At 55.9% G+C, this 60,948-nt stretch overlaps 2 protein-coding genes and 1 long non-coding RNA gene across 6 annotated transcripts; 1 reads left to right on the top strand and 2 right to left on the bottom strand.

Moving 5' to 3' along the window:
• Positions 1-649: 649 nt before the first annotated feature.
• Positions 650-47,575, top strand: RARA (retinoic acid receptor alpha). 4 transcript variants are annotated; one of them, XM_012452019.2, is made up of 9 exons: positions 650-756; positions 22,035-22,561; positions 38,896-39,044; positions 40,363-40,504; positions 42,401-42,561; positions 42,844-43,020; positions 45,094-45,298; positions 46,039-46,197; positions 46,788-47,575. In XM_012452019.2, the coding sequence occupies exons 2-9, from the start codon at positions 22,384-22,386 to the stop codon at positions 47,003-47,005; spliced, it is 1,389 nt and encodes a 462-aa protein (XP_012307442.1). In that variant the 5' UTR covers positions 650-756; positions 22,035-22,383; the 3' UTR covers positions 47,006-47,575. The 4 variants fall into 4 exon arrangements, with proteins under 4 accessions (XP_012307442.1, XP_012307444.1, XP_012307445.1 ...); XM_012452021.2 differs by lacking the exon at positions 650-756 and adding an exon at positions 9,972-10,176; XM_012452022.2 differs by lacking the exons at positions 650-756; positions 22,035-22,561 and adding an exon at positions 32,782-33,485.
• LOC135271702 (uncharacterized) lies at positions 31,539-33,738 on the bottom strand. Its single transcript, XR_010339845.1, has 3 exons — positions 33,494-33,738; positions 32,611-33,308; positions 31,539-32,316 (listed from the first exon to the last, which is right to left on the bottom strand). It is a non-coding gene; the product is annotated as an uncharacterized LOC135271702 (long non-coding RNA).
• Positions 47,576-54,033: 6,458 nt separating the features above from the next.
• Positions 54,034-54,900, bottom strand: GJD3 (gap junction protein delta 3). Its single transcript, XM_012452024.2, has one exon. The coding sequence runs from the start codon at positions 54,898-54,900 to the stop codon at positions 54,034-54,036; it is 867 nt and encodes a 288-aa protein (XP_012307447.2).
• Between the last annotated feature and the right edge of the window lie 6,048 nt (positions 54,901-60,948).

The following is a 60,948-nucleotide window of genomic DNA, read 5'->3' as shown; positions in this document are numbered from 1 at the left end:
GTAGCCCAAGGTCCTTTTTTGTTTTTTCTTCTTCCCTAACTCCACCTGCTTTTACTTTTGCCTATGTAAGTATATTTGCAGACCCCACACACACCCAGATACACATATATTGGTCCTACCTGTTTCCAGCTGCCATCTAAGTTAGCCTGCACTTTTTACAGGCTGAAAATCTGTTTTTTTCCCCCTGGATGGCCTGCCTCCTAGGCACTTGAGAATAATTGGGAGGGATGAAGGGACTCCTGCAGTCCACAAGGAAGAGGACAGAAGTGAGCATCCAACCAAAAGGAATGCTCCCTTCCCCAAATTTCTAGCTAAATGCTTCAGCGGGAGTGGCAGGGAAAGATCTTAACCCCACCTCTAGCACCAAAACCTAAGTCCATCTGCTCAGGGCAGGCAGGAAGAAATATCTATTTTCTCCTGTTTTATGTCATCCTATCCTCAAGTTATCCACATGCTGTGTATTTGAGACTGGGAACTGTTCCTGTCCCCAGCCGGTGATCAGACCCCCATCTTTGTTCCAGTGCGTTATTTCTCCTCCATCAGTCCTCCACTCTGCGCCGGCTGACCCAGTCAGGGTTGGTGTAAGAGGGCGGGGAGAGCCTTCTGTTTGGCGAGTGTGCTTTAGGACCCTACGGGAACCCGTGCCTCTTGCAGCAGCCTAACCCAGAAGCAGGGGGGAATCCTGAATCGAGCTGAGAGGGCTTTCCCGGTTCTCCTGGGAACCCCATCGCCCCCTGCCAGCACACACCTGACCAGGTAGGACCATGCACACCCCTTCCCAATTCTTCCTTGGCCGCCTTTGACTCTGGCCTCTCCTTCTGATCTAGCCGTTTCCCTCTCGCCAGTTCTGGCTTTCCCCATCCCTCCTCTCCTGTCACTCACTGTAGTCCTGGGAGGTGGGAGCCTCGGAACAGTAGGGTGTCTGAAAGCTCAGAGCCCCCTGCACCCTCCAGCGCCTTTCCCGCGTTTCTCCTGAGGCAGTCCTCCTTCTCTAGCTAAGAGTAGGGAGTAGGGGGAAGGTCTGCCCAGGCCCACGCCTTTGCACCCTCCTTTGCAGTATTGCCTAATACCCCTTCCCCCACCTCACCTAGACTGGAGAATAGGCAAGTGCCGGGGTAACAGAGAGAGGAGAGAGCAAGAGAGGGACCTGAGCTTTCCCAAGGAATTTCTTTCTTGCTTCCTAGCCCAAAGAGCTCAGGACTTTGCCCCCACTCCCTACTCACCTTGTAGGGGAACTAATGTCCCCTTCCAGGTTCATCTCACACTTGGGTGGCCAAGGGCTTTGCAGGAAGGTAGTGGAGGTTGTGAGCATTTTGGTGACCTTTTCCTCTGGGAAAGTTCTTTCAGCTTAGAGCCCCTATCCCTGTCAACATCTCAACACCTACTGCAGAAGCCCCCCACCACCACCCCTGTGTGTGTGTGTTGACAATATGGTTTTAAGATCTAGAAGCTTTGGATAGAGGTGGCTGCAGGCATTGGAAGGGAGGGATACCAGAGTGTGACCCAGGCTAGAACAGGCTCAGTCCAGATGGCTAGGGAAGGGGGTGTGGACCAGATTGAGGAGGTCACCCAGCCTTGCCAGCTCCCTGAGCTCCTTTGCTTTCAGAGTCTCAGGCTCCTGGTGTTTCTCTAGAGCTACAAGGTCCCCAAGCTTCTGCCCCCTGCCCCCACATGCTCTCAGAGAGGGCTAGATGGCACCTACTGTTTACAGTGGCGTATTTTTCTCCTGTGGTGGGCAGACAGGCCCTGCTCTCTGATGATCTAGGACATGCCATTCTGGTTTGGTGGGTTTATAGGAAGGGTGCACACTGAGTTACCATGTGTGAGTGTATATCTTGCTTCTGGGGGTAGTAGACTGGGGAGGGGGTGATAGAACAGACTGGTCACACTGAGGGAACTCCTCTAGTTCTCAGTGTGTGGTAGGGGTGGGTTGCATGTCCCCATCTGGTAGCTGTGTCTAGGTGTGGGGTATGCTCTGCATTCTTCCATGGCTCCCCAGGTCCCCTAAGGGTTGGTTTTGGAGGACAGGGTAGATAATGGAGTGGCTTCAGACTTCGTTCTGGTCTTGATCCAAGAAGGAAAGTAGAGATTATGAGTGTGAGCAGTGGACTGGGAATCAGAGGCCTGAACTGGAGACTTAGCCTGGTTATTTAACTATGTGTGTTTATGTAGGTCTTCCCCTTTGCTAAGCCTGTTTCTTCATTTGTAAAAATGGCCATCAGTAGCAAGCAGGGACACTGCCACCAAGACCCCACAGATAATGTATTGTAAAGCTCAGTCCAAATGGTAGTAATGATTGGGGGGATCTAGGATGGAATCCTCTTCCTAAATCTAGGTCAATCTCTCTGCCTTCAGTTTTCTTCCCTCATACTTTACCCATCTGGGAGATGGAGGAACCAGGCAGGGCTATTGCCCCGGGTACTGCAGAATTCCCTTGCAGGTTGTAGCTGTTGCCAGAGCACCTGTGGTCAGAGAGTACAGATCTCTCCACCAGTCATTTCTTCCTCTGGGGCCCCATACTTTCTCCCCTGAGCCATGTCTCCACCTTCCTTCTGCCATCCCTGCTTGGCGTCCTTGTCTCTCTCTGCTCTGCCCAGTGGCCTCCTTGTCCGGCTCACTGGGCAGGAGCCCTAATCGGATTCGACAGCTGAGATATGTGTGGCGGCTAAGAGCAGGCGGGAGGGAAGCCAGTGGGAGGATGGTATGAGGACTGCCCCTGGCACTGCCCCGGCCTCCCAAGCACCACCTTGGGCCTGCTGATTTCTTACTTGGCTTGGCCCCAAGGAAGGGGTGCCAGAGGAAGCTCAGGAATGAACAGGCTGGGGTCTGGAGACTAGGGGAGGAGGAAACACACCAAGGTCCTGAGGACCTGGTTGATATTTGATGGCCTTAATGTCAGTATCTCTGACTCTGATAAGGAGGAAAGGACAGCGATGAGCCAGGTGGCCCCCACCCTCACCACCTCACTTTCTTCTCTCTTCTTGTTCAGAAATGTGTTCATTTTGCCTCATCTAGCCCCTTTGACCAGTACCTCCTTATGGGTCACATCTGGGAGCTTCTGGGGGTGCCACATGTCTGCCTCAATCTGGGCTGTTTCCTCCCCTTCAAGGTATTTCACTCTCTCTGGGCTGGGTGCCAGGACTCCTGGGTTTCCTGCCTGCCTGTGGTGCAGGGCTCCCCTGCAGGGCTCCAGAGAGTCGCTTAGCTGGTTTCCTTCCTCCTGTGTGGGGAGGGCCTTCCCCTAGGGTTGGGAGGTGTCAGGAATCCCAGGTGGGATGGTGTGGGGGCATAGTAGTCTCTGGCACTGTAGCACCCCAGCTTCTCCCTCCTAGCCTCTGACTCAGCTTGGGGGCAGCACATGCCCAGCCTAGCAGGCATGGCCTATTCTTGCCTCCAGGCTTCTGTCTTTACAGAAGCCTAGATCTTCTGCTCTCATTGTTTAGCTTTTTTTCCCCATGGTATCTGGGGGTGGCTATCGAAATCCCTGTGTTTTGGGGAGCAAGGGACTAACATAATTGAGGCTGGGGCACTATTTTGTCTTCCCTCCAGCTGGGCCAGGATGAAGGAAACTGTCACAACTTCCCCACGCCAATTCCTTCTGCCCTCAAAAGACCAGTCAGTGGAGCCAGGCCCTGCCCTCTGGGTGCCCACAATGTGGTTGGCACTGATTTGTCAGAAATTGGGAAGGTTTCCCTCTAGACCACTTGCCTCCTTTCTCCTCCTCCCGCAGGGTAGGGGCAGCTCTGTGATTGCAGGCACTTATGAGCAGGCCTCCCCGCTAGGGAAGGGGTGTGGGATGCCCCCAGGATGGCCAAGTTGGCACTAGTCCCAGGCTGGAGTACTGGACATGATTCTGACCTGGGAGTTACTGGGGGGAGGCAGGGCATGGGCCTCCCTGCCCCCCTCATTTCCTGCTCTTTGGGCAGCTGTGGGCGAGAAAGGCTGCAGGGACTATTTTTAGTTGGTCAGTCCCCTGGCAGGAGGGACGTGCAGAAAAGCACGGGGCAGGCAGAGGGGCTGGCCAAGGTGAGGGTAAGCAGGCAGGCAGAGGAGTGAGGAAGAGCCAGAGGGGCAGAAGACGGAGCAAGGAGGGATGTGGAGCAGGGGGAGGATCTTACTGAGAGGGGCTTGAACCAGGTAGATGGGCCGGACTGGACTGGGTGGAAGAGTCCTGGCACCCTTCAGGGTGTTCTTTATCCAACTGGACTCAGAGCTTGAAGGGGTTTTAGAGGCTACATAGGCAATCCCTTGCCCTCGCAGAGAAGGAAACTGAGGCCTAGAGAGGACACTCAATCAGTCATTGGCTATGTTGAGACCTGAACCCAGGCCCTCCCTTTGCACCATTTTTCTGTTGTCATGGTTCCTCACCACACCTCAGTGTGCTTCCCTCCCATACTGCAGCAAGGAGGACCACAAGCCAGACACACCTGGTCCATTTCCCCCTCTGCTTGTTTGTGCAGGGTCTCTGTAAATCCCAGCTTGGTTTGTTTATAAGTCTCTCCATGTGGAGAGAGTCTGTGTCCAGGCTGGAAGGAGGTCAGAGTTGGGTTTGTTTGGGTGGCCTGTGGCCACTGGTGTGAATGGAGGTGCTGGACAGGTTCCAGTAGGCTCACAGGCTGATGAGCTCTGGGGCTAGGAGACACCTTACAGAAGGGACGTCCAGACTCCCCAGAGCCCTTTGTGAGCTCTCCTCCTGCCCTGCTCAGGACCTGTGGGTCATAGTGGTTGTTTGCCAATCTCCCTAACAAAAGAAGGGAGCAGGGCTGAGAAGTAGGTAGATTACTACCAGCTTCTGATCACTAGTCAGAAGGGGGCCCCCCTGAGGTCAGTCCCCTGGCAGGGGGAGGCAGGGAAAGTTGGGGCAAGTTGGGGTGTGTATAGGGAGAAAACTCACTAGAGAATTGTGGTCCCTCAGAATTCAGTCTGCTTTTTGTCTTCTGCCTCAGCCTCTCCCCAAGGGCCACCATGTTGTACAGCAGCAGGGGAGCTATTCCATATACTATGATGTGAATGGCGCCCCCTGGGGTTGTTCAAGGCAACATGCCTGTGTAGCCAAATGTGGTGCATCTGTCCCCGACCTTCTTCCTTCAAATTCAGACCCAGCTGGAAGGAAGTGTTCCATATATGCCTTAATCTGACACCCTCTTCCCTACCCTACCTCATGCCACTCAACATCTGTTCCTCTGCTGCCCACCCCCAACCTACCAAGCAGGTCTTGGTGCACCACCAGTTGTGGAGCAGGAACCTCTCCCCTTCTCTTCACTTAGTTTCTGTGTCTCTGGGGGGCTGATTTATCATGCCCCCCATCACTATTGTGAGAAATCAATAGTGCAAATGGATTAAGGCTGTTCAGCCTGTCAACTCCCCTTGGGCCCCACCAACTCTTCTGGGACTTGTGGAGTTGCTCAGTCCCCTTCCAGCTTAGCATACACGTATTTAGTGGTTGTAGCCAGAGCACTGAGCACAGGAATTACTTTTTCTGTTCATCTCTTTCTCATTCTCTCTCATATTCTGGGCTGGTCTTAGCATGACAAATACTCTTGAACATTTATTTTCTAGCTTGGGTGGAGGGGCTTAAAGGGCAGTAGGCTGCCACCCAGAGGTGGGGAGGGAGGCCAGTGGGTGAGGGAGAGATGGCGGGTGGGGGGGTGGGGCAGTGGTGGGGACTAGCTGGGGAAGGGATTGGGTGACAGCCCACCCTATCACCTCTGGTAACTCAATCCCTGTACCCCACCCTCCTGATTTCCCTCCTGCTCAACAACTTCAGCAGCTGCTGGCAGAAGCAAGGCTGGCAGAAGTGTGTATGAGTGCATGTGTGTATGAGGGGAGAGGGTGAGAGGGGCTGTGGGGGCAGGGAGTGCTGCCAGGACATGTTAAAGGAGACTCACAGCCTGGGTACAACTTGGGTGGCAGGAGGAGGTGGGGCTGGTGGGAGAGTGGGTGGTGAGTGATAGGCAGGCTGTAGTGGGGGCAGGGCAGCCCAGGGGTCTCACAAAACTTGCTGGCACTGAAACAGGGCCTGGTGTGGTGGGGGTGGGCAGTGGTGAGGGAGTAGGGGCTGGCACAGTCATTGTTGGCCCCAGAATGCCAGGAGGCCCGTTCTTCACCAGGGGGCGCATGTAACCATGGAGGGACAGTCTGCCCCTGTCTCCAATCCCTGGGCTGTGCCTGCTGGGCATCACAGTCTCGGTGGTGACTAAGTCACTTCTGTCCTGGGGCTGGCAAGGTGCCAGGCTCTGCTCTTCTCGGTAGGTGAGTCACTGCCCTGGCATCTCCCCCGGATGAAGCTGAGTCACCCAGCCATGCCTGCTAGGCAGGTGGGCACCAAACTTGCGGTGGAGGTGGAGGGCTATGTATGCAGCCCCCAGTGTCTTCTCTACTCTCTCTCTGGCATGTCCTGACCCCACCCATAAACCTGCAGAGCCAGGCAAGGATGTCGCTTCTCCCTTGTGATCCATTGAGGAGTGAAGGAAGGGGTAGCAGGGCACAGAGTGGCATGATACATGTTTGATTGGATTAAGTAGGGGTGGGGAGAGTTGAGGAGGGAACATTGATTGTGTTTTATATATATATATGGATTTATTTTATATATATACATATATATGGATTTTATTTTAACAAAAAAGAGACAGGGTCTTGCTATGTTGCCCAGGCTGGTCTTAAACTCCTGGACTCAAGCAATTGTTCTACCTTAGCCTCCCAAAGTGCTAGGATTAAAGGTGTGAGCCACCATACCTGGCCTGGGTTTGAGTCTCAGCCCTGCCACTGACAAGCTGTATGACCTTGAGGAAGGCAATTTTCTTTTTGAGCCTCAGTTTTCTCATCTGTGCAATGGCAACAGGAGGCTGCCCCTTTAGGACCTGTGAGAATGAAATGGAGTGGGAATATTAAGGTACTTGTGGGAGGAGCTCCTTTTGGGATGAGCAAGGAGGCTTGGGAAGAAAAGAGGAGTCAGCTGGAACTGGTTCCAACAAAAAACTCCCACACCATCCTGGTGGTCTTGGAGGGCCAATTGCTTTTCACCTTCTCTTTAGACTATCACTTAATGCTGTTCTTCAGGAGTTCTCACAGGCTGTGAGAGGACAGCCTTGTTGTACTAGAAGTGTGGGTCCCCCTAGGGTGCCTCAAAGCTGTATTTTATCTCTTTTTGACTACTGAGAACTGTCACCGGCCCTGCCACCTGTCCAGACTCTCTTCCTTCTCTTCTTCTAGTATGAAGAGGGATCCTTGTTTTGGGAAAACTGTGGCTCAGGCTCCTCCCCTAGCCTATCTCCCAGTGCACAGAACTGGTAGGCCCCAAGGAGCGTCCTTCCTAAAGAGTGAGGTGCCCGGGCCCGGCGCGGTGGCTTAAGCCTGTAATCCCAGCACTTTGGGAGGCCGAGGCAGGTGGATCACAAGGTCAAGAGTTCAAGACCATCCTGGTCAACACGGTGAAACCCCGTCTCTACTAAAAATACAAAAAATTAGCTGGGCACGGTGGCGCGTGCCTGTAATCCCAGCTACTCAGGAGGCTGAGGCAGGAGAATTGCCTGAACCCAGGAGGAGGCGGTTGTGGTGAGCCGAGATTGCGCCATTGCACTCCAGCCTGGGTAACAAGAGCAAAACTCTGTCTCAAAAAAAAAAAAAAAAAAAGAGTGAGGTGCCCTTGAGCCTGTGACTTTTCTCTCCCTGCTAGTTTCCTGCGGCTTCTTGGGTACTCTTCTCTCCTCCTGCATCAGGGTCCCTGGTGGAAGGGGGTGGTGGAAGCCCTATTATGAGCCCAGTACAGCTGGAGTTCAGCTGCTGCTGCAGATTGAAGGCTCCTGGTTCCCCACCTGGGGACCTCTCCTGCTTTCTGCAGTCAAGCTTGGGTAGAGCTGGACCTTGGACAGGTGGTACTGGTTGCCTTGGGCAGGAAGGAAATGCCCCAAAGATGTGCATTCTATGTGTTTGTACGCATGGGTGCTGGTCTTGTGTGAGTGACCCCTGTGGGGTATGGGTTTGTGTGTATAAATTTCTTTCCTCATCCACATATGGGCCTACTTCTGTGTCTGTGCAGAAGTGTGCCCCTTCTGCTTCATGCCCTTGTCTGGGCACAAATTGTGTTTGTATGTACTTGTTCATTCGTAGATGTGCATACATGCGTCTTGGGGTTGTACACAACCCTGTCCTGAATGTGCACGTGCATTTGTACCAGGATGCCTGACCCTATGATGGCAGGTGTACCTGAAGGTCGTGCCACGTGGGAGGCAGTGTAGCTATGTGCATGCATGCTTGCATTCTTGTGTCCATGAGCCTTCCCCCCTAGCCTCAAGGAAGGAAGACCGGTAGAATCTAGGTTGGGAGGTGCCTGTGGGCACTGGAGGTGGGCTGGCGCTGACTTCAGTCCAGGGCTGGTTCCTCACCTGGGCAGAGCTCCCAGCTGTTGGCAGGGCTCAGGCTTAAGGCCCTTGGGGGAGCGCGGCTGTGGGGTAAGGGGTTAAGCGGTGGCGTCCACATCTGGGAGCCATTGGCGCATTCCTGCCGGCTGAGCGCATGTTTGCGGATGAATCTGGACAGGACGGGGCGGGAGGGGCTGGGCGCGAGGTTCGCACCGGCGGACGGAAATCCAGACGGGAGCAGGAGACAGCTCCGGCCCAGCGGCGGGAAGGGGCCTGAGGAAGCGTGGTCCGGCACTGCCGGGGCAGTTCCCCGTGCGCCAGCCCTCAGGGCAGAGCGTCTCGCCATCCTGGCTTGTCCTACCATATTATGGCTCTTGGGCTAGAGCCAGGGACAGACAATCAGATACTTCAATTCTAGACCCGGCTCTGCAACCGGTGCGACTGTGGACAAAACGCTGTGCCTGCGCTTGGCCTCTCTTTCCTCATCTGTAAAACGGGGCCGTCGGGCCAGTGGGTGTGAGAGCTCTGCCACCGGGTCAGGCTGAGAGTCTTCTCACTGGGTTGGAGGCCTGGGAGTGCAGCACTTCCCCTTCCAGTGGGAAGTCCTGTCGGGGCACTTGTGGCCACTTCTCTGCCTGGGAACAGGGCGAGAGGGGAGTATTCCCTAAGCGACTTTGCTTTCCCCTAAGCCTGCCAGTGGACTGCTAGCGATGGGGACAGGATCCTCCCAAACAGAGCAGCAGGCTGGGAGGAGGGTCATGGCTATGTTGGAGACTGGGGTCTCTCAGATGGATGGCGATTCAGATCCTGTCCAGCTGGAATATGAACAAGAGCGTTCCTGGCTTCTCCAGACTTGCTCGGGAGAAAGAAGCTTGAGTCTGTCTTTGAGCACGGAGGGGTGCTCCTGGGCGCCCCTACTGGAAGATATAAAAGTCTTTGCCCTTTGAGGAGAAGTGTACCTTAAGGGGGGTGGAGGGGTTGGGTTTGGCCACAGTTCCTAGTACCCACTGGAGCTGGAGAGTTATTTGGGGAAACAAATGTACTTGCGGGAGATCTACTCCTGGACTTTTTTTTTTTTTTTTTTTTTTTTCAGCTGAGATAATTAAGATCCAGGGAAGGGAAATGACTTGGTCAAGGTCACACAGCTCTCAGTTCCAGCTGGTCCCTAGAAGAGGATTATAATTATAGGATTCAGGGGCTTGACAGCTAGGGCAGGAGTCACCACACTCACTTCCATGTTCTGCCGCCGCCTCTCTTCTCGGGCTTAGGTGTGGGAGTGTGTGTGGTCGCGGGGGAAAGGAGTGTAGGATACCACATGCTGCGGTCTTCACCGAGCGCTATTTTCATTCTTTCCGCAGAACATCACCCCCTCCTCGCTCTGAATTTTCGGTTCGGGTCTGAGGGAGGGATTCTCCCAGATTCCCACGGTCCAGCCTTCTGCTAGGAGCGGCTCCTTTAAGACTCGCCCTTCTCGGGGTCTGTTAAGGAGAGGTGGGGGCGGGGGTAATCCTGTAGATCCGCCCCTGACTGATAATTGGTCGATGGGCGGGCAGGGGCGGGCCTGAGGGAGAGGGCCTTCCCCCACCTCTGCTCCGTACCCTCCGCCCCTACAGTCTGGGGCTCCGGGTAAAGTTTCAGCCTCCGCACGTGACTCGCTATGGCCGCTGCAGTCGTCCCGCGCCCCTGAGCCGCGGCCCCCCGGACGGCTCCTCTCCCAGGACCCCGCACCCTAATGCCGAACAGCACCAGGGCGCCGGGTTAGGGCAGACGTTGTGCTCGCGGGCACCCCGAACGGGTTGCGTCCCCCTGCTGCGAGGTAACCCCTCCCCCGGGGATTCTGGGGAGCCCCTGGTTCCCGCAGGCGTCGGGGCCCCATGTCCTGCCCAGATAAGCGTTACGGGAGGGGACTGGGTGCCGGGAGGCTTCCGATGGGAACCCGGGGTTTCCTGGGCTTCCCAACTCGCTGCCGCCGTGTCCAGGGTGGGGGAGCCCCGTCTGTGCGTCTGCCTGCGCCGTGTCTTCGCGCGCAGCCTTGAGGCATCTGGGGCCGTCTGCTGCGTGTGTCCCCGGCGCTCGAGCCCTTGCAGAACTGCCGCTCGGAACTCCTGCTCTCTCTTTTTCTCTTCAAAAACAAGCACAACAAAAAGACTTTCAAACCTGTTTGGTTTGATCCGAGAGATCGGATGCTCAACGGACTAGCCCCCCTCCCTTTTTCCCTCCTGTTATCTGAGCTGCCCTGTGGTTTGGGGAGAATCAGCCAGGCGGCCCACCCCTACCATAGGGAGCCGGCCAGGGGCGGGGCCCGCTCAGCTGGTGTCCCCTGTGGAGTGAGGGGAGCTGTCAGAACTGGGTGCAGGAGCCAATGCAGTATGTATGTAGGGGTGTCCCTGGGGTCTTGTGCTACCATGGGGTGTGGGAGCTTTTTGGGTCGAGGGGAAGACAGAATAGACGGTCGACTTTGCTCTGCTGAGGGTGTCTGGAACCTGGTGCCACCCACGAGGCTTGGAAGCTGCTGGCCAGATGTGTGTGTGTGCTCGCCTGTTGTGGGGTTGTGGGGGGGCGCAGCTGGGAAATGAGCTTGGCTGTGTCCCCTCTTCTCCTCTCTGGGCATTGCCCTATTGTCAGGTTGCTCCTTGCGAAGGACAGGCCTCTAGTGTGCTAGGGTAGGGATGGGGACCAACTAATCCAGAAGCCAGACAGGAAAGCTCCCCAGCCTTGGAGATGTTTCTGCACCCTCCTTCCTGTCTTGGATAGGATGCCCAATGTGATGGCCTGGAAGGGTACCTCCTCCCCGGTCTGGCTCTGTCTTCTTAACCAAGTTGCCTTCTGTCTGCTGGCTGTGTGTACGTGTGTATATATTCTTGGAAAGGACTGTTTCTGAAAACACCCCCAACCCCCCACCCCCCCACCCCCTGCTCCTTAATTCCAAGGATCACTTCTGCCTCTGACACTCATCCTCCTCAGTTTCCTGGCCAGGACATTCTGGGTTGTCTCTTATACCCTTCCCTGGCTGCAGTCTTCATAGGGCAAGATTGTTTTGGGGGAAGTGGTTCTGTAAGGACCTCTCATGTCTTGCTAGGAAATTGGACCTCAGGCCCCAAAGTCTCCTACAGGGCTTGATGAGGAGGCTGTGCCAGGGAAGCCCCAGGTTGGAGTGGGGGTGGCTTGGAGCCTTGGGGCTTCCCCTGGGGGGTGGGTGGGGATGCGGCTTGGGGAAGGATCAAGAGAAAAAATATTTGGAGTTGGTTGTGTGATGCTTCTTCCTGGAGGAAGAAGAGGGGGTGGTTATGGAGTCAGGGAGTTTGTGGCTCTGAAAGATGGTATGCTGGGAGGAGCTGGGACATCAGTACTGCCTGGGAGTCTGGGCCATGTGGTGTCCTGAAAGAGAAGTCAGTAGGGTCAGACTGGAGTAGGCTCTTGGGAGCCAAGGATCTTGGATTTGCAGGGATTTTGAGGGTGTGAGTGAGTGTACATGAGGTGTCACTGCAGGGGTTTCACCATCAGACTGGCGATGGTGGCACAGATGCAGTGGCAGTTCTGAGAAGATCCTAGGCTTGGAATGGCTTAATCCTGGCCACCTCCTCCTTCCTATAGCCCCTAAAATCTCTATATCTTCAGTCTGACCCTAAATACTCCGGCTGCCACACTGGTACACCTTTTTAGTTTCCTTCCTACTCCCAACTTTGAGGCAACCTGGCAGGAAGCTAGCTGTGAGCAGCCCCATCCTGATCGCCCATGTGCCTCCCCCACTGGGCATAGTCACCCACACGTGCCATGACGTGGTTCCTGCCACCCCATCTAAATATGGGGGAGAGGACATTGAGTTCTGAGTGGCCTCTCGAGTCTGTTTTGGGGACATTCACCCAGACCCCTGCTAATGATTTCCCCTTCCCCTAACCCATTTAGTCTTGGAAGCTGACTCTGCCCTCTGGGACCTTTCCTCCCAGTCCACTCCTTGCTCAGACTCCAGTCTCAGGTGGGATGGTCCTTAGAGCCATGTGATGTGAGGGTGGGGCCTGCCCCAAAATACAAACCCCAATGCCTAGTTTCCAATCCTCTTAAGACGCATAAGCAGGACAGGACTTAGGCTGGGCTGGAGGGGTAGCTATGTTTTTGCCTCTGTGGGGTCTATTAATATTTGGGAGCACTGCCTGGGATCTGGGGTGTTGGGCATCTGGGGATGGTAATCCTGTCCCCGTGACGAATAAGCAGGGTAATCTCCACTTGCTCAGCACCCCACACCCATCTTGTGTCAGTAGTTTTGGGAGTGTGGGAAGCTGGCAGGGCCCCTGGCAAGATGACCAGGGTTGTCTTGACTTACTACGTTTTGGGAAAGGAGTATGGCAACTGATGCCCCAGCTCCCAAGGCTTTGGCGGCACATTCTCTCTGACGCCTCCTGTCTTTCCTCCCTCTACTCCCCTCTCCACCCTCTGGCTGCTGTCTGGGGCCCACACGGTTTGTAGGGGGATGCATGGTGGGGGGCAGGGCCTGGATCTTCGTGTGTGTCCGGGGAGTATTCTGGGAATTGGCAGGATTGGCTGAGGTTGTCTGGGTGTCCCCGCAGGGTGGGCGGCATGTGGGGACCTGGCCTAGTGTGAGAATGTGTCAGTGTTGGTGTGTCTGTCCCCAGTCTGGCTCGGGTGTGGGTGTCTCTGGTGTGGGTGTCTCTTGCTTCGTCTGGATCTTGCCTCCCGCTCCAGTCCCGCCCTCCCCTCGCTCCCCCTAGCTGGGACCGCCTGCTTGCTCTCCCTCTCTCCCCACAACTGGAGCCTCCCTTGCCTGTTCCTGGAATTTGGAGGAGGAGGAGGAAGAGGCAGGCAGACAGACCTCCCACACTCTAGCCCGCCCACCTGGCATCATGGGGAAATGAAATAGGTGCTATGGAACTAAGTTTTCCCTGGCTTCCCTAGACCCTTCAGCACACATCATGTGGGCCAGGGGCCAGCTCTTACAGAAGAGCCATGGGCTGCCCACCCCTCTGGGCAGTGACACCTCCTTCTACTTAACATCCTGCCACAAAGGGCCCCTGCTGGACCTCCAGGCACCACAGTCAGCCTGGGGAGCCGGTGGGGGGATTAGGCTGCTGCCAGGCTGGCCCGCACCTGTTGCCAACCCCAGCCCTATAACTGGAGCTTGCTAGGGAGGGGGCTGTAGAATGACAGGTGTAATTTCTACAGCTAGGCAACTCCATCACCCCCCCAACAACTGGATATGCCTTTCCCTTTTGCCGGAACAAGGAAAGCCTTCCCCTTCACCACCCAAGTGTCAACCTGATCTCATGGATGATGCCCCTGTCCTGCCTGATGACCCCCACCCCCATCCCTGGCTAAAGAGCTGGGCTGCCCTCCTTCAAGTTTTCAGACCTCTGCTGCCCTGGCAGGGCTGGGGGTGTGGGTGTGTGTGGATGGGGGTGGTTCTCTGTTAATGTTTTAATTGCCTAAAAACTGGGAGCTCAGCTCTGGGCCAGTGGGGAGTCTGGGTCTGGCTGGCCGCCCGGTTTGGGCTAAATATAGTCTGGGACATCTGCAGAGAAGGGGAGGGGGGTGGAGGGAGGTTCCATTCCCCCACCTCCAGCCAAGGTGCCCTCGTCTGGGCGGGCACCTTGGAGGAGTGAGGGGGATTCCTTAGTACAAAAGGCAGGGGAGAGGTGCCAGGGGAAAGGCAGCAGGGGCTGGGCACAGTTGGGACCTTGCTTTCTGGAGGCCAGTAGATGCCTGAGATGAACCCGGAGGCTCAGGACAGGGCAAGAGTGGGGCACACCGGGGCTGGTTCCTCTGGCTGTTCCCTCTCCCCCCAGAGTTACTGAGGTCAGGAAGTCTTCATGTGTCACTGCGACCTGCAGGCAGTGTCACTGTGACCCACTCTCTGTGTGTCTGTATGTACACACCTACCTTCGAGTGGCTTTATCCTGGCCCTCCCACCGAAGCCTCTGTCCCCTGGGTCCTACCGCAGGTCCTCAGCTCTCCTTCTCTGTCCCTCGCCCCACAGTGAAACCTTCAGCCCAGGAATCGAGACTTGAGAAGGGGAAGCTGCGGTGGAGAGTTCTCTGATCTCCAGTCACGGCAGGAAGTGGAGAAGAGGGGGGTTAAGGGGGGGACCCATGAGTGGCAGGCAGAGAGGGAGAGCCCTGTCAGTCCCGCGACCCACTGTGCAGAGCAAGGAGGAGTTGGCCCCCCTCCTAGTGGTCCCCCTTCCTTCCAGCTCCAGGTGGGAGAAACCTGGGGGGACAGCTGATTCCCCAGGGACTGCAAACAATCTTCATCACCCCTACTAAGAAAAAAAAAATGTCTTCCTGTCACGTGGTTGTCACTTCCTGTCCCACTGTGGTTCCTGGGATGTTTGTTGTTGGTTGCCATGGTGATGTCTGCCGTGGGCACTACCGCTGGTTCTTGTGGGGAAGGAGCTACCCCTCCCCACCAGGCTGTAGGGGTACTTGGGGAACTTGACTAGGGGGTCCTTTCAGGCTGAATGTGTGTGGTCTCTGATGCCCCAGATTCTCCAAGACCCCCCAGACTTCTGTCTGTGGGGAGGAGTCACAGCCACCTACTCAGACTGAGTGCTGGGGAGACTGTGACTGCATCTGGCTGTGCCTGACTGTGGCTGTCACTGTGTGAGTTTGACTGATTTTGTAGCCCTTGTCCCCTCTAACCGGGGTTCTTCTCGCTCATAGAGATGCCCATTCAGGGAACCTCTGTGCTCCCTATCTGTCCTCATGTATGGTTCTGAAGCCTGCTCCCATCCTGTGTTCTGACGGAAACCACGTTCCCCAGGGAGTGCCTGTGGCTTCGTGGGATCCAGGCTGCAGTGTCGAGGAGCTCTGGGGCAGGGTCCCAGGTTGCGTGTGTTTGGGGCTGAGGAGGTGGGGGCTCTGCAGACCATGCCTTTCCCTGCACACACAGCCTGCACCCGCTTCTCCCTTGTCCAGCAGGCCCTCTTCTCTAAGGGGAAGGCCATGGGGCTCTGTGACCTATTATCTCTATCCCCTTGTAGGCTTCCCTGTTCAGCTGGGTATGGAGAGGGGAAGAGATTCCCCCTAGTTCTAGCCCCAACTGAGTAGGCGGGTGTGGAGTAGGAAGTTGCTGGGGGTCAGTGGGTGGAGGGGGGCATGGGGCAGGGCACAGTCTGACTCAGGCCTGGTCTGGGGTCAGAGCCAAAAGGATATCCTGAGGCAGGACTTGGGGGGGTTGTATTCCTGGATTCCCTGCAGTGTGGGTCCCCAGGGTGGGATGCTGGGAGGGGGCTGGTACCATCTAGTCCTGCTGGCAGTTTGCCCTAGGACTTAGAATATGGCAGTCACAGGGTTGGGCTGAGCTGAGGAGAGGGGTGGGGGTTGCTACAGCCTGTCTCCCCACCCTGGCCCTGCCTGTTTCTCTGTGAGCTGTCCCCGCATTGTGAGAGAGTTGTGCTTCCTGCTTGGTAGCGTGGAGGAGAGGTAGTGGTGAGGGGGACAGCTGCCAAGGTGAGGGTGGGGAAAGCCCCATGCCAGGCTGGATATGAGGTCGGTGGTTTCCAAGCTAGGGGGTCCCCTTTTGTCTGTGCCCCTTTGGTCTCTTACCCGACAGAACTGCCTGTGTATGGTCCACACATTTCTGTGGTCTGGCTGTGGCCTCAGTAGGCTCATCTCTTCCTCTTCCCATTTTTGTTTTTTTTTCCTTCCCTGTGGGTTGGTCCCTCTCCTTGAGGCCTGAATTACCCCCTGCCCTTTGACCTACTCGCTGCTTGGAGTAGGGAGGCTTCAGTTCTGGTTCTAGGTAGACCTCTCAGCCACTCTGGGCTTTAGAAGTCCTAAGCATGTCCCCTGGGGGATCTGGAATATGGCCCCTGAGGATGGAGGAGTTGGGAGCACTGCCCTGACCAGCAGAGACCCCGACTTCCTCCTCCTAGAACCTGGACTGCCCTGAGCTTGGGTTGTCCAGTCGCCCTTTCTGCTTGGTATCTAGTCACTGCTGAGATTATGGCGTGTGGGGGTCCTGCAGCTCTGCGTAGATGGGTAAGAACCCTGGGCTGAGTGGAGTACAAGTTGTGGAGACACTGAACCTATTCTTTTGGGACAAGGCACTGTGTCTTGAGGCAGTGGGCTGTAGTAGCACCCGGAGGTGAGATGCTAGACTTCCTCCTTCTCCTAGCTCCCAGGAGGGCATGCTTATGGCCTGCACTGACTAGGCCAGGTTTTCAAACCAGTCCTAGTTCTAGCAAGGCTAGCCCCAGGTTCTGTGGGGTTGGTGGGGAAGAGGTGCCCTTCAGCTATCTCAGCTACCCCCAGATGATCCTTCTCAAGCCCTCCTAGGGTAGCCTCTTTTATTTTTATTTTTTTTTATTTTTTATTTTTTTTGAGACGGAGTTTCGCTCGTTACCCAGGCTGGAGTGCAATGGCGCGATCTCGGCTCACCGCAACCTCCGCCTCCTGGGTTCAGGCAATTCTCCTGCCTCAGCCTCCTGAGTAGCTGGGATTACAGGCATGAGCCACCATGCCCAGCTAATTTTTTGTGTTAGTAGAGACGGGGTTTCACCGTGTTGACCAGGATGGTCTCGATCTCTTGACCTCATGATCCACCCGCCTCGGCCTCCCAAAGTGCTGGGATTACAGGCTTGAGCCACCGCGCCCGGCCTGGGTAGCCTCTTTTAAAATGAGACTGGGCTAACCTGGCTTCCTGCAGCCCAGACCCTGGTGAACAGACAGGAAACAGAGGATCCAAGTGGCTGAGTTGCTGGCTTGTCAGGGAGGAGAGGAGTGTGAGCCTAGGCCTGAGGGGACCCTTGAACAAGTGGGGAGTAGTCATGGCTGCTCCCCAACCCCTGTCTGCAGATATGAGGAGCGTGGGGGAGGCGAGAGGTTGTCGCTTTGTACATACGGGAGTGTGTTTTCCTGGAAAGTTTGTAAATGGTTCTAGTTTAGAATCTAGCCTGTTCTGCCTTGCTTGGCCAGCCCCTGGCAGGACAGGGGTCCAAAGTCGGCAGGGCTTTGTTTCTGCCAAGGCTAGAGTCCCTCCTGCCCAAGTTGAGCTTGAGCTCTGGGTGTCATTTGCATATGATTCACTAACTGTCTAGAATGCTTAGGAAACCCCCAGTCTCCCCTTCTTTTAAGCTCCCCAATCCTTTTCCCCTTCCCTCAGCCCCTCTGAGACTGCCTGACTTCTATTTCTTGGGAACCATTGTTTCCGGGGAGCCTGGAGAGCAGAGAGAATTGAATGAGGAAGGGAGGCTGGGCCCAGGCCAGGCCGAGTTTGGGGTCCCCTGCTCCTCTCTCCTGAGTACAGGAGAGGAAATGGTCTATTTCTCTTCCCCTTCTCCCCTCCCCAAATCCAAAGGTTTCCCTTTTTTGGTTTGTGAAATGAAAGAAGGGAATTTGGGAAAGGGTTGTGGTCAGGCCTCCACCCACACCCTGAATATCCCTTTCCCCACATCCCTCTCCTCCGTCTGAGGGGAAGCAGACCCTGGGAAATGGGTAATTCTCCCTCCTGGCCCTGTCAACAGATGTTGCCCTGGGTGGTGTGAGGCAAGGGAAAGCAGGGTGCCTGCTGAGGTGCACCAAGGTGGTGGCAAGAGGTGTGGGGATGGAGGGCTCCAGTTGCCCGGCACCTCCCCTGTGCCAAGCTCTGGGCTGGGTGCTTTCCAGGACTTCCTGTCTGAAATCGCACAACCCATTGTTGAGGTAGGCAGTTCACAGGTGAGTAAACAGATGCTTAGAGAGGTTAAGTGACTTGTGTAAGGTCACCCAGAGTGGCAGAGCTGAGATTTGACCCTTCCAGCATTTGGTTGTTTCTCGCATCTTCATGGCTCAGAAAGCTCTCACCTTTTTCTCTAGGTGTGTGACTCTGGGGTATAACACATGGGCAGTAGGGACACTGATGCTGGGGAAAGGATCCTAGCACCTTCTGAGGGTAAAAGCGGCCCCAGTGAGCAGGGCTGTGGGGTTGGTTGCAGGAGTTCCAGCCCCCTACCCCTTTTACTGCTGTGCTTAGGCTAGGCTTGGTATACTGGAGGTGTGGGCCTGTGGCTTTCTCTCTCTCAGGGGAGGGTGCTCATGGGCAGTGGAGGTGGCTGGCATAGGGTGGAGGTTGGATGTGGGTAGTTTGTTTTCCCTCTGTTTGGTACTGGTTTCGATTCTCTGCTGGGGCCTTCTCCACCCCTGGGGTGTAGGGGGCTGAGGCCCAGGCATCTCTCTGGGGGTCATAGCTCCTGAAGGACCTTCTGAGGCAGAGCTTGTGCTTCTTTCAGCCCCACCCTGGTCATCCCTGCCCTTGCCCATCCCTGTTCTCTGGTCTTTCTGGCCCTTGGCCCATTTTTGTGACCTTTAACCCCTCCTGCGGCTCAAGGCCCTCCCTAGAGAGCTGAGTAAATTTGAACTGAAGTTTGCAGGCAGAGGTAGGTTAGGCTTTTTGGACGCTCTGATAGGGGTTTGAGGAGGCTTCCAGCCTTGCCCTGTAGTGTGTGTGGGTGGTGGGCTGGGGGATGAGGTTGGAGTAGTGGGGATTGAAGTTTGGTTCAGTTTTAAACTCCTCAGGGGCAGAGTTGAGGTGGCTGTGGTTCTCTCTTCTCTGGGAGCATGGGTGGGTTCCAGAGGGTCTAGGTTGGACTGACTGAACTGGCCTCCCATACCCTAAAGGCTGGGTCAGGATGCCTGGGGTCTGCAGTGATGGCTTTCTGGGCCTCAGCCTGCATTATGGAGGCCTCACTTTGGGTCAGCTGCCCCTTGGGCCTCACCTTGAGAGAGGCAGGCCTCTGTGTGGGTGTGAATTCACCTGAGTACTTGTGGACCTGGGGCATGGACTAGGCCCACAGGAAGGACCTCAGAGCATCTTCTGGCAGAAGTAGCAGGTATAAGGGCCAGCCTGGCTGTGTGAGGACCGGAGAATGTGCAGTTTTGGAGACTGTGGGGCTGTGGTTGTCTTTGGGAAGCTGTGTACTGGGGCCTATGCATGCAGTTTCTGAGCTGTGTTCATTGTGTGGTGGAGCCCAGGTGTGGAGAGATGGTATCTCCAGGCTCCCTTTCCTCACATGCATGCCTGCACACACACAGGCTGGGGCTGCAGGTGTGCTCTTGCCCACCCAGATGTTTTCTGTAGACCTGCATGCATGAGTTTCTGCAAGCGTATGGTGTGTATTTGTGTGTGGGGGTTCAACTGTAGGAACGATGAGGTTCCGCCAGCCCCTTCTTCCTTTGCATTGCTCCCCCAGCTCCAGTTCCCATTGTGTAGGGCCCCACAGGAGTGGTGGGGGGGCACGGCCAGGGTGGCAGCTGGTCCAGTGGGTGGGGCCCCGTTCCTCTGACATCAGCCCTCAGCCTAGGAGGGAGTTGGCAGGGGCCTGGGGAAGGAAGGGGACTCTTTATTCAGGCGTGAGGAGAGAGGCCCTATGATTGTCATAATGAGTAACAGTAAAAATCGTGGTCATTACCAGATTTTACTCCTGGGGCAACTTCCCCTCCCTAGCCCAGTACCTGTCCCCTCCTGTCCTCTCTTCCCTCAGTTCCACACAGGCTGGCTGCCTGGCTGGCTCAGCTGGGCCAGAAGTCCTGGCCTCTTCCACAGTGTCCTTGGCAGGAACTCCCCCTTCCCAGGCCTGGTCCTCAACCAAATGCTGGCCATGTGCTTGTCCCCAGGACTCCAGGTTTGAGCCTGGAGTCTGGGGCGTAGAGCTTGGAACCTAGTGTATCCTGAGCTTGGTGTGGAGTGTCAAGGTATAGGGGGTGTTAGAAAAGGGACAGTCCTTATTCTGAGTCTCTGTGGCCCTGTTTCTTTTCTTTCTTCCCTCTTTTTAAAACAGCTTTATTGAGATATCATTCACATACCATAAAATTTACCCATTAAAGTGTACAATTCAGTGGTTTTAATATATTCAGAGTTGGGCAACTACCACCACAATCAATTATTTTAGAACATTTTCATCACCCCAAAAAGAGCCCCCATACCCATCAACAGTCACTTCCTATTTTCCTCACATCCATGCCCCAGCCCCGTCAGTTGATGGATTTTTGGGTTGGTTCCACTTTTTGGCCATTAGGAATAATGATGCCGTAAATGTTCATACATAAGTCTTTCTGTAGACTTACATTGTCATGTCTCTTGGGTAGATACCTAGGAGTAACATTGCTGGGTCATATGCTACTGCTGTGTTTAACCTTTTGAGGAACTGCCAAACTGTCTTCCAAAACAGCTATTCTATTTTACATTCCCACCAGCAATATGTGAGGATTCTGATTTCTCCACATCCTTACCAATGCTTGTTATTATCTGTCTTTCTTATTATAGCTAGCCTAGTGGGTATGAAGTGGTATCTCATTGTGCTTTTTTTTTTTTGAGATGGAGTCTCACTCTTGCCCGGGCTGAAGTGCAGTTGTGCAATTTCGGCTCACTGCCTCCTGGGTTCAAGCAATTCTCCTGCCTCAGCCTCCCGAGTAGCTGGGATCACAGGCATGTGCCACCACACCTGGCTAACTTTTGTATTTTTAGTAGAGATGGGGTTTTGCCATGTTGGCCACGCTGGTCTTGAACTCCTGATTCAGTTGATCTACCTACCTTGACCTCCCAAAGTGGTAGGATTACAGGCGTAAGCCACCATGTCCGGCCTCATTGTGCTTTTGATTGGCCATGTTTTTTTGTCTGTCTCTTTTCTTTTGTCTTTCATATATATATATATCTCATAAATGAATACGTGCATATATGTTTATGTAAAACCTATACCCAAAATGCATTGGAAACATCCTCTTGTCCTCTTGTGGATATGTTCCTCATGTTCTCTCTTTTTGCTCGTGTTGCTGCCTGTCTGTCTCACTATGTTGTGGAATCTCTGGGTTCATCTCTGTCTCTCTCTCTCTCCCCCATGGTATTATCTGTACATATCCTCTGGTGCCAGCTGTTCAAACTGTGTGGATCTGTATTCACACTGGTGAAGGGGGCATCTGGCCTTTCATCTTATGCCCACCTCCCACCCTACTCAATGTGTTTTGCTTCTGCAGACAGAAGTATGTGGGTGAACCCTGAGATCAATCTCTCCTTCCTTGCCTGGGGGTAGGAGTCTTCCTGGGCAGTCCTTGCCCTCCTACACATCGCCTACCCTTGGAGCGTCCATGCTGTTAAGCACTGGAGGTGATACCTAGGAGTCCTTGGTTCCCATTTTCCTATTCGTGTGTATGTAAATGGGCCTCCTCCCAGGGCCTGTGGGACAAACCTGTCTGGGGTGCTGGGGCTTGGATTTGGCGGGGGAAGTGGTGTAAGAGGGGCCCCCTGGCTTAGGAGTCATTTTTCTGAGAAGTGCCAATGCTTTAGGGAAGCGGCTTTTCCTCCCCCTCCCTCTTCCCCACAAGCACACGTTTTCTGCATCTTGACCTCAGGTAACCCTCACTGGGGGAAGGAGGGCCAGCTGCCTGCTTCTGCTGCAGTGATCCCTTGAGGTGGCACTGTGGACTCTTTCCCCTCAGGATTGTGGGGAGAGGGCCTTCAAGTCTCTGAGTTCTGTCCGTGTCTCCCCAGCCTGGCTGTGCTATCCTGCCACCCCTAGCAGTGTCTGGGCCCTGCTTCCAGGTCATCTCTGCCAGCCAGGCATGGTGCCAGCTGTCTGCTCAGCTGGGTGCCATGGGAAAATCACCAGCAGCTCAGGTTGGGGAGCTCCACGGGGAATGCCTGTGTGCCTGTTCCTCAGTGCCCACTCACCTGTCTTTCTTCTTTCTGCAGCATCACAGGACATGGCCCCCTCAGCCGCCTAGCTGGGGCCCATCTAGGAGTGGGATCGTTTTTGGTGCCCTGAAGGCCAGCTCTGGACCTTCCCAGGAAAGTGCCAGCTCACAGAACTGCTTGACCAAAGGACCGGCTCTTGAGACATCCCCCAACCCACCTGGCCCCCAGCTAAGGTGGGGCTCCAGGAGACTGCGATTAGAGGACAGCAGCTCCAGGACAGGGCGGGTGGGCTGACCACCCAAACCCCGTCTGGGCCCAGGCCCCATGCCCCGAGGAGGGGCGGTCTGAAGCCCGCCAGAGCCCCCTGCCAGACTGTCTGCCTCCCTTCTGACTGTGGCCGCCTGGCATGGCCAGCAACAGCAGCTCCTGCCCGACACCTGGGGCCGGGCACCTCAATGGGTACCCAGTGCCTCCCTACGCCTTCTTCTTCCCTCCTATGCTGGGTGGACTCTCCCCACCAGGCGCTCTGACCACTCTCCAGCACCAGCTTCCAGTTAGTGGATATAGCACACCATCCCCAGCCAGTAAGTCTGGGTGTCGGGGGAAAAGGGGTGGGAGGGGACTGTTGAGGGTGGTGGGCCTCAGAGCTTGGGCTCTGGACACATCTGTTCTGCTGTGAGTGGAAGGCACGGTGCTCTGCAAGGTCTTCTCCAGTTGAGGTGACCATCATTTGAGATCTTGAAAATGAAAGCCCAATGGCCTGTAGGCCAATCATGGTGGCTGTGTTTGAAGTTGGGAGTGGCAGAGGGGGAGATGAAACCATGCTATTCTGGCCTGCAGTGGCGCTTGCACCCCTCTTCTGTGCTATGCTGTTGGGGCCTTATAAAATAGCTCCAAGGACTGGACACAGAGGCTGGAGGTGGGTAAACAGACCTTTTGACGTTTGATGGAAATGGCAGCTCTACCTAGAGTGAGAGCAGCACACCACCTACGCCCCACCCCCACTCAGTGCCTCTGAGGGAAAGGGCTTCAAGGAGCAGACCGAGGAAGGCTGGCTGGAACCCCACCTCTACCCCTGCCAGCTCCACCCCTGGCCATGCTAGGATGTGCTTCCCTTTGTGGGGAGGATGAGAGGGAGGGGCCCATGGTCTGGCCGGGTGAATAGGGTGAGTGTCCTAGGAGGGGACACTTGGCCTGGACTCTGGCCCCGGATGCATGCGTGGTCTTGGCAGAGCCTGTGTTTTCTTTGTCTCCACCCTCTGCCATGGGGGGTCACTCGTTGGCAGGGCAGGGGTCTCAGTACCCTTCGCCGGCTGGCCGAGCCAGGTAGTGGGAGGTGGCAGCAGCTATGGCCAGCTGGCAGAGTCCAGGGCTGGGGCCTGCCAGGCCGCTTACAGTAACTCTGGCCCCCAGGGCCCAGCTGGGCGCCAGGCCAGGGCTGGGGGGAGGAGGGAGCAGGGGCCTGGCCTGGGGCGGGAGGGGGTGGAAGCAGCAGAATGGGTCATGGGCTGCTGTCTGGCCAGCCAGTCAGCTGCTGACCTGAGAAATATGTCCCACCTCTCCTGGCTAGCAGGGACTGCACACCCTGCCCTGGGCACCCACCACCCTCTCAGGCTGTGGGCAAGCTGCCTTGCACCACTGCTCTGTGTGCCTGGCTGGGCTGGGTCAGTGCCCCCTTCTCAGTGTGGGGGCAGCACTCTCTCCCCGGAGCCAGGGAGTCTCTTTGTCCCTGGGGCAGGCCCTGGCTGGGTGCCTCACTGCCCGCACTGGCTGGCTGCCCACCGCCACCACTGCTTCCTGGATTGCCTCTTCTGGCTTAGCTGTGGCCCCCTCCCTCCCAGGCTCCACCAGCCACCAGGAGCAGGGGCTCTATGTCTGTGCTTCTTTATGTTCCCCACCCTTTCTGCTCTGGGGCCAGGGGGCAGGCAGGTGCTGTCTCAGTTTCTCCTGCCACCCCTTATCAAAACTTAGTCTTCCGTTTCTGCTGTCTCTTCTTTTCACCTCGCATAGGAATGTGGGATGGATAGAGTCTGGGGACTCTGATTTTTGTCTGGTCCTCCAGTCTGTGTTAGTGATGGTTAGAGGCCAGCCTCTGGGGTTTAGGGCTGCTGGGGAATGAGTTGGTGTATCTTTGTAGAATATTCACTGCATTTAAAGGGACTGTGATTTATATTCTGGGATTGGGTCACTGGAACTAGAAGAATGTCTGCTTCCTGACAGGGTAGGATTTTATTTTTATTTTTTAAGACAGGGTCTTGCTCTGTCATCCAGGCTGGAGTGCAGTGGCGCCATCTTGGCTTACTGTAATCTCTGCCTCCCAGGTTCCAGTGATTCTCATGCCTCAGGCTCCCGAATAGCTGTGATTACAGGTGTGTGCCACCACACCCAGCTAAATTTTTGGTATTTTTAGTAGAGATGGGGTTTTGCCATGTTGGCCAGGCCAGTCTTGGACTCCTGGTCTCAAGTCATCTGCCTGCCTCAGCCTCCCAAAGTGTTGGGATTACAGGCGTGAGCCACCACACCTGACTTTCTTTTTTTTAACATAGGGTCTCACTCTGTCTCCCAGGCGGGAGTGCAGTGGCATGATCACAGCTCACTGCAGGCTTGATCTATTGGGCTTAAGGCATCCTTGCGAGTAGCTGGGACTACAGGTGTGCATCGCCACACCAGGCTATTTTTTTAATTTTTCAGAGACAAGGTCTTACCATGTTGCCCAGGCTGGTCTCAAACTCCTGAGCTCAAGCAGTCCTCCTGCCTTGGCCTCTCAAAGTGCTGGAGATAGGCATGTGCCACTGCACCCAGCTCAGGCTAGGATTTTTGAGGGGGGAGAAGTTGGGGACCTGCAGCCTGGTGCTTGTGGACAACTTGTCCTAACCCAGGTGATGGCAACAGAGCACTCTCTCCACCTGCAGCCTGAGCTCATTGAAGGGTTGGAGCTCGGGGCAGGGGCCTGGCCCATCCTTGCCCATCCTGGCCAGAGGGAGCAAATGCTTTGCCCTCCCCTGAATGTTGCAAGCTTCTTCCTCTTTCTTAGAGATGGGTGGGGAGGGCTTCCCATCCTGGTAACCTTCTCCCCAAATATGGGTGGGGTGCCCACATTTCAGGCAAGTGTAGCCTTCTTTGGCGTTCTCCACCCAGGTTAGGCAATGCCCCCTTCCTGCCCCCTCCCTCTGTGAGCGTTTTGGTTTCCCTGCCCCTCCCCTCTCTCTAGTAAACAACAACAACTTTTCTCTGAACCCAGCCCCTTAGCTTCTGAGCTTCTCCCTGACCTTCCTCATCTCTGGGACGAGAGGTGTGGCATGGGTCTGAAGGAGCCTGGCATCTCCTTCCTTCTGCAGAGCCAGGGCTGCCTGGTGGACAGAGCTCTTGAGCTCTGGGTACGAAAGCATGACAGATAAAATTGTCACATGCCTGGTCTCAGAGATGGAGGCAGTTTAGCTTTCCCTGCTCTCCTGGCCTTAGGGCTGGTGCTGAGGGTGAGGCATTTCCTGGGAGAGATGACAATCCATGGTCCTCTATTCCTGCAGGAGCAGCAGTGGTCTTCCCTGGTCTGCCCACACCCTTTCTGTAGAAATCCTTGCTGATGAGGCTTCCTCCCATTCCCCACCAAACAAAGGTATTGGGTCCCTCCTCCCCCATCATCCTTCTCCCCAGATGGGGAGGAGGCAGCACCTTAGGTGGCCTGGGTGTGCCCTTAAGAGACCTAGTAGCCTATGGGACCAACAGAAATTGTCTCCAGGTCACTGTGGGAAGGGTTGGGTATTTGTAGTGCTACAGTCTTCCTGGGAGCCAGGGTGGGAGTCCTAGAGATGGTACAGCGATTCTCCCCCGCCCCCTAAACCAGCCCCTGGGGCTTGGTCTCTGAAGACTGGTGTTTACTGTGGAGGCTTGGGATTCTGTGTGCACTATGGGGAGGGTCAGGGTTGTGTGTGTTTTGGGGGTGGGGTCATGGTTGGGTGTGTGTTGGGAAGGGGATTAATGACTTGTGTGTATTGGGTGAGAGGGTTAGAGAGCTGAGAGTGTTTTGGGAGGATTAAATCCAGAGCTGAGGAGGGAGAGTCAACTTGTCTGTATGTTGGGGCTGGGGGTGTGTGACTTAGGGCATAGAGTGCTTAAAGAGCAGTGGTCTTTGGTTTGGGTTCTTACTGTTCTTCTGGGCCGGAAGGGAAAACTGATCTGCCTTTTTTGTTCAGCCTGGGAATTCCATGGGCAAAGAAGTCTGACTGGGGGCTGTGGAGTAGGCATTGTAGTGATGAGTTTAAAACTTGGACACTGGGCCAGGCGTGGTGGCTCACAGCTGTAATCCCAGCACTTTGGGAGGCCAAGGTGGGCAGATGACCTGAGGTCAGGAGTTTGAGACCAGCCTGGCCAACATGGTGAAACTCCATCTCTACTAAAAATAAAAAAACTAGCTGGGCGAGGTGGTGCGTGTCTGTAATCCCAGCTACTCAGGAGGCTGAGGCAGGAGAATTGCTTGAATCCGGGAGGCGAAGGTTGCAGTAAGCCGAGATTGCAGTAAGCCGAGATCGCGCCACTGCACTCTAGCCTGGGGGATACGGCGAGATTCTGTCTCCAAAAGTAAATTAATAAATAAATAAAACTTGGACTCTGGCTAGGTGCAGTGACACATGCCTGTAATTCCAGCACTTTTGGAGGCTGAGGTGGGGGCTTGAGCCTAGGAGTTTGAGACCAGCCTGGGCAACATAGTGAGACCCTGCCTCTACCAAAGAGAAGAAATTAGCTGGATACGGTAGTATGCACCTGTAGTCTCAGCTACTTGGGAGGCTGAGGTGGAAGGATGGCTTGAGCCTAAGAGGTTGAGGCTAAAGTGAGCCAAGATCATGCCACTGCACTTCAGCCTGGGTGACAGAGCAAGACTCTGTCTCAAAAACAATAACTTGGACATTTGTGCCACTTACTACTTGCTGATAACCTCTCAGCATGTTTCTCTCTTTTTTTTTTTCTTTTGTTTTGAGACAGAGTCCTGCTCTGTCACCCAGGCAGGAGTGCAGTGGTGCAATCTCTTAGCTCTCTGAAACCTCCACCTCCCAGGTTCAAGTGATTCTCTTGCCTCAGGCTCCCAAGTAGCTGCGATTACAGGCACCTGCCACCACACTGGTCTAATTCTTTTGTATTTTTAGTAGAGATGGTGTTTCACCATGTTGACCAGGCTGGTTTCGAACACCTGACCTCAAGTGATCTGCCTGCCTCGGCCTCCCAAAGTGCTGGGATTACAGGTATAAGCCACCGTGCCTGGCCTCTTTTTTTTTTGTTTTTTGTTTTTGTTTTTTGAGACAGGGCCTCAAAATGTGGCCTGCTGGTCTTGAATTCCTGAGCTCAAGGGATCTGCCTTCCTTGGCTTCCCAAAGTGCTGGGACCACAGGCGTGAGCCACTGCGCCCGGGCTGAGAATGTTTCTTCATCTGTAAAATAGGGATATTACCAGAACCTACCTCAGAGGGCTGCAGGTTAGGCAAGATCATCGACTACTACCTTAGCTCTGTGCCTTGCATGTGACCTGATGTCATGGGACCCAGGCCCTTTGTAGGTGGGAGCTGGAGAGAATGGAATGTTAACATCTATAGAGCACCTACTGTGTGTCAGAGGCTTTGTCTATGTTTTACAAATCTTAATCCCTGCAGTTCTAGAAGAGGGACATTATTCCCACTTACACAGAGGACACAGTGCTGGGGGAGGTTAAAGTACTGCAGAATCATGATTGTAGGATTGTAAAGCCGGGCTGTTTTCCACCATCCAGAATAGGTAGAGGGGATTGTAGGGCACACTCTTGGGTGTGGGAAGCGTCGGGGGTGGGGTTCAGTGCTGATTGAAACCCCCTCCCTCACTGCAGAGGCCGTTTCTCTGCCTTAGAACCTGCCTTCCCCTGGTAGGGGGCGTAGGGAAGGCCCAAGCCATACCCCGTCTTCTCTGTTTTGGATCCTGAAGGCTGGAGGGAAAGAAAGATAAGGGGCCTGGGCCAGATCTCCTTCCTGTCCTGGAAGCTGTGGATACAATCTGTTCACACCATCCCCACCCCCAAATCTGCCCGCTGTAGCCCACGGGAGTTTGCAGAACTCAGCGGGCACCCTCCCCACCATCTCCAGACAGACATGAAGGAACAGAGTGTAAAAGCCACAGTTCTTATTCTTATTTTGTTTCAATTTGTGGATGGAGGCAAAGAAGTTGCAAGCAATCAACAGAGGAGCTGGGGATGGGAGCCCCAAAAGGGTGGCTGCATATTTGCTTTGTGTGCCTAGAGACTGGGGAGTGCCTGAAGGTCTGGGTGAGCCCCAGCAGAAGGCAGAAAGGAGGAGGTTGTGTCCTTCCCTTCTTCCTATCCTCTGCCACTTCCTCCCCGTTGCAGTCTCTGCATCCTCCCTCCCTCCCTGCTTCTCACTCTTTCCCTGGACAATAGGAGGGACACAGCTCAAGGGGAGGGTACTGCCTAGCAATGACTTTCTCGTAGGCCGAAATGTAGAGTCAGCCAAAAGACCATTACATGGAGTTTTTAATGCATGTCGGGTCCCTCACCTTTCATCTCCCAGGAAGGATAATGCACAGGTTCCCTCTGGACAAGATCCCAGCATGGACTGGGGGAGGGGACTCAGGGAAGGAAGCCCTTCTTCCTTTGAGGTGGGTGAGGGCGGGAGGTATCATGTCTACCCCATGCCAAGGGATGTGTTGCCTATGGGGCTGTGCCAGTGAAGCCTGACTGCCCTGTGAGGGAGCAGTGTCTGCACAAAGAGGAAGTGGTTCCCGTTTCTTAAGTGATTTTGGGGCAGTGCCTTCCTCCTCCTCCTCCTCTATGGAGTTGGGGCACTGCCAGTGAGTCAGGCCTCCCAGGGTAGATTGGAGGCCACTCAACCTTTGGCTGTCAGAAATAGAGGTGCTCCCCTCCCCATTTTGGCTTCTGGGTTGCTGGAAACCTCAATCAGCCCACAGACCAAGGGCTTTCCATGGGCAGGAGTCTTAAAGGACAGTTCTTCCTGTGTGGCCTTGGGCAGGTCACTCAAGCTCTCTCCGAATCCGTTTCCTCCTCTTTAAAGCAAAACATCTGGCCAGGCACGGTGGCTGTAATCCTAGCACTTTAGGAGGCCAAGGTGGGAGCATTGCTCAAGCTCAGGAGTTCGAGACCAGCTTTGGCGACATGGCAAAACCCCATCTCTACAAAACATAGAAAAATTAGCTGGGCATGCTGGTGTGTGCCTGTAATTCCAGCTACTCAGGAGGCTGAGGCATGAGAATCACTTGAATCCTGGAGGTGGAGGTTGCAGTGGGCTGAGATCACACCACTGCACTCCAGCCTGGGCGACAGAACGAAACTCTGTCTCAAATAAATAAATAAATAAAGTAAAGCAAGACTTCTAATCCCTCCCTGGCTGGGCAAGTTGCTGTTAGGCCATGGTGGCCCACTTCCTGCTGAGGCCCTTGGTGAGTTTCACATACCCAGCAAGGCTGTGATAGTGAGGGGCAGGGTAGAACTGGCCAGTGTCTTGGGGGATGGCACCACTCTGTACTGGGACCCAGTGTCCACCTGGCACTGGGCCTCATGATTTCCTGTTTCTTGTCCTCTCCAGATGGGGTTGGGGACAGGAGGAGGCCCTGCCTGGCACAAGTGGGGGCCAGTTCAGCCCGCACCTGCTGAGGGCTTACTAAACGCAAAGCCCTGAGAAGGAGCTGAGGCAGGGATAAGGCTGAGCAGGATGGGCCCCAGGCCTGCAGACAGCTGCCACCAGAGGCCCCCCAGCCCCAGCTGCTGGCCAGAGCCTTCCTTGTTTCCCTCTTCTCCCACTGCCCCAGGACACTGTGTTCTGCTCTGACCTGCCCCATGACCTTGCTGTTGCCCAGAACAGGCCTCTTGCCCTAGCTTTTCCTCTCCAGTTCCGGAAATCCTATCTATCCTTTAAGGAACATCTTGAATGCTGCCTCTTCCCAGAAATCTTCACAGATGTTCCCCCTTCTTTGCCACACTCTCACTCCCTACTTAGAATGCCTGTGGGTCCTTATTTATTTTTTAACAACACTCATCTCTCTACCATGAAGTTGCTTCTCCCCTGTTCCTGCCGTGAGCTGTAATCATTTGGGACCTCTTTTCCTGACCACAAAGTCTTTGATGGCAGGGACAGAGTCTCAGGTCCCTTAGCATCTTGCAGCTGTGAGCACAGAGCCTAGCTCCATCATTTGAAAGGAAAGATCCCAAGGGCATGGAAGCACTCTGTCCTCTTCCCCGTTTCTCATCCACTGTCAAGATTTGATACCTGCCCCCAGACCCCAGCATTCCATCTGCAACCCTGACTGCACTTCAGGGCTCCACACCCACCTGCCCAGCAGCCCAGTGGACTTCTCTGCTTTGCAGTCTCAGGCATTTCACTGATGCATAAGCCATACACAAGCCTCTTTGCTACCTGCTACCTCTTTTCCCATACCTCCTACCCCACCCTCTGCCACATTGATTTTACCTTTAAAATATCTAGTGAATCCACCTTCCACCTTCCTCTGTCCATCAGCACTTCCAGTTTCCTAGGCTAAGCCACCCTTGTCTGCTGCCTGGACTGCTGCAGTAGCTTTTATCTGGTCTCTCTTGCCCTCCTATAATCCATTCTTCACACAACTGCTGGAAAGATCTTTTTACACTGTAAATCTGATCTTACCTCTCCTTTGCTTGGAATCTTTCTATGGCTTTTCCTTGCATTTAGGATAAAATCCAAAAGCCTTATTGAGGCCTATGAGCCTGTCTGGTCTGGCCTGAGCCCACCTCTCCAGCCTGGTCTTGTTTACCTTTTCCTTTTGAATTTTATGCTCCATCATCCTAGCCTTCTGCCAGTTCCTTGAATGAACTCACCAACTTCTGTAACCCCAGGGCCTTTGCACAGGCTTGCTCTTTTAATGGGGCTACACTCGTTTACTGGGACTTGTTCTTTTTTTTTTTTTTTTGAGACGGAGTTTCGCTCTTGTTACCCAGGCTGGAGTGCAATGGCGCGATCTCGGCTCACCGCAACCTCCGCCTCTTGGGTTCAGGCAATTCTCCTGCCTCAGCCTCCTGAGTAGCTGGGATTACAGGCATGCGCCACCATGCCCAGCTAATTTTTTGTATTTTTAGTAGAGACGGGGTTTCACCATGTTGACCAGGATGGTCTCGATCTCTTGACCTCGTGATCCACCCACCCGCCTTGGCCTCCCAAAGTGCTGGGATTACAGGCGTGAGCCACTGCGCCCTGGGACTTGTTCTTTTACTGGGACTACACTCCTTTCTACTCTTTGCCTGATTAACTTATAAACGTTGCCTTATGGTAGGTCTGTTTTATTTGAGTTCTTCTCTAATTTAGTTCAACCTAAATTAGGTGCCTATGTTAATTATTCAGAGCATAATACCATTATCTCAGTTTGCAATTGTGTGTGTATGTAGTGATTATTTGCTTAATGGCTGTTGCTCCTTAAGGTCTACCAGGGCAGGTTCCCCAGGGTGTCCACGTAGAAGGTTCTCAGAAAAATACCTTCAATTGGCCTGCCTTGGTAAGAACATGGGCTTTGGCAGCAGAAAGTTAGAACCCCTGCTCTACTCTTTATTATTAGTAATGTGATCTTGGACAACCCACATAGTCTTGCTGAGACCTGTTTCTTTATTTGTAAAACTTATCTCTTGAAGTTGCCGTTGAGTATAAAATGACAACTTATATAAAGAACCAGGCTTCCAGAAGAATATCCTTGGGTAGCATGTACATCTCCACTCGTCTTTTTAGAGAGTGCTGGTAATAGGATACCCTCTCCTCCAGGGGTATCTCCTATCTAGGGACCTACCCAAGCTAGGCCTTTCTTCCAATGAAACGTGCATCCCGAGTGCTTCCAGGATGAAGTCAACGGGAAGGCACCAGCTCCTCCTTTTATCTCTCCAGGGCTGGACAGTGCACCAGGGGCCTTCCCCAGCTGGGAGACACCCTGGGCGGGGCTTTGCTCACCGGAAGCACGCAAAGCGGGGGGAGGAGAGCCCCCTCTGCTTGTGTTTGTGCTAACAGCACCCGCGCTGCCGCGTCGGGTTCCGGCGGCTGGAGTCACACATGATGTCACAGACAATGACACAAACCGGTGTCTCATTCCGACACAACCTCCGAGCTGCACAATGTCACACCCGGGCGCCAACACTTAGCCCAGCGCACCCCAGCCCTACGCCTCCTGCGGCCGCTCTCCAAGTCTCCCGGAGAGGTGGCCCGGTCCAGCCGGGCAGGGGGCTGGCGGGCGGGTGATGTCACGGGCAGTGGTGGGTGGGTCACTCGGAGGTGAGGCGCCGCCAGGCGAGTTCAGCAAGAGTTCAGCCGCATTGCATTAGGCAAATGAGGCACGGCCTGGGTGGGGTGTGTGTTAAGGGGAGGACACCGGGACCACCCCCCTCTTCACCGCCCCACCACCACCTCCACCACGGCTTCACTCGGCTGGGGATTGACCAAACCATGGGGGAGCCTGGGAGCCAGGGAACCGGAACTGGGACTAGGGAAGACGCCCGCCCCTCTTCCGTCTTAGTCCCCCCGCAACCCCCTCCTCTCCCTGTACTCGGCCTCCCTCTGTACTCTGTGTATTCCTCCTCTGATGCCTTTCCCCCTTCCTTCTCTCCTCCCCCTTCCCAGGCTGTCCCCACTCGCCTGTCCACGGGCCGCCTCTCCCTCTCGGTTCCCTGCGTTTCTCCCGCTGCAGCCAGACCCGCCGGGAGTGGGTTAAGCCAGGGGCGGTGCCTGGACGGGGCGGGGCAGAGGAAAGGGGGTGGTACCTGGAGGGGAGGGGGCGCGCCGAGCTGAGGTTGGGGGCGCCGCGGCGCGCACCACCGGAGACCGAGCGAGCCGCCGGCTGTCCCTCGCCTGGCAGAGGTGGAACCGCGCGGGGTCCCCACCCCCACCCGGAATCCTCGCCACGGAGAATCCCCGGAGAAGCCCGGGAGCCCCAGCGGGGAGGAGGAAGTGCTCATTGACCCCCCGCCCCATGCTGATCCCGCCCCCGGCCTGCGGACTTGGGGAGCCGTGGGACTCTGCCTCGGACGCCTCGAGACTCTGGACGGGAGCCCCCTCGAGGTGAAGCCGCTGAGTTCCCGGACCCCGCCGGGTTTCCCTAGGAGAGCCAAGGGATCCCCCGCTCCCAGCATACACAACTTCCCCGCTTCTCACTGGGACTGGCGGAGCCGCCGGCGGACTTAGACGCGGAGACTTCAGGGCAGGGGGCGGCCCCCTGCCCGGGTCACCAGTCAGGGCGAGGGGACGTCTTCTCGCCCCCAGCTGCTCTACTCGGATGGCGCCGCCGGCTGAGTGACGGGGGCGGCGTGCAGGACTTCCCAGCTCGGACCTCCTGCCTTCGAGGGGGAAGATGTATGAGAGTGTGGAAGTGGGGGGTCCCACCCCTAACCCCTTCCTAGTGGTGGATTTTTATAACCAGAACCGGGCCTGTTTGCTCCCGGAGAAGGGGCTTCCCGTCTCGGGTCCTTACTCCACCCCGCTCCGGACTCCGCTTTGGAATGGCTCAAACCACTGTACGTACCGGCCTCTCCCTCTGCTGCTGTAGGGGGTGGGAGTGGGCAGTAGGGCTTCCACTGCTCCTCAGGGATAAGGATCTTGTCTCCACCTTTCACTTAATCCATGTTGCCCTTGCTGGACAATTGAACCCGCCCCCCGCCCCCCTACCCCGGCCCCGGTAACCCGGAGTGCAATTTCTCAGATTAGGGCTGAGCAACTTTGAGGGTTCCTTTTTTCAAGAAACATTCCTTTATCTCTTGTTTCACTTCTTCCAGGAGAAATGAAGCCCAAGCCCCTTGCCCCCAGTTTATATCTTCTTGCCTGGAATCCAATAGCTTCACAGCAGGCTGGAGGGTGGGGTAAAGGTCTGCTCCCCTCCCCAGATCCCACTCCTGCCAAAGCTCGAGGGAGAGCCCCTTCCTGTGCGACAGCTGCTGCCCCCAGCCCCTGCTCTTGCGTCATTAGAGTGGGTGTCAGGGGAGCAGTCGATGTCTTATTGACAGTGGGGTGTGGCAGAAGGGGGCAACTTCATCAGACACCCGTCTGCCATTCTAACCAACCTTCCATCTTGGCAAGGTACACTGGGTCCATGTGGGGGTTGTCCTGGCCCCAGACACTTGGATGTCATCTTTGAGGCTTTCATCCCTAGGAGTGGAGGGGAGAGAAGCTGCTCTGGTGGGAAGAATCCCTCTCCCCCTAATCCTAATCTGGCTTGTTCTCTAGGGGATGAGTTTTTTGTGGGTCTGGGGCTACTCTGGAAATGAGGACTGCATCCCTTCCCAGCCCCCCCCCACCGCCCACTGAGTCCTTTTGTTACCCTGAATTCACTTGGGGATAGGGCCAGGCCCTGGGCTGTCCCTTCCTAAGAGGGGCACTAATGAGAATCCTAGCATCCTGACAGCCTGATCACCTTTTCTCCTTGTTGACCCTTGCCTGGGTGCAAGCTCCTCTGGGAGGAATGTCTCTGTGCACACCCAGGAGCTGGGAGCACCAGGGTGTACACCTGGGCATTTTCCTGCCTAGTTGTGAGGCAGTGTACACTGGGTGGGCAGGAGCAGGCGCAAAGGGGTTATTGTTAGATGGCTCAGGTTTCTTCACCTACTGGACTTTGGGCTCTTCCCTGGGGAAAGCTCTTCCCTGGAGGATCTCCCACCCTCCCAGACCTGCTGCCTCCTTCCTGCCTGCCTGGGAGGAGGGGTGGAGTGGGTCTAGGGGGCCTGGCAGATTGGAGAAGGTTGAAGGGCAAAGGACTACCCCACCTGAAGCCCCTCTTCCTTCGAGAAGAGAGACCTGAGATGGACGGAGAGCCCACCTCTGCCCTCCCAGAGCCACGTCAATCCCAGCTTTTCCTATTGTCCTGTCCCCGACCTTTGCCTCCGGGGCTGAATCTGCTGTGTGGCTGTAGACAGCAGAGGGAGGATATCCACCATTGACTTTGGAAGGAGAGAGAGTGAGAGGGTGACTTTAGGACCTTTTTTCTCATTCTCCAAGTGCTGGAGCAAGGCCCCTCTCCCCTAGTGGGATAGTTGGGGCAGGGGCTGCCAGAGTCACCCTTTCCACTGCCTTGGCCACCTTCTCCAGAGGCTGGAGAGAAGCTGGGATCTGAGAACTTGGACTCCAGCCCCTGTCTCTTCTTAGCCCATGGGGACAGCTCAGCTCTTCCTGGCCCAGAACTGGAGGGGGAGGAGGATCACGGCGTGTAGGACAGGCAGTGTACTGGTAAGCCCTGCTTCCCCTAAACCACTGGACATGGCAAAGTGGAGACCTGTCCCCTCACCCGTTCTGGGGTGGGGTAGACCTAGAGTTCCCGTAGTCTGAGCGTGGGTGTTCGTATAAGTCAGTGAGTTCTCAGTGGACTCAGGTCCTGAGGCTGCAAGGTTGGGAGTGATGTTGGGGGAGGGCACTAGAGACTTGCCCTGAGGCACAGGAAGGACCTGGAGTCTGAGGGTGGCAACTAGACTCCATCTAGAATATGTGGGGCCAACGCCACCGCCTTGGAAGGGACCCCTTGGTGTGTGTGGAAGTCCTCTGGTGACTGGAGTCGCCTCTAGCCCCCTCTTGGGGAATTCACTGCCCACTTCACTTCCACTGAAGGTGGGAAGAGCAGGTTGGCTGTGGGAGGAGGCAGCCTCCTGGGTCCTGCAGGGCCCTAGGGACCTTGCCTCTCTCCCCAGATCCCCCATTTCGGTGCATTAGAGGACAAGGGGGGTGCACAGGATGTGGCTCCCCATCTGTCCCCCACCAATCTCAACCACTCACACCTCCGCCCGCTCCCAGACGTCCAAGAATGTGAAGCACGTGGATGCCCGTAGTAGGGGGAGGGGGAGATGCTTATCAGGCGGCCGCTGGGCTAGGGGCCTTCTTCCGCTGCTGTTGCGCTACACCCAGAGCTACCTCCCCCCACCTCGCCTCTCCCCGGGAGGAGGAAGGGGAGTACAGAGGGCCCTGCGCCCCTCCCCAACCGTCCCCAGGGGCTGCGAGGGGAGCTGCGGAGGAGCGGGCGCCAGCTGGATTGGGAGGGGAGCCGCTGGCCGGGGGCCCGGCTGATTTCCTGCTGATCTCCTCCAGGAAACCGGCCCCTTGTGCGAGCCTGCGAACGGCTCGGGGGCGTGGGGAATCCGGAGTGGAGCGCTCTGCGCCACCCGCCCTACCAGGATGGGGGAGCGAGGGAGGGGCACCCTGGAGCGTCGGCAGGAGGGGACGCCTGGCTTCCTGGGTCAGTTCCAGTCCTCTGCTGGGCGCTGGAACTTTGAGCTGAGAAGGTGTGGTCCTTCTCTAGCCTGAGTCCTAATGCAGGAAGAGAAGAGATTGGTGGGCTGGGCCTCTGGAGAGGGAGGTTAGCAGGGAGGGGCTAGACCCGGGCCAATCCCTCCCCCGTTGGTGTCCCTCCCCTCTCCACCTGTGTGTGCAGGGAGTTACGGCTATGTCCTAACTCCGGCAGAGGCTGTGAGGATCCCGGAGTTCCCCACACCTCCGCCTTGGTCCCTGTACCTCACCTCCTTGGGCTGCTGGCTGGAGGCCTGGGGAGGTGGGGCCTCAAACTCTGGGTTCAAAGGGCAGAGCAGGGAAACCTCAGAGCTGGGTTACCTGGGTGACAGGTGGGGATGTGCTAGAGATAGGGGCAGGCTGTGTTACAGCCTCCAAGGCAGCCAAACTGCCATTGGGTGGGCTCAAAGGAGGCCTCGCCCAGCCCAAACTGTAGCCCTCGCCTCCGGTCATCTCTGCCATTCTGCCAAAAAATAATTTTACAAAGCACATTCTTTCAGTTCCGTAAACACTCTGTTGGACTTTGCTTAAGCTTCATGTGTTTATGGGTCTGTGCCCTCTAGTCTGTCCCAGGCCTCAGAGCTGTTTAGCCCTCATCCTGGTATCCTCCGTGGCTCCCCATGCCCCAGCTCCCCTCCTGCCATCTCACTCTGTACCTCACAGCTCCCTCAGTCCTTTCTCCCTCTCCAGTCTGGTTCATTTCTGAGGTGGGGCCTGGGGAAAGGTGCGGCCCAGCACAAATGGTGGCTTAGGAGGGGTGGGGAGATCAGTGCCTTCTTCCTCTGCTTGTCGGAATGTTGACCAAGATTCTAGGCCTTGGTTCCCCACAACCCTCCACATACCCCCTTGCCCTTGACCACCTCCCCCCACCAGTCTGGATTGTCTATTGTTACTGCTTTTACGTCTTGGAAAAAGTTAGCACAACAAAGGGCTCCTTTGTCGCTCACCCCCTCTGCCTCCTGGCCTTACCCAGGCCCCCCAACCCTGCCCCCCCAGCAGCTGTTCTCAGGGCTCTCAGCCTGTCTGATTTGCTTGTCTGGCCTGGGGAGAATGAAGTGGGAGAAAACCGGGCCAGGGCAGTTGGTGTTGGGGTGAGGAGCAGACGGCAGAGGGAGGTCAGAAGAGAGTCTACTGAGCTGGGGGGGTTGTGGGCATCAACTGTCCCTCTGCTGCAGGCTGCTCTTGGGGCAGGGAAGGGGATGTAGGACTTATAGCAGTGCTGGTCAGCCAGGCTGGCCAGGGAAGTGGTACCCAGGTGCTACTAAGAGCCAGGAAAGCCCTGCCAAGGTTGATGGCATAGTTCCCTGTCATCAGCCACCTAGGAGCCCCCATTGTGTCTGCAGGTAAGTGGGGAGGGTGGTAACACATAGTCAGCTCCTGGTGTTCCCATGCTTCCTTCCTCTGTGCCCCGACTTTAGGGCCGTGTGATTTGGGGCCATGTTACTCATGTCTTAAGGTGCTTGGGCCAGGAGCTGCAGGCACCTTTAAACGCCAGCCATAATCTCATGTGCTGTAGTTTGGGGTAGGGCTAGGTAGGTAGGATTATGAGATATGGGAGGAGGCAGGGATCTGTCTACTCAGGGAGGCATCCTCACCCATCCTTGGCCCTGGACATGTTGACTTGAACGCGGTAAAGGCCTTAGGATGATGCTGGGTGGCCCCTTGGGAATCTGGGATTGCCTCGGTCATGGTTCTTAGCTTGCACCCAACACCCTTAGCTACCCAGGCTTTAGACACAGACAGCCCCTACCCAACCCAGCCCTGTCCTGCCTCCAGTGATGGGCATGGTGCCAGGCACTGGGGAGGTTTTGGCCAGTGAGCGCTGCCCATGCTGTCTGGGTCACCCCTCCTGGCTGCCCTCTTGGGGCTGAATAACACAAGGGGAGGGGTAGTAACCCGGACATAGTATTGAGGCCAGACAGACAGAGCATTGATGGGAACAGACCCCCTTTGTCATGCCATCTCTCCCCACATGAGGGGTACCCAGAATGATGGGCTTCTGGGGCCCTGAGGACTCTTATCCCTGTATTTAGGGTGTCTCCTGCCTATCTCAGGGGGACCCCTCCTGATCTGCCCAGCATTTGTGACTCTTGTTTGCACCCCCTGCCTTGGGTCCCTGGCCCTGGTATTGTTTGGGTGGAGGAGGGCCTATGGCTGCTGGCAGAATGGGGTGGAAGGGGGAGCGGAAGCAGAGGGAGCAGGGGAGTGGCCAGCTTTGAATATCCTGTTGACCCCAGTTTCCTCTGCCCCCAGCTTGTGTCATCTTCCCTCCCTCTTCAAGCCTTAACTCCTTCCTAACTTGGAGGAGAATGGGTCCAGGCCGCCCAAGGGCAGGAGCTTTAGGGTCAGGCTGACCCCCACCCCTACTCCACAAGCACTGGCACACATGCAACTCTGATGGTTTATCATCATATCTTTGTGTTTTTGAAGGTGGGGATCCTAGGAGTCCGTAGGAGTGATGGGGCGCTGGAGGCCTCATTGGTAGCCTCCTTCCCTGAGTCTGGCTGGGGAGTCCCAGTTTTCTTAAGACTTGAATCCTGACAGCAGTGGTGAGGCTGGGAGAGGCTCTTAGGAGAGACCAGCTTTTGGAGGAAGGGTGGGGCTCAGTACTAAGGATGGCGACCTAGGTCTCTAACTGCCCCTCCCCTCTTCTTTCTCCAGCCATTGAGACCCAGAGCAGCAGTTCTGAAGAGATAGTGCCCAGCCCTCCCTCACCACCCCCTCTACCCCGCATCTACAAGCCTTGCTTTGTCTGTCAGGACAAGTCCTCAGGCTACCACTATGGGGTCAGCGCTTGTGAGGGCTGCAAGGTGAGTTGAAGGGGTCATTGGGAAGGACAGCTTGATTAGGTAAATGGGATGTCCCCACTTCTGTGTCCTGGGAGTGTGCAGCTGGGATGGGGGGATGTCCCTGAAGCTGCTGCTCTTGTTTCTCTGTGGAAGTTGGCAACAAGCAGGACACCTGCTGTAGGACCTCCTCTATAAATGTAAAGGCCTCTCTCAAACCAGAGGTCTGCTCCTGCCTCAGCTCCTTTCCCTGTCTCCATCCTCCAGCTGGCAGGGCATACGCCTGCTCTACCACCGCTGCCCAGGTTGCCATGGTGAGCTGGCTGCCGACTGGCTCTTGGCTGGGGACCCAGGAGTCCTCCCCCAGTGGCCCTGCCTGAACCTCACTATGGCAGCCTGGCAGGAGGCAGTTAGGAGCAGGCACCCTGCCTTGGCTTCCCCTTCAGGTGCCCAGGCTCTGGGCTCCCCAGTGTCTGGCTGAATTTCTCCACCCTCGTGTTAGGCGCCAGGGTACAGATGCAGCCGTTCCTTCTCAGCAGCTCTTCGCCTGGCTTCTCCTCCTTTCCCCAGGGCCTGAGCCTCTGTGTGCGTTTCTCCCTCCAGAGATTCGGGCTCAGAGGCTTACAGCTTTGGGCCTTGTGGCTCTGGGCTGCCCTTCAGCCTGGAATAGCTATCCCCAGGTGTGAGATGGAGGTCAAGGGCAAAGCGCAAGGCTTTGGGCTGTGTGTCTTCTTCTTCTGTCTGGTTGTTCCTGGTCTGTTTTTCATCTGTCCATCTGACTCTCTAGTCAGCCTGTATGTGGAGCCCCTGGCCAGCCTGGGTTTGTGTCTGTGTTGATTGGTGCACGCCTGTCTCGTTGGTGAACCTGCGTCTTTCTGCCTTGCTTCTGAGTGCATGTGTGTGTGTTCGCCTCCATTTCTCTGGCCAGCCCCTATGTCTGCCTCCTGGCCTCTTCCTGCTTGTCTGCTCTTCCTGTGTTCTGAGTTCATGGGTGTGGGTTCCAGATCCCTGGCTGTTTGCAAGGTAGCCCCATGTCTTCCTATTTCTGACTCATCAGTAGCCCTGAGGTCCTTTCCCTGGAAGGGAGGAGTCAGGTGTGTACTGTGAGTTGGGGGAAGACTCCTGCCCATTCCGCAGCGTTGAGGCAGGTACTGGGATTCTCCTGAGGAGGATCCTTTTAGGTGAATCGTCCTCCCGACCTTTTCTGGCTTGCCCAGGTAGGCAATGGGCAAAGGCTTGGGGCAGCAGCTGGCCTGGCCCTCTTCCCCTAGACTGAGACTGTAGCCGGGCACTGCTCCCACTGTGGGTGTGGACAACCTGACTCCCTTCCCTCCATACCTAGGGCTTCTTCCGCCGCAGCATCCAGAAGAACATGGTGTACACGTGTCACCGGGACAAGAACTGCATCATCAACAAGGTGACCCGGAACCGCTGCCAGTACTGCCGGCTGCAGAAGTGCTTCGAAGTGGGCATGTCCAAAGAGTGTGAGTGCCATGGGGCAGGGGCCTCAGGTGCTCCTAAAGACCAAGGGAGCGGAGCTCTGTGAATGTGTGTGCACATGCATGGACACGCATGCTGCGGTGCACGGGCTCACGGTTGAGGGTGGTTTGTGTGTAGCTGCAAGGACCTGTTTGTAAGTCTGCCTGGCTGTGTGTCCAGGTGCAGGTCTGTGCTCCAGGAGCGTGTATGTGTAACTGTTCCTGTTTCTGCGCGTCTGGCTGTGTGTGCTTGCGTATGTGTGTGTGTATACTTGCTCCGGGATGGCTTTCTTCCAGGCCTTGCTTGGCCTTGGGGTGGGGCTCAGCGGCACAGTCAGTCCCTTCTGATTGTGAGTCTTAGGGGAGGGGCTTGAATTCTGAGGGGTGCTGGGCTGGACTTACTTGTGTATCGGGGGGTGGAGGGGCTGGCACAAGGATCCAAAGCCATTGTCTAGTTAAGCCTGGGATCCAGAGTTAGAAGAAAGAATTGGGACTTCTTAGATCCCAGAGGAAATGGGGTTTCCACTTTGGGCTCAGCTGAGGCCTGATGGAGGGAGGGAGGAAGGGAAAGGCTGGACAGGGAGACCCTCTTGTGTTGAATCATGGGTGTTGCCGTGGTGACCGGTGATTGATGATGTCAGAGATAAATGACGCTGACAGACGCCTCCTTGTCTGCGTGGCCGTTGCCATGGAGCCTGAGCCTTGGGGGATGGGATGGGGGAGGGGGCTGCAGGACCCCCTAGCCCTTTGTGGGGAGGGTAGTGGGGAGGGGGCACGGGAGAGATGGTTTTGACTGTTGCACCAAGAGCCCCAGACAGGAGTGGAGGGGACTGGAGGATCCTGCCACAGGAGTCTGGGGGTGCCTTGTCCTGAGCCCAGGAAGTGGTGGGTGCCCGCTGCAAGAGTGGGTGACAACTCAGACCCACAAGCCTGGAACCCTTCATTGAAAGGCTGTCACCTCCTCCTTCTTCTGGGTTTGTGCCACCTTCTGCTCTTTCCATGGCAGAAGGACCAGGGTGGGGACCCCCTCTCCCTCCCACCACCAACTCCCCCTCTCCCTCCCACCACCAGCTCCCCCTCTCCCGGCTGCTCTGTGCCCCGGAGCTGAGCAGCTGCCATTTCAATAGAATTAAAGCTTCCGAATGATAAACGTCTTGTCACAGCTGCAATTTTCTCTTCCCAAATTATCCCCCCACTCTCCCTCTCCCTCTCCCTTCTCTCCCCTGCACTTTATTGAATTTGCAGAATCGACATGAGTGATCTCCAAATTATGCCAGCTACCCCCTCCTCGCTACCCCCTCCCTGAGCCCCTCCCCCACCCTCCCTTCCTCCCGCGTCAGCAGCCGCCACCACTGGCCCTGTGAGTGATTGTGTGTCTGGGATAATCGGCTGGTAACGACCCCATCGCTTCTTTAAAGCCGAGTGGTGTGTGCGGCTCAGCGCCCCTGGTGATTTGTCAGCTCCCCAGCTAATGGGCCGAGAGATTCTCCCCGCCAGGCCCCTCACTCTCAGGCTGGGGAGCCCTACTCCCCGCCTACCCCAGGAGCTGCTTAGAGCCAGTCCCAAGGGACCCCCAGGGAGACTGCAGCTGGGAGGGCTGGGCGAGTGGAGGCGGGAGAAGGACCTTTGCGTGGGGGACAGCACACAGCCAGCTGCGGGGTGTGTGTGCAGGGCCACAGCTGTGCTCATGGGGCTCCTGGGCAGAACTTGATGTGTGGGTTGGGTGGGCATGGAGGGCTGGAGTGCGTGGCGATGTTTTGCCTGCTTGTGCACGCGTGCTGTGTGCGCATGCTTAAAGCTGGGGGTGACCTCCTCAGCAGCTGGTAGTTCTCTGTCAGGCTGGGGGTGGACGAGGCCCTGAGCAGCCTGCAGCTGCCCTCTAACCCCCTCTGCCTTCCACAGCTGTGAGAAACGACCGAAACAAGAAGAAGAAGGAGGTGCCCAAGCCCGAGTGCTCTGAGAGCTACACGCTGACGCCGGAGGTGGGGGAGCTCATTGAGAAGGTGCGCAAAGCGCACCAGGAAACCTTCCCTGCCCTCTGTCAGCTGGGCAAATACACTACGGTATGGCTTTCCCCGGCCTGCAGGGTGGGAGATGCCCAGGGCCACAGGGCCAGGACGGGCCCCTCTCGGACACCCCTTCTTGTGCCAGGCATTTCCTCTTCCCCTCTGGCTGGTTTGCTGCGTCCTTCCCTTCCCCTCTCTTCTCCCTCCCCAGCTGCCTCTTCCCAAGGAGCTCTCAGGAAGTTAAGGCCAGGTAGAGGGCAGGCCTGTGGGGGCTGGCAGAGCCAGGCCGAGAAGGGGTGCCATGGAGAGGAAGGCCCTCACTCTCCCTCCTCCCCCCAGAACAACAGCTCAGAACAACGTGTCTCTCTGGACATTGACCTCTGGGACAAGTTCAGTGAACTCTCCACCAAGTGCATCATTAAGACTGTGGAGTTCGCCAAGCAACTGCCAGGCTTCACCACCCTCACAATCGCCGACCAGATCACCCTCCTCAAGGCTGCCTGCCTGGACATCCTGGTGAGGGTCTGCACCCTGCCCCCCAGGACTGCCCCTGTACCCTGGGTGGATGTCCTTCCAGCCAGACAGCCACCCTCCTAAATGTCTGTCTGCAATCACCTGTCCAAATACCTGCCACCCAAATGTCTGCCCTTCCTCTCCCCATGTCCACATGTCCACCTGTCTCCCTGTCCACTCAGCCACCCAGCAACCAGATGTTCAGGAGCTCACCTGTTCACCATACACACATCCAGCCACCCATCCATCCAGCCATTTAGTTGGTAATAAAGATTCACCTAGGGGCCAGGTGCAGTGGCTCATACATGTAGTCCCAGCACTTTGGGAGACTGAGGCAGGAGGATCACTTGAGGCTGGAAGTTCAAGACCAGGCTGGGCAACATTGTGAGACCCTGTTTCTGCAAAAAATTAAAAAGATTCACCTAGGACCCTCTGGCCAATGCTTGAGCTGGGTGTCAGGAACCCAGCGGTGAATGCACCACCATCCCCTCTTGAACACCTTCCATGTGAGGCAACAGATAAGTCAACAGAGGTTGCAAAACTGTGATCAATGCTACCTGGAAATGGGGGGAGGGCTCATGACTGCTTGGGCCTGAAGGATGATGTCTCAGAGGAGGTGACATCTAGGGGTTTGTAGAAGGGGCAGGTGAGAGGGTAGCCCTAACTTAGGAGCAGGAAGTGAAAGACTTGTTGCTGTGAGGCCATGCTGAGCTCAGGAGACTGCCTGGTACTCGGTAAGCCCGAGGGTGGCAGTGGCTTGGGCTGGAGGCTGGATACAGGGGGTGGGGGCCGGAAGAGGCAGTGGGAACTGCAGTGTCCTCCCTGCTGTTCCTGACAAGGACTCAGTACACCTGTTCCCTCTTGGCCTACTCCAGGGTTGGGGACTTGGGATTTGATGAGGCTGTCATTTCTTTTTCTTTTTCTTTTTCTTTTTTTTTTTGAGACGGAGTTTCGCTCTTGTTACCCAGGCTGGAGTGCAATGGCGCGATCTCGGCTCACCGCAACCTCCGCCTCCTGGGTTCAGGCAATTCTCCTGCCTCAGCCTCCTGAGTAGCTGGGATTACAGGCAGGCGCCACCATGCCCAGCTAATTTTTTGTATTTTTAGTAGAGACGGGGTTTCACCATGTTGACCAGGATGGTCTCAATCTCTTGACCTCGTGACCTCGTGATCCACCCGCCTTGGCCTCCCAAAGTTCTTTTTTTTTTTTTGAGACAAGAATTTCACTCATGTCACCTAGGCTGGAGTGCAATGGTGCGATCTCGGCTCACTGCAACCTGCAACCTCCCCTTCCCGGGTTCAAGCGATTCACCTGCCTCAGCCTCCTGAGTAGGTGGGATTTTAGGCGCCTACCACCACGCCTGGCTAATTTTTCTAAATTTTTTGTAGAGATGGGGTTTCACCATATTGGCTAGGCTGGTCTTGAACTCCTGACCTCAGGTGATCCACCTGCCTCGGCCTCCAAAGTGCTGGGATTACAGGCATGAGCTATGTCGCCTGGCAGACTGTCATTTCCTTGTGGACGCCTCTGAATGTTGAGGCAGGTGATGGGTGGGAGGTATAGAGTGTTCTGCCTGCGGGGGCTCCCATCCGCACACCCCAGATGCAGGAGGCACAGTCTGGTTTCGAGCAACATGGTTCAAGCCCATACACATTTACTGAGTGCCTGTTACAGTGTGCCCCATCCTGAGAGCTGTAGGCAGCAGCCCAGTGCTCCTTAGCTCCTGGAAATTCTAGGTCCCCTCTAAGTTCTCTGTGTGGAGGCAGGATGCCTAGAGCTGCACCGTCCAGTACAGTAGCTGCTTGCCTCATGTGACTATTTAAATTTAAATTAATTAAAATTAAACTCAATTCAATTCCTCAATTGCATTAGCCACATTTCAAGTACTCAATAGTCGCATGTGGCTGGTGGCTGAGGTACTGGATGGTGCAGACATAGAACCTTTCCATCATTGTAGAAAATTCTGTCAGACAGCATTGCTCTGGCCACTGCCAGGTGGTCCTCCGGGAGTGCTGGTGCCGAGTGCTCCGAGTGGGTGAGGCTCAGTCCCTGAACCCGTGCATCCTCTGCACCCAGATCCTGCGGATCTGCACGCGGTACACGCCCGAGCAGGACACCATGACCTTCTCAGACGGGCTGACCCTGAACCGGACCCAGATGCACAACGCTGGCTTCGGTCCCCTCACCGACCTGGTCTTTGCCTTCGCCAACCAGCTGCTGCCCCTGGAGATGGATGATGCAGAGACAGGGCTGCTCAGCGCCATCTGCCTCATCTGTGGAGGTGGGCAAGGGGCCTGGGTCTGGGAGCTGAGCTGGGACGAGAGTGCAGCCCTGGGAGACTCTTCCAGGGAACTCTTTCAGGCCCCTCTAGAGGGCAGGGTCTGGTCTGCAGCTACACAGCAAGGGGGCTGTGCGGGGCCTGGACTCCTGTTCCCATTTTCTGGGCAACACCCCTTCTAGGGAAGTTAAGAGTTAGGGTTTGAGGGTCGAACCTTCCAGGGTCACCTCCTCTCCTGGCCGGTGTGTGACCTTGAACAGGTTGCTGAACTTCTGTGAGCTTCCGTTTCTGTACAGTGGGGACAGCAATGGTCTGTAGCTCATGAGGTTGATGGGAGGATTACGGTGGTAACAGAGACTGTGCAGGTGCCCAGAGCAAGCCCCAGTGTATGTTTGTTGCTATTCTATTCTTGTGATTTCTGCCATTTCATCTAGTTTCCAGAATAACAGGTGGGAGTGGGAGTCAACCTGGGAACCCTCCCCCTGTTTGGGGATGGCACTGCCCATTTAGGGTCCCATCCCACGAACTGGGATCATAGGGAGGGCTTTGGGCACCCCCCACCCTCAGCCCCCTTTTAAGGGCCTCTGTCCCCAACGGTAGTAGGGACCCCATTCCCTGCCCTGTGTGGGGAGGCGCCTGAGAGCTGCCCTCCTCTGTGGCCTGGGCAGGCACGCCCCCAGGTGGCCGAGGCTGGGGGTGCAGCTGTGTTCCCAGCTGCTCAGTGGGTGGCTCTGCTTCCTCAGACCGCCAGGACCTGGAGCAGCCAGACCGGGTGGACATGCTGCAGGAGCCGCTGCTGGAGGCGCTGAAGGTCTATGTGCGGAAGCGGAGGCCCAGCCGCCCCCACATGTTCCCCAAGATGCTGATGAAGATCACCGACCTGCGAAGCATCAGCGCCAAGGGTGAGGATCCCAGACCTGGAGGGGTGCTGGCCCCTGACACCTGGCCCAGGCCCCCACATCCAAGCCAACAACCTGCATCTTTGTGGAGGACGATGAGACACCTGCCCCATCTGTGTCTGGGCCGAGGTTCCCCAGTGACTGCATCGTGCCCAGGTGGCCTGCCTGTGTCACCTTTGTGTGGTAGTTCAGGTCATGGCTCTGGAACCAGACACGTGGGTGTGTGTCCTTGTGCGGGTCACTTAACTGCTCTGAGCCCGCAGTTTCCCTTCTGAGGGGTGGAAGGGAAACACATTAGTGTTTACAGAGGAGTCAGGATAATCCCTAACGCACAGAATAGAGGGAGGAAAGGCTCAGTGTCAAGCCCAGGCTGGCAGTCTGGCCCTAGAGCCCGAGTTCAGGACCACTTTGCCCCATTGCCACCAGCCTCTGGACTTGGGGGCTTAAGAGAGCTGGCTCATGTCAAAGAACGGAATTGCAAGAAAGATGCTAATATCAGTAGGATTGATCTTCTCACCTCGAGCCAGGCTTGCTGGGGCTGGGGTGGGAGGGCTGGCCCAGCATGCTGACCTCTGTCCCCTCCTTTCCTTCAGGGGCCGAGCGGGTGATCACGCTGAAGATGGAGATCCCGGGTTCCATGCCGCCTCTCATCCAGGAAATGCTAGAGAACTCAGAGGGCCTGGACACTCTGAGTGGACAGCCGGGGGCTGGGGGGCGGGACGGGGGTGGCCTGGCTCCCCCGCCAGGCAGCTGTAGCCCCAGCCTCAGCCCCAGCTCCAACAGAAGCAGCCCGGCCACCCACTCCCCGTGACTGCCCACGCCACATGGACACAGCCCTTGCCCTCCGCCCCGGCTTTTCTCTGCCTTTCTACCGACCATGTGACCCCTGCCAGCCCTGCCCCCACCTGTCCTCCTGGGCAGTACTGGGGACCTTCCCTAGGGGACAGGGAGGGAGGAGGCAGCGACTCCTTGGACAGAGGCCTGGGCCCTCAATGGACTGCTTGCTCCCACAGCCTGGGCGGATGTCAGAGGCCGAGGCTGGGGCCGGGAACTGAGTGAGGCCCCTGGTCCTGGGCCTCAGGATGGTTCCTGGGGGGCCTCGTGTTCATCAAGACACCCCTCTGCCCAGCTCACCACATCTTCATCACCAGCAAATGCCAGGACTTGGCTCCCCCATCCTCAGAACTCACAAGCCATTGCTCCCCAGCTGGGGAACCTCAGCCTTCCCCCTGCCTTGGTTGGTGACAGAGGGGGTGGGCCAGGGGCCGGGGGTTCCCCCTGTACATACCCTGCCGTACCAACCCCAGGTATTAATTCTCGCTGGTTTTGTTTTTATTTTAATTTTTTTTGGTTTTGATTTTTTTTAATAAGAATTTTCATTTTAAGCACATTTATACTGAAGGAATTTGTGCTGTGTATTGGGGGGAGCTGGATCCAGAGCTGGAGGGGGGTGGGTCCTGGGGGAGGGAGTGGCTCAGAAGGGGCCCCCACTCTCCTTTCATGTCCCTGTGCCCCCCAGTTCTCCTCAGCCTTTTCCTCCTCAGTTTTCTCTTTAAAACTGTGAAGTACTAACTTTCCAAGGCCTGCCTTCCCCTCCCTTTCGCTGGAGAAGCCACCAGCCCCTTTCTCCATCTGCCTGACCACTGGGTGTGGACGGTGGGGGACAGCCCTGGAAGGACAGGCTCCTGGCCTTGGCATCTGCCTGTACATGAGGCATGGAGTAGGGGCAGAGCAGGGGACCCAGCGGAGTTTTCCCAGACCTGGCTCTACCAAGAGCTGCCTCCCATCAGGGCCCACATCATCCAAGCTCCCAAGCCCCCACTGTGAAGGGGCTGGCCAGGGGCCTGAGCTGCCCCCACCCCCAGCCTCAGCCACCAGCACCCCCACAGGGCCCCCATACACACACGCACACACACACACACAAACACACTATGGACAGTAGATGGGCCGACACACACTTGGCCTGAGTTCCTCCATTTCCCTGGCCTGCCCCCCATCCCCCACCTGTCCCACTCCTGTGCCCCCTCCTTGCCCCGCAGGACGGGCCTACAGGGGGTCTCCCCTCGCCTCTGCACCGTCGGCTGGGGGAGCCAGCTCTGCCCTGACCTCCTCCACCCGGGGTTGGGACCCCTTCCCCTGGAGCCCACGGGTGCACCTGTTACTGTTGGGCTTTCCACTGAGATCTACTGGATAAAGAATAAAGTTCTATTTATTCTACACATGCCTCCAGCCTCGCTGCCTCTACCTGCTCCTCTTGGCGTCTGGGCTGGGGGCTTGGGATGGGTTTCCTCGTGCTCTGGGCCTGTGACGGTCAGGATGAGCACTGGGGCTGGGAGGCTGGCCAGGGCACCCCTCCAAGCTGCCTTCTGAGGCTCACCTTGTGCTGGGGTCTTTGGAGACACTGAGGAGACAGGCCTGCCCCTTGGGAAGGCCTCAGTCTGGGGATCCATACTGCCCATGTCACTGAGCCCCAGTCTGGGAGTGGGAGGGGAGAGGAGGAAAGCTCTCCCCACCTTCAGGGAATCCCTAATCTGAGGGAGGAAGCCGGACCCCACCCCTAGACATTTCTGGTCCTTAGGAAGCCAGAGGCTGGGTCCGGACTTGACCATCACAGCATGAGTGACAGATGGCACAGGAGCTGCGGTCAGGGATTCATAGAAACCTAAAAAGAGGCCAAGCACGGTGGCTCATGCTGGTAATCCCAGCACTTTGAGAGACCGAGGCGGGCAGATCACTTGAGGTCAGGAGTTCGAGACCAGCTTGACCAACATGAAACCCTATCTCTACTAAAAATGCAAGAAAATTAGCCGGGTGTGGTGGTGGGCACCTGTAATCCCAGCTACTCCGGAGGCTGAGGCAGGATAATTCCTTGAACCTGGGAGGCAGAGGTTGCAGAGAGCCGAGATCGCGCCACTGCACTCCAGCCTGGGCAACAGAGCAGGACTCAGCCTCAAAACAAACAAACAAGAAAGAAACCTAACAAAAACAGAGGATTGGGATGGAAGTTTAGGGGCCCAGCCCTCTGCCTCCAGAGGGGGTAAGGCTAATTTTGCTAGGCGCTGCCTGCCATTTCTACTTTAGCCACCAGATGGCGGGCAGCACCTTGCTTGACTCACAGGCTGCCCCAGGTCGGAGGCAACCATAGGGACCGAGGCGCTTTTCCTCCTGTAAATATTTTCTAATATCTTTACGAGTCTGAAATGAAATTTGACATACTGTACCTGTACACGTGATTTCACAAACCAATATGCTGTCACAACCATATTATAAAGGCTAAATCGAGGGGCAATGCTATGTGTTTCAGTACATTAATGCCTCTATTTTAAATGAATACATTTGGATTTAAAAGAAGAAGGTTGGAAGCCATTCTGTACAAGTAGCCCAGGAAAATTAAAGAGAATAAAAATCGACATGTTTGATCTATAATAAAACTATGCAAAAAAGGCCCAAACAAAACCCTTAATGTTTTACATGTAAAACAGGTTGTAGGCCCCGGTTTCTCACTTATGCCAATGTCCCAGTGGGACATTCTAAAGTTGTGCCTAAGGCCAGGTGCAGTGGCTCACCTGTAATCCCAGCACTTTGAGGCAGAGGCTGGTGGATTGCTTGAGTCCAGGAGTTCAAGACCAGCCTGGGCAACACGGTGAAACCTTGTCTCTACAAAAAATAAAAATAAAAAATTAGCCTAGCCTAGTGGCATGTGTCTGTGGTCCCAGCTACTTGAGGGGCTGGGATGGGAGAGTTGCTGGAGCCCTGGAGGTTGAGGCTGCAGTGAGCCATGATCATGCCGCTTCACTCTAGTCTGGTCAACAGAGGGAGACCTTGTGTCAACAAATGAAAAAATAAATAAGTTGTGCCTGGCAGGTTTTTATTTCGAGAAGATATCTTGACATCTGTAGCCCTTGCTCACTAAATGCCAACGAGGTCTCCCATGATTGTGAAAACAAAGCAGTGGACCCCTCATTTACAAACTCCCCTATGGGTAGCGCCTTTGCTGCTGGGAACCTCTGGGCTTGAGGTTGACCTCAGTGGTCGACAGTTCACTGTTGCTGAGTTGCTCAGCTTCGGCACCAATGTGAAGATCTGACTAGGTTGTGGGGGCTGTCCTGTGCACTGTGGGATGCTCAGGAACATCTCCCACCTTCTGCCATGAAATCCTAGTGGTGCTGCTGCCCTACCCCAGTTGTAACACCCAAATGTGACTCCAGACATTGCCAAATGTCCCCTAGGGGGCAAAATCACCCCCAATTGAGATCCACTGCTGTGGAGTGTGGTCCTCCAGGGCTGACCTGCTTTGCACTGAGCCAGGGCCCATCCTCCACAGGGAGACTGAGCTGGAAGGTGATCGGGATGGCACCTGCGCAGGGCTGCAACAGGCTTGACAGGCCTATGGGAGTGCAGGGCGGAGGCACTGAACCAGGCCTAGGGCAGGGCTCAGAAGCCTTCCTGGAAGAGGTTGTCCTTCTCAGCTAAATCTTTTTTTTTTTTTTTGAGATGGAGTCTTGCCCTGTCACCCAGACTGGAGTGCAAATGGCATCATCTCAGCTCACTACAACCTCTGCCTCCCAGGTTCAAGTGATTTTCCTGCCTCAGCCTCCCAAGTAGCTGGAGTTACAGGCGCGAGCTACCATGCCTGGCTCATTTTTTGTATGGTAGAGATGGGGTTTCACCATGTTGGCCAGGCTGGTCTCGAACTCCTGACCTCATGATCCACCCACCTCGGCCTCACAAAGTGCTGGAATTACAGGCGTGAGCCATGGCACCCAGGCAGCTAAATCTCTTTTAAATTTAATTTAATTTTATTTATTTTAAGTAATTTTTTTTATTTTGGGATGGAGTCTTGCTCTCTTGCCCAGGCTGGAGTACAATGGCATGATCTCGGGTCACTGCAACCTCTGCCTTCCTAGTTCAAGTGATTCTCCTGCCTCAGCCTCCCGAGTACCTGGGACTACAGGTGAGCACCGCAATACCTGGCTAATTTTTGTATTTTTAGTAGAGACGGGGTTTCACTATGTTGGCCAGGCTGGTCTTGAATTCCTGACCTCAAGCGATCTGCCCACCTTGGCCTCCCAAAGGGCTGGAATTACAGGTGTGAGCCACCCCACCTGGCCCCGTCTCAGCTAAATCTCGAGGAAAGAATTGGTTAGGCGGGTGCAGTTTTGTAAGACTTAGTATGAGAAAAAGAATGTAAACTATCTCCTTAATACTTTTTTTTTGAGACAGAGTTGCTCTTGTTGTCCAGGCTGGAGTGCAATAGCTTGACCTTGGTTCACTACAACCTCCAACTCCTGGGTTCAAGTGATTCTCCTGCCTCAGCATCCCAAGTAGCTGGGATTACAGGCATGCGCCACCAAGCCCAGATATTTTGTATTTTTGGTAGAGACAAGGTTTCTCCATGTTGGTCAGGCTGGTCTCCAACTCCTGACCTCAGGGGATCCGCCCGCCTCAGCCACCCAAAGTGCTGGAATTACAGGTGTGAGCCACCATGCCCAGACTAATACTTTTTAATTTCAATGAGGTGTTAACATGAAAATGTTTTGGATATACTGGGTTAAAGAAAACAGATGACTAAAATTAATTTCACTTGTTTCCTTTTACTTTTTAATGTGGCTAATGAAAAACCTGAAGCTCCATACGTGGCTCACATGCTGTTTCCATTGGATGACGCTGATGTTGAACATTACCTGACACATAGGTACTTGACAAATATTTGTTGAATGAATATACATCTTGGAAATAGCAGGACAGCCCCGTCTGAGTTTGTGTGGAGGGGTCTGGGCTATGGACACAGAACCTCATCAGAGAGACGGTGCCCCCCGTAGCATGGACAGTGCTTGGGCATGGCAGTGTGTAGGCCTGGGGACCCTTCGGTTTCTCATGCAACACATGTTTACTGAGCACATACTATGTGCCATGGAAGGGGAGGGAGCAATGCTATCCTGCAGGAGAAGTGCTCCCCCCCCCCAGGGAAGCCACAGGCATCCAGCTGTGTCGTAGGGTGGGGGCTACCAGGGAAGCCCTCTCCTTGAAGGTGTCTGTTTTCTTCCCAAGTGACAACAAAAAGTGGGTGGGCATTAGCTAGGGGAGGAGAAGACTGAAGGAAGCAGCGGCTGCTCTAGGCAAAGGAACAGCACGTTCAAACACTTGGCAGCAAAAGTGGGCCTGGTGCTTGTTAGGAACAGAAAATTCCCTATGGTTCTGAACACACCGGGAAGCCGGTGCTGTGGGGCTGGAGGCCTGACTGTCAAGGGCTTCAGAAGGAAGCCTCCTGAAGGCGAGGGACTCACCCTGAGGGCAGGGGCACACCCCCAGGGTTTAAGTGTGTGTGAGGGGTTTCAGAAAGACCTCTCACCACTGTGTGGGGCACACAAGGAGAGCTAAGAAAGGGAAGAAGGGGTATGTCAGGAACTCAGAAGGGCAGGGTGGGGTGATGGTGGGCAAACGCACAGTCTGATCGGCAGAACACAATGAGGCCTCCATGGTGCAGTCCGATGAAGGCCCCCGGATTTGTCACTTAGGTCCTGGGTGATCTTATGGATAACAGCCCACTAGGTGGTGAAGGGGGAGGGCAGACAGGAGGGGAGACACAGGACGGGGATGCCTACATAGGCAGCCGCTCTTCCAATGCCTGAAAGGAGGAAAAAGTGGGTGGTTGGAAGGGAAGGCAGGGCCGGGAGTGCGTGTGTTTTGGGAACTTTCTCCTGAGGACAGAAGGGACTTTCCCGTTCATAGCCTGGGGGAGCAGCAGTGGTGGGGAGGATGAAGATGGAGGAGGGAGGCATAACACAAGTCTGTGTTGTTCTCCGGCCTGCCTCCCACCCCTACCCCACCTCCACCTCCATGAAAGGGCCCAGCCCCCACCTCGACACAAGGCGGACAGGGAGGATGTGTTCATAGGCCCCTGAGGACTGAGGCCTGCCCGGGGAAGGGACGCCTCTCCTCTTCTTGTCTCCCTGGACAGGTCTCTCGGGAGGGGAGACAGACTTGGTCTGTCTCCTGCGCCCTGGCAGATAAGCTGGTTTAGGGTGAGCCATTGTGGCTGCTGCTGGCATCGGATCCTGGCCACCTCCGCAGGGCGTATCAGAGATCTCTCTCTCTCTCTCTCACACACACACACACACACACACGGAGGTCACGCAGGACGTCCACATGCGCACTAGTGAACAAGGATGTTTATGTGTCTAGGTGTGCACACAGCCCGTGCACGATGGACAGTGTGTGTGTGCGCACAATGGACTCACACAAAGCTCACAAGGATGTGTGTACACAGCTCTCACGGGGGCACACATGTGTCTGTGTGCATGTGCACACACACAGCTCACCGGGGGGTTACGTGGGTCTGTGTGCACGAGTGGGCTTCACGCAGGCTGTACACATGCGCGCACATGCGCGAGCACACACAGCTCACAGTGCGTATGTGTCCGTGTGTGCACGCTCACAGAGGGCCCACACGGGGAGGGGCACTCTCTGAACACGGAGAGTGCCTGAGAACGCTGGCATCAGTTGTTTTCGTCCCTAATAAAACCACCACCCTCCACCTTCCGCTCTGCTTTCCACCTCGGGTCCACTCTCGCGAAACTGGCCTCCTTCCTTTCCACCTGGACCTGCCTGAGTTCATCCTCCGCCCACAGCTCGGCCGGCCCCAGGTGCCGCAGGCAGCCGCTGAGAGGCGGTACGAGGCAAGAGCGCTGCGGCCTGCGGGCCGTCCCTACGGCTCGTCCCCTGCCGGGGCAGGTCCCGCGACAGCTCTGGCGGAAGCGGCTTCTGGCTTCTGCGGTGCGGGCTTAAGTGGCGGGGTCCGGCCCTCGCCGTCCAGCCCGCGCGAGGTAGGGCCCGCCGCTAAATGGCTAGGTCCCCGCGGCCGGTGGCCGGTGACGCCTTGCCGCGGCCGCTGCCTCCGTCGCGGTGGCTGGCGGGCGCCCGGTGCGCATAGGCGGGCGGGGCGCAGGGCTCGGGGTCGGGGCTCCGGGAGGGCAGGGCTGGCGGCGGCGGGAGTAGCTTCTGCGCCTCCTCGTGCGCACGGTTGCAGCGGTTGTGGCGTTCCTCGGCGCGCGGGCGGCCCTTCCAGAGCAGGTGGCCCAGCTCGGCCACGCTGAGCAGCGCCGACAGCAGCCCCACGGCGAAGTAGAAGAGCACGAAGACGGTCTTCTCGGTGGGCCGGCTCACGAAGCAGTCGACCGTGTGCGGGCAGGGCGGGCCGGCGCACGCAAAGTGCGGGGCCACGCGGAAGCCGTAGAGCAGCGCCTGGCCGCCCAGGAAGGTCAGCTCGGCCAGTAGGCGCAGCGCTACGCTCAGCAGGTAGCAGCGGCGCGCGCGGCGGGCGCGCAGGGCGCACGGCGCGCACTGGGCCTCGGGCCGCCCGAGGGCGCACGGCACCGCTGCCTCCGCGCTGCCCGCCTCCTTGCCGGCCCGGTGCATGGAGTAGACGACGAACAGCACCGGGGGCGCCGAGAGCAGCAGGATGTGGAAGAGCCAGAAGCGGTAGTGGGAGACCGGGAAGGCGCGGTCGTAGCAGGTCTGGCGACAGCCCGGCTGCAGCGTGTTGCACACGAACTCCTCTTGCTCGTCCTCGAACACGGCGCCGCCCACCGTGGCCAGCACCAGGATGCGGAATATCAGCATAACCACCAGCCAGAGGCGGCCCACGAGCGGCGACTGCAGCTGCACGGCGTCCAGGAGGGAGCCCAGGAACGCCCACTCCCCCATGGCGCTGGGGACGCGGGGCGGGGAGTCAGAGTCTGGGGCAGGTCAGGGACCCCCGCCCCTTCCACGACCATCGGGATGGGGGCCGTTGGGCCTTCTCTGACTTCAGGGTGAGTCATGGGGTGGGAGAGGCCCGCGTTTAGCAAGGAGACCAGTGTGAAAGGGAGGGCCACGGGAGGGCCCGAGGGGAGCAGGCGACGCTCAAGTATGGGTTCCCTTCTCTTTGGAGCCAATGAGTGCTGGGGAGGAGCCCCCATTTGCGTTTTAGCCGCCCCTCCGTGGGCCGTCGCGGTTCGACCCTGGGATCTTCAAGATCCCAGATTCTTAGGAAGGACCTTGGAGATCAGCTGGGCCAGCCCCAGACTTGCCTGGTGGAAGCAGAAACCCAGCGGTGCCCTTAGCTGTCAAGGATGCTGTGGGAAGAGTAGAGCCTCGAACCCCGGCCTCCAGACCCAATTTGGTGGCCCTGGGAGAGGGGAGAGTGGCAGAGGCAGCCAGACCATTTCTTTCTCGGCCCACTGTTTCTCTCACCATTTTGACTGTAGTGAACTCCTCTCAAGGTGGGGAGGCTGGCATAGAGGCAACCCCGCTTTCATAACTGTCACAGGGTCCTTTGTCGGAAGTGTCCCTGCTCTCCTCCAGCGTGGTAGGAATGCGGGCCCAGGCCTCTCCCCTCTCCTCCCCCGCCTCCTGGGCCTCCTGAGAGCCTCCCCCACCCCACACTCACACAGGTCCCCACGCACCCCTGGCGTTCCTAGACCATCACCCAACCCCACTCACCCTGGGGCCGGGGCTGGGGTGTCAGAGTTGAGCCAGGGACCTTGGGAGGTGGCTGGGACCGGCGCCTCCTGCTCCCTCTTTCATTTTCCTTTTCGGATTTGGCCGGGATGGAGGACAGGACAGGATGGCTGAGAGGGGCTAGTGCTCCCCCTTCTCTTAAAGGAACAGGGTGACCTGCTGGCTGGCTCCGCCCTTGGGAACAGCATGGGCCACGCCCCTTGCTGGGTTGTGTGGCCTCACTTTCTGGCCCCCCCACCTCCCCACCTCATAGCTAAGTCTCCATCTGGAAATGGGGGAGGGGGTTAACCAGAGCCACATCCTTTATCGAGGGAGCTGTGGGGGTTCCAGGAAGCCCTTCCCAGACAGACTCTCAGCCTGGAACCTAGATCCACCATGCACTAATCATGCCCTGTGAAGATGTTTGGCTGCTGGAGTTTAAGGGGCAGCAAACATCTAACAGCTTCTGGGTCCAGCTCTACCACCACTCACCTGGGACAAATCGTTTGGCTGGACTGAGCCAGGCTTTCCTGCGTCATCAACCAAGGTGGCCAAGCCTGCTAACCCCCAAGTTTCCTTCCAGCTCTACATCTTTTTTTGAGATGGGGTCTCTCTATTAGTCCAGGTTGATCTTGAACTCCTGGCTTCAAGTGATCCTCACACCTCAGCCTCCTGAGTAGCTGGGATTCTCTAGTTCTTAATATTGAGTTCCCAACCATGTGACAGAGAACCAAAAAACCCTTGGGCCTGGAAAAAAAAAATCCCATATGGAAAACCATTAAAATATCCCAAGTGGCTGGCTTTAGTAGTTAAATAAAATCTTTGGTTTCCTTCCCACTTTTCTGTAATTTCCAGCTTTACTATAATAAACATTTATTTATTTATTTTTGAGATGGAGTCTCATTCTGTTGCCCAGGCTGCAGTGCAGTGGCGCTATCTTGGCTGAATGCAGCCTTTGTCTCCCGGGTTCAAGCGATTCTCCTGCCTCTGCCTCTCAAAGTGCTGGGAATACAGGCGTGAGCCACCATGCCCGTCCTAACATGTTATTTTATCATGTAAAGAATAGAGAGAAGACTTCTTCCACCCCAGAATGCTCTGAATTGAGAGTTCCTTTCTACTGCCCTGGGTGGCAGGGGAAGCTGTTTTATAGAGAAGGGAGTGAGGGTGACCGACGGTGATCTGAGTGGTCAGGGAGGGGACACTCCAGGCTGAGATGTTTGGTTGTCTGCTCTGCCTTCCTAGGGGTCTGCCTGAGTGCATAGCACACCCCACCTCACCTGCACACCTGCTGGGTCAGGCCTGGTGTGGAGCCCCATTAGCTCCTCCCAACGAGCTCATTCCTCTGTCAACAGTGGCAGGAGGGCACTATTTACACCTGGGGAAACTGAGACTCAGAGGGTCTAAGCCACATGCCTGCTGTGACAAAGCCGGGAAATAGCAGGTCCAGGCCTAAGTGGGGCCCTTACTGGTTCTGGAGCCCAAGTGTGTGGTTTTCCATCTGCTGACAGAAACCCCCAGGCCCGCTTTCAGGAAGGGGAGGGCATATGCCCTCCACCCACCACCCTTCCAGCTCAGGGGCCCAGCCCCCACTGGAAAAACTCTAGGTGAGCCCCTGCTTGCGTGTGCTGGGGAACCCTCCCACCCTCATGCAGGCTTCCCTTGGGAGTGGGTCTGGGTGGGGGATGCTGCCCTGGAGAACGTCCAAGGGAAAAATCACATGCTGGGCCCCATATTCTGAAAACAGGATGTGGGTTGGGGGCGCTGCTGAGCTCCCCCTCCCGACCTCCCTCTTCCCCCAGCAAAGCTGCTACCCGCCCCCTGCTCCAGTCACAGGGGCTCAGAGTCATACCTCATCTCCCCTGACTGTCCAGGAATGGTCCCCACCCCGTCCTGTCCCCGTGGCTCCTGCTGGGCCAGGCCATCGACCCCGCCTGGAAAAAGCCCATCAGACCCCATTTGCCTGTGTGAGTGGAAAGCTGCCCAGGCGGTGGGCCAGGTTGGGGCGGGAATGGAGAGCCCACGGTCACCGAGTGCTGTCTGCAGCCTGTGATGCCACAGGGCCAGACTCGGAGACTCGACAATCTCAGGCCCCATCCTCCTTCCCTGATAGCGCCATCCAGCCTGAGAGGAGGTGTTGCTGATACTGCCCAGATCTGGTAGCTGGCAGCCCCATTCTTGGCCATGCTTGAAGACAGGGGCCAGCCTGAGAGGCCGATCCTGGCCCATTCTGGTCTCTGTTCCAGACACCTCTCCCTGGCCGTCGGGTTGTGGGCCACTGCTCATGTTGGACACACCCGGGTGCACGTATGTGTTTCTACCCAGTAAATTAATCCCAGTGACACAATCAAGACCAGCCTGGCCAATACGGTGAAACCGTCTCTACTAAAAATACAAAAATTAGCCGGGCATGGTAGTGCACACCTGTACTACCAGCTACTAGGGAGGCTGAGGCAGGAGAATTGCTTGAATCCAGGGTTGCAGTGAGCCAAGATCACAACACTGCACTCTAGCCTGGGCTACAGAGCAAAATCTGGTGTGTGGAGGGGAAGAGCCGTGCGTGGTGGTTCACGCCTCTAATCCTAGCACTTTGGGAGCTTGAGAAGGGCGGATCACGACGTCAGGAGTTCGAGACCAGCCTGGCCAACATAGTGAAACCCCATTTCTACTAAAAATACAAAAATTAGCCGGGTGTGGTGGTGTGTGCCTGTAATCCCAGCTACTCGGGAGGCTGGGGCAGGAGAATCGCTTGAACTCAGGAGGCGGAGGTTGCAGTGAGCCGAGGTTGTGACACTGCACTCCAGCCTGGGCAACAGAGTGAGACTCTATCTTAAAAGAAAAAACAAACAAAAATATTCTGCCCTACGGAGTCCTCAGACGCGCGGACACTTCCCCCTCCCCCCTCCCCTCCGCCTTCCTCTCCCCCTCCCCCTCCACCTCTCTCTCCCATTGAAGGGCCGGGGAGTAGCCACGTGACGGATCTGCTCACATGTCATTGGCCAGAATGCGGCCCACGGCCACACCTATTCGCAAGGGAGGCTGGGAAATGTAGTCTTTATTATTGTGCCAAGGAGGGAGCAGGGAGAATGTTGCCCTCACTGTCACAGATCTGCTTCTGGCATTGGCCCTTCATGCTGACATTGGGGGTTGGACGCACTGGGTTCCCCCCAAGACTTTGTTCCCATCAGTTGCTCCTGAGCAGCTGCTCCTAAAAAAGAGGGAAGCCTCCAGTCTTGCTTGCCACCTTGTCCCTGCACCCTTCCAAACCATTGCACCTTTGGGCTTTCCTTCAACCCCCTCTGCCAAGCCTCATCCCTTCTTTTTTTTTTTTTTTTTTTTTTTTTTGAGACGGAGTTTTGCTCTTGTTACCCAGGCTGGAGTGCAATGGCGCGATCTCGGCTCACTGCAATTCTCCTGCCTCAGCCTCCTGAGTAGCTGGCCGCGCCACCATGCCCAGCTAATTTTTTGTATTTTTAGTAGAGACGGGGTTTCACCATGTTGACCAGGATGGTCTCGATCTCTTGACCTCGTGATCCACCCGCCTCGGCTTCCCAAAGTGCTGGGATTACAGGCGTGAGCCACCGCGCCCGGCCGCCTCATCCCTTCTTTACCATCCTTGGGTGGAAGGGTCATTTCCTCCAAGTGGACCCCCTGCCTTTTCACCTATTTTTCGGTTACACATGTAGCACCCTTGCTCTGGAAAGACAATGACTGTACTTGAAAGTGGCTGGGCCCTGCAGTGGCCTCTTCGTAGTGACCAAGGGGCTTGGGAGTCCCTCTCTCTTCATTTCCTTGAGAGCCCTTCTTTTTCTTAAGTGAACTGACAGGTGAGAGAAACTGCTTTGGGATTGGGGCTGGGGCAACAGAAGGATTTGAGTCATTAAAAGGCCTGTTTCAGAGTCCCTCCCCTCCACTGCTTTGCCCCCACTGCTTTGCCCCCACTCTTTCACTCTGTAGCTCCGTCCGAATAGCCTGTGTTTTTGTACATGTCAAGAAGTGTAAGCAATCACTATCACTGCCTGTGGCCTGGGGGCCCGACCCTCATTCCATCACCCCAGCCTCATGATCCTGGACTTCGCCGGGACTGAGAATACTCAGAAGTCCCTTCTCTTCCAGAGTCTGTCACGGGGGACTAAGCAGGTCAGTAGTGCGATCAGGTCAGCTCAAGATCAGGCGACCCTCAGACCATCAAAGCTCCCTCCCTGAAAGCAATTCTGGACCCAAAGGGCTGTGCTTGGCACAGGCCGTGCAAAGTTACTAGGGGCAGAAGACAATATAAGCTATATTGTCCCAAGGGAAGACTCCCACCCACTCCCAAGGGAAGACTGCATGAGGGTGGGAGGGTTCCCCAGCACACGCAAGCAGGGGCTCACCTAGAGTTTTTCCAGTGGGGGCTGGGCCCCTGAGCTGGAAGGGTGGTGGGTGGAGGGCACATGCCCTCCCCTTCCTGAAAGCGGGCCTGGGGGTTTCTGTCAGCAGATGGAAAACCACGCACTTGGGCTCCAGAACCAGTAAGGGCCCCACTTAGGCCTGGACCTGCTATTTCCCGGCTTTGTCACAGCAGGCATGTGGCTTAGACCCTCTGAGTCTCAGTTTCCCCATGTGTAAATAGTGCCCTCCACCTATAGATGGAGCTTACTTTCTTCCACCTAAAATGACATTTATGGGGATAATATCTTTTTACACTCACCATGATGTATTGGAGCTACCTTGAGCCCAATGAAGATATCATCTGTAATGGTTAATACTGTCAACTTGATTGAAGGATACAATTCTGGGTGTGTCTGTGAAGGTGTTGCCAAAGGAAATTAACATGTGAGTCAGTGGGCTGGGAAAGGCAGACCCACCCTTAATCTGGCTGAGCACCATCTAATCAGCTGCCAGCACAGCTAGAATATAAGCAGGCAGAAGAATGTGAAAGGAGCGACTGGCCTAGCCTCCGAGCCTACATCTTCCTCCCATGCTGGATGCTTCCTGCCCTCAAACATCAGACTTAACAAACTCCCCTTTATATATATCTATTCCATTAGTTCTGTCCCTCTAGAGAGCTGTGACTAATACATTGTCTTACCCCAGAGAACACAAATCTGACTCCTGAAAGTACTGAGCAAGGAAGTGGGAATGTACCACGATGCAAATGCTTTGAAAAACAGCTCCTCGGTTTCTTATGAAGTTAAACACAAACTTAACATGTGATTCAACAATTCCACTCCTACGTATCTACCCAAGAGAAATGAAAAGTTATGTCTAAAAAAAGGGTATGTACTCTAATGCTCA

This window comes from Aotus nancymaae, unplaced genomic scaffold, assembly GCF_030222135.1.
Source record: "Aotus nancymaae isolate 86718 unplaced genomic scaffold, 86718_ANA_hifiasm-v0.15.2.pri h1tg000089l, whole genome shotgun sequence".
NCBI lineage: Eukaryota > Metazoa > Chordata > Mammalia > Primates > Aotidae > Aotus > Aotus nancymaae.
This window is presented reverse-complemented; position numbering and strand designations above follow the sequence as displayed.

What these genes read in the sequence shown, in the direction of transcription:
- RARA (XM_012452019.2), top strand. Translation starts at nt 22,384, where the DNA reads ATGGCCAGCAACAGCAGCTCCTGCCCGACACCTGGGGCCGGGCACCTC. An exon ending in AGTGGGCATGTCCAAAGAGT is followed by an intron (nt 40,505 to 42,400) that starts GTGAGTGCCATG and finishes TGCCTTCCACAG; the next exon opens with CTGTGAGAAACGACCGAAAC. An exon ending in AGCTGGGCAAATACACTACG is followed by an intron (nt 42,562 to 42,843) that starts GTATGGCTTTCC and finishes TCCTCCCCCCAG; the next exon opens with AACAACAGCTCAGAACAACG.
- GJD3 (XM_012452024.2), bottom strand. Translation starts at nt 54,900, where the DNA reads ATGGGGGAGTGGGCGTTCCTGGGCTCCCTCCTGGACGCCGTGCAGCTG.